This window comes from Lineus longissimus, chromosome 2 (genome assembly GCF_910592395.1).
Source record: "Lineus longissimus chromosome 2, tnLinLong1.2, whole genome shotgun sequence".
NCBI classification, from domain to species: Eukaryota; Metazoa; Nemertea; class Pilidiophora; order Heteronemertea; family Lineidae; genus Lineus; species Lineus longissimus.
The window spans coordinates 15,106,997-15,179,085 of record NC_088309.1 but is presented as its reverse complement, the minus strand read 5'-3'; the positions used below and the strand labels follow the sequence as shown (position 1 = coordinate 15,179,085).

Genomic DNA, 72,089 nt, shown 5'->3' with positions numbered 1-72,089 from the left:
AAGAATTACACTACTCCATTAGGGAGTACTACTCTCAAGAATCGAACCTGTCACCAACACACTACACCCTCACATTGAAGGGTAAATATCCAGATTCAAACCCATGACTAACGTACTGCACCTATTGAGGAGTAAATCTCAAGAATCGAACCCATGACCGAAGCACTACACAATCCACAATTATATGGAGGTATTCTATGGCCGTGTTAGCCCCTAGTTTATTTCAGAAACAAAAACTGGCGGGGTCCAAAATAATGGTCGCTCCTCCATTTCGCTCGTTGCGTTGGGCTCGTTGCGTAAAGTCCAGTAAGCCTGAACCATTAATGAGAGATGCAGTATGGAGGCTCTTGTGTCTGCAAGCCTTGTGTGTGGACGGCGCCTACTGATGGCACACCGTTGTGCCTTGCTTATAGCTGGGGAAGTCAGACTTAAGTAGCATGTTTTTATCGGAGTTGTTATTCGGAAACAATAGTCGGTTTGAAACGACGTGTGATGGGTGTATAATTGGTGCTTGGTGTGATGAACTGTTGGAAATAAGCTCTGTACATATATTTTCACCATTACTTTTGCTGCACTTTTTTCAATAGAATAAGAAAACCAAACGAGTGTGTATTTAGAGTGGGAATATCACATGAGTGGTAGGCTTCCGGGGCCAAAACAACCACGAGTGTGATATTTCCACTCAAGAAACACACGAGTGTCATTTTCTGAATATCACATGCCACCACTACGGCTTAGTATAAACCGCGAGATGCGGAATGCGAAATCGCCAGATGCCAACCTCGGTGAGAGTACCCTGCGCCACAGAATGTACTGCAAATACATATGGAAGCTGAAAAGGCGAACATTCATGAGACCGAGGCTGCAGGAGGGAGATATCCTTATTCTGATTCCCCTTCGATAAAAATGCTTCCTTGTCGATTCAGGTAAACTGTCACAAACCATTTCCGTTGTGGCCGATTTTTCCCTGTTGAATTTTCAGATTCCATTGGCATAGCTGCCGTGAAACTGAAGCTACTCTCCTATCGAAGGAACGAAAGCCGTAACCTCTTGTTCTGCAACAATGTACTCGAATTCGCATAAAATATTCCAAATGTGGAAGTGCAGAAGGCCTGCCGCAAACCGCACATATGCCTTTGTACTGTCTTCGGCCCCAATAGAGATGTTCACGGCAGCGTCAGAAATGGTCCTTTCATACACCAAGTAGACAGAAAATCTTGGGGCAATAAAAAATGGTAACTCATGGTCAGAGTCCTCTATAAAAACATGTGTACATTACGTGTACACTGTTGTGCATAGGTTTTGGTAAAAAAAGTACTCATTGGACCAATCAATCTGCACAAAATTTTATATGTGTCAAGAAGAACCCTTTGCCAATAGCATAATAAAGTTTTAAAAAATTCCAATACCGATTGCCTGAGAAAAAAAGATTTCCGTATACCATATCCATCAAAACGTCACTGGCGCATCGATATGGCCCTGTCAAAGTACAAGTTCTAAACTGACCAGTGAGACCACATTTTCTTAAATATATTATCAAAAAGCATATTTCTGTGATGGCCTGACTCTGTAGATTAAGAATCAACCACAGATTGAGAATTAATTCCATTTTGGTCCATCCCAGCCATGTATTTACCACAACTTGACATTTTGATAAGCTCTATGTGCCACACTTCCGGTCGTGGATGAATACAGGTCTCTGCCCTCATCGCGATCTCGCGATTTCGCAATTCGCGGTTTATAATAAGCCAAATTTCACTCCTGTAAATCCAAGACCAAAAGTGCGCCTTGCGTGGCAATGACGTGAAATCCACGGCCGCAATGACGCGATGACGTTACCACAACAGCGATAACGACGTACCCATATTGTGAAGCCTGGTCTACACTAGCAAACATTCGCCAACAATTGTTGGCCAACATGAGCCAACATCATGTTGGCGATTGTTTGGGGACCCGTCCACACTATCAAACACAGGCAAACATTGCCAAACAAGTTTGACTAAGTTTGGCCGTGTTTGGCATGAATTTGAGGGCAATTTGGAGGGAAAATCAGTCATTTCTCTTCATTTTTTCTTTAAAACAATGGAGAACCACAGGAAGAAAGCATGCCTAGGTGCTTCAGCAGCAATTCTTTCAGTTGTGATTAACCCCCGTCGCCGCCGCAACTGACAAAAGCCATACTTGTGGAAAAAGCATGCATGGGGCCTATCACTGCCTCCTTCAAGAGTTAATGGCCTCAGACTTCAAAAGCCTCAAGAATTTCCTGCGGATGGATGAAGCTTTTCGTATTCTGAAATCAAGTGTTCAATTTCTTGAAATTGCCATTCTCTATCTTTCATTGAGGCTGCCATTTTGTCCCAGTAGCTCCATCACATGATCCAAATCTGTTCCCTGATTGGCTGCTGATTGCCCAACACCAACCAACATGTTGTTCAGAAGTAGCATGGCCTAACATAGGCCAACATTGGCCAACAAGTTGGCTGATGTTTTCACTTGTTTTTGGACCCGTCCACACTGGCAAACAATAGCAAACATGCCTCTGCAACAAGGCCCAACACGATGTTGGCCAATGTTGGCCAACATTTGTTGGTTCATGTTGGCTAGTGTAGACCGGGCTTAAAAAAAAGTAAGCCTGGTCTACACTATAGATTCATGCACTTGATTGGGAACAACGTTTACATGGATCTATAGCAAACATTCGCCAACAATATTGTTGGCCAACATGAGCCAACATCATGTTGGCGAATGTTTGGGGACCCGTCCACACTATCAAACACAGGCAAACATTGCCAAACAAGTTTGGCTAAGTTTGGCCGTGTTTGGCATGAATTTGAGGGCAATTTGGAGGGAAAATCAGTCATTTCTCTTCATTTTTTCTTTAAAACAATGGAGAACCACAGGAAGAAAGCATGCCTAGGTGCTTCAGCAGCAATTCTTTCAGTTGTGATTAACCCCCGTCGCCGCCGCAACTGACAAAAGCCATACTTGTGGAAAAAGCATGCATGGGGCCTATCACTACCTCCTTCAAGAGTTAATGGCCTCAGACTTCAAAAGCCTCAAGAATTTCCTGCGGATGGATGAAGCTTTTCGTATTCCGAAATTAAATGTTCAATTTCTTGAAATTGCCATTCTCTATCTTTCATTGAGGCTGCCATTTTGTCCTAGTAGCTCCATCACATGATCCAAATCTGTTCCCTGATTGGCTGCTGATTACCCAACACCAACCAACATGTTTTTCAGAAGGTGCATGGCCTAACATTGGCCAACATTGGCCAACAAGTTTGCTGATGTTTTCACTTGTTTTTCGACCCGTCCACACCGGCAAACAAGAGCAAACATGCCTCTGGAACAAGGCCCAACACGATGTTGGCCAACATTTGTTGGTTCATGTTGGCTAGTGTAGACCGGGCTTTACACGCATAAGGATAAGTAATCATCCTCTCCAAATTGAGTGTGTCATATATCATAAACCAATAGTCCGAGGTCCGAACGCTTTTGTTCCTTTTGTGAATCTTATGATATCTGCGCAGTTGAAGATAAAAAGCATTTTATTCTTCACTGTCTGCATTATGAGGATTTTAGAGACTCTTTATAACTCACACAACGTAGTACGCCCCCCGTTAGGACGGGTAGCCGATTTTGCGGGGTAGTTATTATTCTCGTCACCAACCATCTCGCACACTCGTGACCAGGTAGCTCCCTCGGAGTCGCAAGTTTGATTGCCGTTGGTTGGCTGTAGTGTAGGCCCTCATTATTCAATTATTAAATCAATTAAAATTTTTGAACCACCCCGATATAAAATGCCAACATAACTCGGAAAATCATTTGTATTTAGCAGCGTTTTAGCAGCGCCGATTGCGCGAGCAAATTAACTTGAGTTCCATGAATGACTGAATTTCTGCACCCTAGCGGACTATGAGCAAACTACGGTCTGTGAAGGGAGTAACTATCCTGTCTCTCTTGAACCAATTTGCCGTGATTGGAACGAACAAATATGAACTAAAATCATTTGTATTTAGCAGCGTTTCACAAGTAAAATCATAATCATAATCCAAACACCGATTGCGCGAGCAAATTAGGTAGAGTTCCATGAATGACTGAATTTCTGCACCCTAGCGGACAACTACAAACTACGGTCTGTGAAGGGAGTAATAATACTATCCTGTCTCTCTTGAGCATCATTGAACCAATTTGCCATGATTGGAACGAACAAATATGAACTACTTTAGGGGGGCGCACTAAGTCCTTAACTTTTCATATTATGTGTGTTACATACGTCACAACCTCATTAATAGGGAGCTCTTGAGCGTGCTATATGGTTAGAGAGTGTGTATTCCGCCAACGAAAAGAACTTGACCCGGAACCAGAAAACTTCCACGCCCAGGTGACATTTTTGCACGCGAATCGTATACGCCAATGCACAGCAATTTACCTGGGGAGAGATTTTCTTTTTCCAAAACAATTCAGAGGGACGCGATGAGGTTTACGCAGAGTACCCGCTGTTCGGTTGGAGATTTCGTCAAAACAGGGCCGAATCAAAGTGTGACGATACCCTGGTAATACTATCCTGTCTCTCTTGAGCATCATTGAACCAATTTGCCATGATTGGAACGAACAAATATGAACTACTAAAGGGGCGCGCACTAAGTCCTTGACTTTTCATATTATAAGCGCGCGAAGCGCTACTATGGTTAACGTGCATACGACGTATCCAATGTAAACAATGTTTCTCAAGTCCATGGATTCGTTTCAAATGGCTTAAATTTGACTTAAAATGGCCGCCAGAAGAGATAAACGCGCGAATGAAGCAACTCGACTATTCTGAGCTCCGAGAGAGAACCACATGAATATTCACACTGTTTTTTAATCACACTTCAATTTCAGGGGGTTTACCCCCCGACATATGTGTTTTGATTTTTGAAACTTTAGTAATAATATCCAAAAGATGCTTAAAATGGATATAATCCCGAATTAATGAAGCAAAAGACGGGCAGGCGTTTCGAGAAAAAAAATGTTATTTTGAGATTTCAATAAACCTTTTGAACGAATTCCACATGGGCCGTGGTGGGATCCGAAGACACCTCACGGAGGAATGTATGTTTTTATAGGGTACCATTGGTTTTGCAGATCTTCTGTTTTTTTCTAAAGAATAATCAATATTCGCTAGCAGGCTTTTTATGCTCCCAGGTATGAGGAGGGTTCTATGTTCCTCGAGTTCTTTGTTCATCAGTCTGGTGTCTTCAAGTCTCTTGGCCAGCAAAAACCCTTTCCAACCAATTTTTTATGCATTAACCATTCGGCAACATGTTGGTGGGGAAAAAACCTGATCCCTAGATCCCTGACCCCTTGAATTGGTTGCCCAGGTACGACCACAAGCAATTGTCTCAAGGAAGCCACCAGTACGACCTCTTGGGAGTCTTGCCAATATCATGCCAGTGAAAAGGAAGGGTAATGATGGTTGAGGGTTGCAGTTAGGGTACCATCAAAGGAGTACCTCTTCCTCGCTCTGGGTTAAACGTGTCAAAGGACTACACCATCATGAAGGTTTGGGGGTTCCACTCGAACGCCCCAGGGTAAGCAGCTCGGAAGGACTTATTGAGAGGCCAATAGGGGTTTGAGGGGCCTCCCCCCCCCCCCCAATGCACTGGCTAAAACATAACAGAAGGACGGGGGTTGGGGGGGGGGGGGCTCTCCATGACGACAGTTGCGCGAGTTCAATAGAGCTTGCACTTTACATTATAATCTGCCAGAGTCCCAGACTACGATAGTCTGGACACCTTTCGGGGGGGGGGGGACATTTTCCATTTCTTTGCCGGCTATTATGACGATGGAGTTGAGTTACTGCCAATGCGAACACGGAGAAAACTGTCTATCAAAACAAAAAATTGGCGGAAGGAACTATAGCAGGGTCCCAACCAGGGGGTTTGGGGGGTTTCCCCCAAACCTAAAGGCGCTGCGCGCTTACTAGGGCACTGCACTGATAATATTATTAAGTCTGATGGTTACGTGTACACTGTATGTAACATGTGTAAACAAAATGCATATATCCATCATGTCCATCGAATCTGACAAAATTTGTGCAGACCCATGACAATACTTGTTCCGGTACAGTTTTGTCGCATTCCATATGGGCCGCGCGTTGGCCGATCCTGCATTCATGACGCACCGCACCAACAGTTACGACGTCGGACGTGTATGGTAGGCCGTAGGGGACATTAATGCCGATTTAAGTTCTAGAACATAATTCTTTATTGTCTAGCACGTAAATCAGCCTATCACAGAGCAGGAATTTAGTTCTAGCACGTTAATCAACCAATCGGTGACCAGGAATAATGGTCTAGCACATGAATCAGCCTATCACAGTGTAGGAATTTAGTTCTAGCACGTTAATCAACCAATCGGTGACCAGGAATAATGGTCTAGCACATAAATCAGCCTATCACAGTGCAGGAATTTAGTTCTAGCACGTTAATCAACCAATCGCTGACCAGGAATAATGGTCTAGCACATAAATCAGCCTATCACAGTGCAGGAATTAAGTTCTAGCACGTTAATCAACCAATCGCTGACCAGGAATAATGGTCTAGCACATAAATCAGCCTATCACAGTGCAGGAATTTAGTTCTAGCACGTTAATCAACCAATCGGTGACCAGGAATAATGGTCTAGCACATAAATCAGCCTATCACAGTGCAGGAATTTAGTTCTAGCACGTTAATCAACCAATCGCTGACCAGGAATAATGGTCTAGCACATAAATTAGCCTATCACAGTGCAGTTATTTAGTTCTAGCACGTTAATCAACCAATCGGTGACCAGGAATAATGGTCTAGCACATAAATCAGCCTATCACAGTGCAGGAATTTAGTTCTAGCACGTTAATCAACCAATCGGTGACCAGGAATAATGGTCTAGCACATAAATCAGCCTATCACAGTGCAGGAATTTAGTTCTAGCACGTTATTCAACCAATCGGTGACCAGGAATAATGGTCTAGCACATAAATCAGCCTATCACAGTGCAGGAATTAAGTTCTAGCACGTTAATCAACCAATCGCTGACCAGGAATAATGGTCTAGCACATAAATCAGCCTATCACAGTGCAGGAATTTAGTTCTAGCACGTTAATCAACCAATCGGTGACCAGGAATAATGGTCTAGCACATAAATCAGCCTATCACAGTGCAGGAATTTAGTTCTAGCACGTTAATCAACCAATCGCTGACCAGGAATAATGGTCTAGCACATAAATCAGCCTATCACAGTGCAGGAATTTAGTTCTAGCACGTTAATCAACCAATCGCTGACCAGGAATAATGGTCTAGCACATAAATCAGCCTATCACAGTGCAGGAATTTAGTTCTAGCACGTTAATCAACCAATCGGTGACCAGGAATAATGGTCTAGCACATAAATCAGCCTATCACAGTGCAGGAATTTAGTTCTAGCACGTTAATCAACCAATCGGTGACCAGGAATAATGGTCTAGCACATAAATCAGCCTATCACAGTGCAGGAATTTAGTTCTAGCACGTTAATCAACCAATCGCTGACCAGGAATAATGGTCTAGCACATAAATCAGCCTATCACAGTGCAGGAATTAAGTTCTAGCACGTTAATCAACCAATCGCTGACCAGGAATAATGGTCTAGCACATAAATCAGCCTATCACAGTGCAGGAATTTAGTTCTAACAAGTTAATCAACCAATCGGTCACCAGGAATAATGATCTAGCACATAAATCAGCCTATCACAGTGCAGGAATTTAGTTCTAGCACGTTAATCAACCAATCGCTGACCAGGAATAATGGTCTAGCACATAAATCAGCCTATCACAGTGCAGGAATTTAGTTCTAGCACGTTAATCAACCAATCGGTGACCAGGAATAATGGTCTAGCACATAAATCAGCCTATCACAGTGCAGGAATTTAGTTCTAGCACGTTAATCAACCAATCGCTGACCAGGAATAATGGTCTAGCACATAAATCAGCCTATCACAGTGCAGGAATTTAGTTCTAGCACGTTAATCAACCAATCGCTGACCAGGAATAATGGTCTAGCACATAAATCAGCCTATCACAGTGCAGGAATTAAGTTCTAGCACGTTAATCAACCAATCGGTGACCAGGAATAATGGTCTAGCACATAAATCAGCCTATCACAGTGCAGGAATTTAGTTCTAGCACGTTAATCAACCAATCGGTGACCAGGAATAATGGTCTAGCACATAAATCAGCCTATCACAGTGCAGGAATTTAGTTCTAGCACGTTAATCAACCAATCGCTGACCAGGAATAATGGTCTAGCACATAAATCAGCCTATCACAGTGCAGGAATTAAGTTCTAGCACGTTAATCAACCAATCGCTGACCAGGAATAATGGTCTAGCACATAAATCAGCCTATCACAGTGCAGGAATTTAGTTCTAGCACGTTAATCAACCAATCGGTCACCAGGAATAATGGTCTAGCACATAAATCAGCCTATCACAGTGCAGGAATTTAGTTCTAGCACGTTAATCAACCAATCGGTGACCAGGAATAATGGTCTAGCACATAAATCAGCCTATCACAGTGCAGGAATTTAGTTCTAGCACGTCATTCAACCAATTGGTGACCAGGAATAATGGTCTAGCACATAAATCAGCCTATCACAGTGCAGGAATTAAGTTCTAGCACGTTAATCAACCAATCGCTGACCAGGAATAATGGTCTAGCACATAAATAGCTATGGTGATTGGCATGAGGGCCGTGTTGGACATAAATTCATTACGGTCAAGAACATAAATCAGCCAATGGCAACCATCGTTTCAAACATTTCATATTTCCTGCGTGCCAAAAAAGTATCACAGGCAGCTCAGTTTATTTTACAACGACACTAACAACTATTAGCCACCACGTTAATTCGATATCGAAACCTGCATCATGTCAACGCCGCCGCGAAAGATGATGCCGGCGATATTGTTGCAGCAAAATGAGATCAATCAGAGTGTTGATCGGGCAACCTTTATTGGTGAATTCGGGCCAAGGTAGGTTTGAAACTTTATATGCAAATACACTCTGATTGATCTCATTTTGCTGCAACAATATCACCGGCATCATCTTTCGCGGCGGCGTTGACATGATGCAGGTTTCGATATCGAATTCACGTGGTGGCTAATAGATGTTAGTGTCGTTGTGAAATAAACTGAGCTGCCTGTGATACTTTTTTGGCACGCGGGAAAATATGAAATGTTTGAAACGATGGTTGCCATTGGCTGATTTATGTTCTAGACCGTAATGAATTTATGTCCAACACGGCCCTCATGCCAATCACCATAGCTATTTATGTGCTAGACCATTATTCCTGGTCAGCGATTGGTTGATTAACGTGCTAGAACTTAATTCCTGCACTGTGAAAGGCTGATTTATGTGCTAGACCATTATTCCTGGTCAGCGATTGGTTGATTAACGTGCTAGAACTAAATTCCTGCACTGTGATAGGCTGATTTATGTGCTAGACCATTATTCCTGGTCACCGATTGGTTGATTAACGTGCTAGAACTAAATTCCTGCTCTGTGATAGGCTGATTTACGTGCTAGACAATAAATAATTATGTTCTAGAACTTAAATCGGCATTAATGTCCCCTACGGCCTACCATAGACGTGAATCCCATTGTTTCCTTCCTCGTGACGCAATTATTAGGGGGGGGGGGGGGCTTCACGTGATTTCTATGCACTTGATTGGGAACAACGTTTACATAACGTAGTGTTAGCCGTCGTCACGTCACCCTGCATTTTTACATTACTGTAACGTGACGAGACACGACGTCTTCGTAAATGTTGTTCCCAATCAAGTGCATGGATCTATAGTAACTCTGCCAAACTCGATCCAGTGCCAAGGAGGATACCGCGGTGACGTCACGGCTTTTCCAAGATGGCGCTGCATATTGTAATTAAACTCGATCCAGGGCCAAGGGAAAATCAAGTCATCAAACAAAGTTAGATTTTTCGCATCAAAGCAGAGTTATTAGTACTTTTCTGCTATGAAATAAGTCTTCAGACAACAAGTTATCATTTGAATAATGAAAAGTGCTGATTTGATGGGGAAAAATAGGGTTTTAAAAGCCAAATAGCCGGGCACCGATCTTCCAAAATTAGCGATGGTTTCAAAACAGTCTCCCAGATATGGGGCAATCTCTTCATTATCATAATGGGATTTGGAGGCATGTTTACAGATTTTACAAGTTCGAGACATGTAGGACCTAAAACTCGCATAGATCCCCATAGATCCCCTCTATTTGTCGAGTTAGCCCCCCTGTAAGATCATGCATTTTCGGACACTAGAACGAAATCTTCCTGCGGATATCGCGGTTTCGGTGATGATTAAAGGAGAAATTGACTGTTCTTAGAGTTGTATGGGACAGAAATGAGTTCATACTTCTTGAATACATGAATATATTATGATATGGGCGGGCTTCTAAGTCAAAACAATAACAAACTCAACTGCATCTCTACCGTGTATCGCGTAGTGCATTGCCTAGTGTATTTCGTAGTGTATTTTAGCGGACACATTATTTCCGCACTTTGGCCACGCTAAACGTCTTTTTTATTCGTGGAAGTTAATCTGCTCTGTAAATTTTATTTTACACAGGAAGAATCCATACTAGGTATTGCAATATTTCATGTCTATTGGTGTTTTTGTGTACAGGAGCGCACCAGACAGTGGGACGTGGAGATGTGTTCAATGCTGGTGCTGTCAGTAGACTGAATCTGATTGGCCATAGCGATCACTAATATGGGATGTGATCACGTGATATGACGTCACCGCGGTATCCTCCTTGATCCAGTGCCGGTGTAACATCTGTGGTTGTTTCCCATGTGTCAGTGTTTCCAAACAATAGGCAGCTATCTAGAGAGACCATGACTTTTCAATAGGGAGGATACACAGAAGAACTTGTCAATCTATTTTTGAGCGTTCCCAAACAATGAGGGGAAACACTCAAAAACAGAAACACTCAAAAACATTACACCGGAACTTTGAAGTAATAGAGGAATGAGGAACCGGCGCGATTTATCCACCGCGTGGCGCTGCAATCGATCATACCAAAACTCTCCATTTCCAATGCATTATCATGTTATTTCTGAGCCCGAAAACGATCGCTTATTTTCGACCGATATCGCTATTTTTAGAGTCCAATGGGGGGGGGGGTTAGGGGGCCTTCAGTTTAAAAGATGAAGACCTATTCTTTTAATGAATGCAGAAGGTGAAATCATTCAGTCTGTGAGTACTTTCTGTGAAAAAGCTCTTGATCTCAATCTTACAATGAAGGCTTCACAGGATGACTGATTTCTCCTTCTTCATACCTCTTGTACTTTTATAACTTTATGTTTATGATCATCCTTGCATGCTTAGTTTATTACTGTTTATAACCGATAAATGTACAATTTAGGTAGCAATAAACATATTTGAAATTGAATATGAATTTACCCCTGACCCCCGTTGTCAAGACCTCAACAATGACGCGTGTCGTCACAGAGACTGTCCATCGCGTCACAGATCCGTGTGATCCGTCCATGTGATCCGGGAAAATATCACACGGCTGGGTGGCACGCTTGACAATGCACAGAAACAACCGAAAGATCATCAAAAGATCTAGGGTTTGGTATGATTTTCTGCAACAATTTATATGACGTTTGATTTTGAGACGGGTTTTCGCAAAACCTCGATGACGTCTTGGCATGTGATAAACCGCATTATCAATCAATTGAGATATTTGTGATCTCTTTCTAAGACTGATGATTGACTGATGACTGCTAGTTAGGATGTAGAGTTGTCCCCAAAACGTGGACTGATATTTCGAGTCATCTGTGAGTGTGACTTTGTCTTTGGTGACGCCTTGACCACTCGGGACATGTTTTGCATTACACACGCATGGTTTTAATACTAGCAAAGTGTAAAAACTTTGCAGCTTAAAAACTCGAAAAAACAACTATGTGTTATATAATCAACACAGTGTGTCATGGTCATTTCCCGATTATGAATCTTATAAATTCACTATAGTTAGCTTAACCTCAGAAGCCATTGCTAGTTTAGCGACAGTTTTTTCTCAATCACATGAACTGATGATTCTAATACCACAATGCTAGTTATCTTATCAACAGTAACCTAGAATATACAGCAGTATTGTAATTACAATACTAATATTGTGTATTGTCTTGTAATTACTATCAAAAAGTCCAAAGAGCGCATCACTTGAATAACGGATACAATAAAATACGCACTTACCTTACCCTTTGAAATGTTCGGTTTGTGTAGGCAAGTCTAGAAGTCCGACGAAAAAAGTTTCTGCATTTGCTTTTTCACATTTTAAAGCAGTAGTGCAAACAAAAGATCGTCAGTTTATAACTACCACTATTTACAGATACTTCCCTTAAAGGCATCCGAATTTTCTTTTCGTACAACGATTGCCGCTCTAGAGTTTGCGCTCCTCCTCCACGAGCTCATTCACAAATGAGAGACTATATCGATTAGCCCGTTGCTCCTTGTTGCACCAACCGGTCAGCCTGAAGCTGATTGGAGCATCGACTTTCGACCTAAATGTCTCTGACAGCAGCATGTTGGTTCTTACATTGATAATTCGAATTTAACTGCCAGTATATAAGTCATTCCCACCTAAAAGCACTTTTCCCAGGCTCTTCGATTCACATTTTAACTAAGTCTCACAGATTTTGTAAACTATATCAGATTAGTGCACGAAAAAGTCTAAATTTGCCGCACTGTGATCTTCCCGTTTGTACTGCCGTAGACCAAACACTATCGATCGCTGGGGTCATCCTACAATATTGTCTTCAGGAGATAAAATCCTTTCGCCGCTGACCCTTTCATATACATGTACATTTATTAAAGGTTCCAATGCAGAATATTATTGAGATTCGTGTAGTGTATTGAATCCAATTTGGTCTCTCTTGGAGTGGCTGACCAAAATACACTTCGAGTAAGTCAACTTCATCAATGCAAGCGAGAAATTTTGATGCGATATTTCGCACCTGAATTACTTGGCGGAATACATTTAGTCCAATAGTTTTTCTCAGGTAAGGATGGTTACAACGCATATCACTGACAAATCTTAGGTAATAAGTTTCAATAAAGCGTCCGAATGCTGAGCAAAACACCACCCTAGACAGATGTGGACAGTACATTGTTACTTAGTTTTGCCGTTGAAGCTATCATCACGGTAAGCTCATTATATACCAGTGGATACAGCAAGACGTGATGGCACCAACGCATTGCATCAATCAACAATAACCTTTGATGCGAAAGCACGTCAAAGGCCAAGCCCGTTCGAGGGTGGGCCCTTTATATACGCGTTCTTACAATAAAACAAACGTGGCCCTTTCACCTCCATGTCAGCGGGGTTTTTGTATACAATAAGAAGATGGTACGATTAAAGCTGCAGGCGGATTATCCCTGCGATAGGTTTGGCCTTCTCCTATTTCATTAGTAAACAACATGTACTTCGACGTTTTTCCAATTTTGTTCCAACTCAATTGTAGACCCTCCCCCCGCGCATTATTCGCTCCTTCTAGCTCGTACGTCGACTGACGCAGGAAACACTTCTCGCCGCCCTGGTGCACCCGAGGTCGTACTATGCGTCATTCTGATAACACGACAACAAATTCAATTCCATTCTCTTCGCAGTATATATCGGGGGTAATCACGGTGACTTCACGTTGCTGGTGCACGGTTCGACGTAGTGCGCTGCCAATGCATCCATACAAATACAGCCGATGCACGGAGGGTTTACTTGGGCCAGTCCGGATGAAAATCGGTTTAACGTGATGATTTAGTTAGATTTGATATGTTTCCACTTTTAATATGTAAAATTTGGTGATGGAAAGTACTACAGTGGAGTGGAACAGCAGAGACAGCTTGGTAATAATGCAACTGCTCCTTTAAACATGTTCAAAGCATTTCCTACAGTGCACGACTTGCGAGCACAACGTTGACTGTGTGTGAGGAGGAAATATGTGAATGTCCAGTGAAGTGTACTGTCATGGAAAGAGCTTGTGTTGTGAGCTTTGTTACCTGTGTTTGATAATGTGTCTCATGTTTGGTATGAATGCGACCAATATGCCAGGGTCCGCTTGTTTGAAAGCATGGTAATGCTGACAGGTAAAAATGTTTGTGCATTAGGATGTTCTGACTATTAGTGAGCCAGGTTTAGTGGGTTATGGCAAGGTGGCTTGGAAAGGACATTACTTGATTTATTTTTCATTGAACTTTTATTTTTTCTCCAAAATCATCTAGGTCGATGACTTAATCGATTGTTTGTTTGTTTGTGTCCCCTCCCTCATAAAACTCAAGCAGGTCCCTCAAGTTTGGAGGGTAGGAGTTGGGAAGAAAGACTCCTATCCTTTCCCCGTGTCATGGCCTTGGTCCCTTCCCTGGGCTGGATGTCTCGCTCTTTCAGCCGCTCCATAGAGAAAGTGCCATCTTGGAACTCGCCTTTTCTTACTTGAAGAGATGTTGCCCAGCATGCCTCGAGCTCCCCAACAGCTCTTGCGATTGACTTGTTATGTCGATCTAGATAAAATCTCGGTCGATCGAGATGATCATCTAGGGCAATCGACTTATTTATCTCGATCGATCAAGATAATAAGCCAGTCGATTGGGATAATATTAAGAAAATTCTATACATATACATGATAATATTAATATCTCGATCGATCGATATATTTCAGGAAAAAAGTTTTCACGGCGTCGTTAAAAAAATTAATCATGTGATGCCCTTTCCCAGCCACCGTATTGTGGTGATAAAACCAAGAATGAAATGATTTCGTCGAAATAAAAAGAAATCATCGAAATAAGGTACGAAATGAAGTTTGACATTATCAATTGGGAGATTGTTTACATTGTACTTCTGGTATTCTTCTGTTTTTTTTAAATTGTCTTTCATTTTCCTCGATTCCTGACAGATGCGGACCCAATTATTTAATCACATATAAAGAGAAGAGTAATTCAGTGAAATTTCTCTCGTACTTCCTGCAACTGAGTTCCTGTTTTTAATTTGCATTCGTTGCCAAACCGATCCATTCACTTGGTATTAACCCGCCACTATTAATCACTATGCGTGCACAATCACTGATAAAATATTCGCAACCCGCTGCGCTCTTACGTACAAACGGGTGGCATTCACTTTCTTTTTTCCCAACACTTGCAATAACGCTTGCATTAAGATGATTTAATCTGTAAAATATAGGTACTAAAATATAGGTACTATATTTCTATTCTCGAAATAGGTCTGTGGCTCGCACGTGTTGAAGTGCTAACGATTGAGAGAGCCAATCAGATTGCTCAGAATAAATTGCAAAGCAAAGGTTTATTGCTTTGATCATACCGTCTGCAAGCAGAACATACTCCGCGCAGTATATAGTATACCCAGCGCAGTATATAGTAATGTGATGAGGCTGTCCTACTATCATTGTTTGAATTAACCGCCATTGATCAATCTGAATGTGCTAATATCGCCTATCCACGCAACAATTGGTGTGAATTTCTGATTCCATAAGTTCCAAAAAGGCTGTCATATTGAATTTCAACTCGTTTTCGAAAAAAATTCCTCTAATGTCTTTTTGTGATTTTTACGCACTATTTTCGTTGTGTATGGAAAATAGCAGTATGATAAGTTTTGTTCGGACAGACGATGATTTGAAGCGAGATTTATATTTTTCCTCGACCAGTTCTAATCGGCTAAACAGGATTAGAAAATATTCTCCGTTGTAATACTACAGTCAGATTAAACAGGGTTGCAAAATATAAATCATACGCGAGGATTTTTAGTCAATCGCCAAAGTTAAGGCATTTCGTCGTTCTGACCATCCTTTCTGCGTACATTTGTTGACATCTTCAATAGAAGTGCAATAGACTCCAATACTTGCAGAGAGAATATGCTTGAATATCAATATGGCATATGGATATTCAATAGTCCCCTAAATTAATGAATAATTTACAGAGATAAGCGCTTTGAGCGCGCGTTGTAAAACACGTTAGAGAGAGGCATTCTGAACCATCAGAGATACGCCGTCCGTAACGTACACTCGTACAACGGAGTCTGGGTCGGTGGAATGGGTCCAAAACTAAAAGGTCAAGATGGCGATAGGAGGCCCGATCAGCCTGTTGGAGCAGTAGATCCAACAGGACCAACGTGGTTGGCTTCGATTCCTCTGCAAACGTTGTCGCTTGATTGTCCTTGACGGGTCTGTGAGAATTTCATGGAGTTCGGTTATCCATCCTTGATGTTTTAGACACACCCGCTCTTGATATTTCAAACCCCTGGTGAAAAGGTTACCCTTAGACGCAGTCGGTTTCAAAACACCCAATCAGAGCGTTTCAAGCGTTGCAATTTGTATATGATGGAGGAGTGAAAATATCCTGATTCTCAGGACGCCCTTTCAGAGGGCATGTTCAAGAGACTATTCACTGCAGGACTGTATGGCCTGCATGATGCCAACGCGTGGTGATCTTGGCGACTAACTGCCAAACTATGTGACCATAGGTTGCACTGTTGGAGAGTGCGAAATTAATTATTCACCATTTCTGAGACTTGTCCATGAGGCGAGAGATTGAATATCAATTTCCTTAGATTGTTAGCGAAATTTTGACTTCGCATGACTATGATAGTCTTATAAAGATGTGTTGATGTGAAGAATCCTCAAATCGTATGTACTCAGGCTTTGGTTCTCCACCCCTCGATTGTTGAAGCGTCGAAACAAATGCATCTTCTGTTCCAAAAGCAGAATGGTGCAGTCAAATTGTGCTTTTTATGATAACAGCAGGGCGGATTGTCGCCTAGTAATTAAACAGCCGGATTCTCATTTACCAAGAGGCAATAGTTCAATAAGAGCAATCGTTTTTGGATCCTTGCTGCGTAAAAGTCTCATCAATTGATACTGAACGGAAAGTATGAATTTATTGAGGTAGGGAGAAATGCGTGAACCATAGCAACAGTCAAACGCCGGCAGGAATACGCCATGGGAGGCATAATGGCTGATCGGCCGGCCTTTGTCTTTCGTTTTTATTCCCAAGATTTAAAAGTTTCCCAATCTACCTATGGTCGGCTTCATAAGGATATGACACTGTCTTTTAGGGCTGTGCAAAAACTACTCGGCCGTTTTCTTGGATGTTTGGCTTTTTAAAAATTGAACACAACCCTGTTCGAATTTGAAAATTCTCGAATTGCGTTCTGGTTATAAACTTCAACATTGCTGCTGTTTGTACTGATCTACAATTACTATGAATACCAAGCTTCAGCAAATAAGCATGCATGATAACTGCCCTACAGCATTTTGTACAACTGCATTTCTATTTTCCTGCCTTGAGAGGGGCCGATTGTTTCCAATACATACTTGAAAATGAAAGTTGGCACATTTGAAGACATACTATTCATCTAAATTCATTCAGAAATAAGCAGAAATGTCGAAATCAATGCACAACGTCAATGTACACGAATATATAAACAAAAATATTTTTTGTAACCATCATGACCATGGTAACTGATATGTGAAAATCCTCTTGGGTCCCCAAATTAGATTTTTTTAAAAACTTTGAAGAAATCGGCCGAGTAGTTTTCGCCCAACAGCCAAAAAGGACAGTGACATTTACTTATAAAACAGCCTAGCATTTTAGTCTAAATTGTGGCGACACCCTTCTGAAGGCGGTTGATACAGTACGTAATTTGCCGTGGCATGTAGGCGTAGTACTTTTTCTAAGTCCATATTACGGTTTATACAGTGGGATTGATGGTACCCAGATATATCAGTGATATCGGTTTAATCGGCAAACATTCTTCTTGTGAGGGATGACCTAGAATTGGAAACTAGGAGGAATTACGCGCTGCCTCCTGAGTTAAAGTTGCTTAGCTGCGACTCTTCGGTTTTACAATTTTTAAGATTGCGGATCATTCCAACAGGTTACTGGTGATATCATCCACATTTCCCAGCCAACCATGAGTCGAGTGATTGCGGTGGTAACAACCTCACTGAAACAAATTTCTGAAACAAGATGACATTCCTCAACTATCTGTTTTTATTATCAGATTCATCGATTTCACGGTGATATCGGTGTGTTCGATCGAATTCATACAATGTATTTGGATTCTCGGAACTTCGTTTCATGAGTGGAGATATGTAAACAGGGAAAATTGGTATTCCATCAATGTGCAGGTTGTTTTTGCCACACATTTTCCGTTTATCAATGTTGCAGCTAGATGGCCATGTAGCACCCACGACTCTGTTGTGCTCCGAGAAAACGCAGCAACAGATATTATGAGACGTTGGGAAGGCCTTAACTTATGACGCCATTTTTGAACCCTAACATCCCCGGGCAACGATGATACAATTGTGAACAGAAAATGCTTTGTAAATGCACATGTGAATGCCTACCATCAATGAATAATGAATTATTTTATAGGCAGAAATCAACAAGAAATATAACACGGGTACCTGATGTGTCTTTTGAAGAAAGATAAGTGGAACACTCAAACTTAAGCGGTCAATCTGGCTAAGTCGGGCGCTGAGTAGTTTTATGAATCCCATTTTAGGTGGGGAAGTTTGGGAAGATGACCACTTAGTGTTTTATGGCACTTACTTAAGTTTATATCACTGGCCTATGATATGTTATTTAAGAGATGTTCGGCACTCCTGACATCGAAGTCATTGTTGGGAAGCTCACACAGTAAATCATCAATAAAAATAATCAAAATATGGGTGAAAGAACACTACCCTGGTGGATGCCTCTAGTGACATCAAATGTATCAGTATCTATTCCTGCCGTCTCACAATTGCCTTCAGATTGGAGTACTAGGCAGTGACAGAGAGGGATTCGTGGTAGGAGTATATATAAAACAGGCCAGCATGCCAGACACGATGGATGCACTTTTTCGCATCCAGGCACTTGACATCAAAAACTTATTGTTTCCTTATTTCGGAATCTCTCTCTATCGGGACACCCCCACAATCAGGATCTATACTCTGCCCATCATGCAGAACCTACATAGAATAACCCAACTTCTCATTGTAGGCCCGGAAGCTATATTTGTCCCTTGCAGGCCTGGCTTACTTGGCAATCAGGGGCCAATTCCATAAGGCACCTATTCCATAGAGGTATACGGTATACTACACTATACGCGAACAATGGCTTCACAAAGGGTGCATGACCATGAAACTATTGTTCGCGTATAGTATAGTATAGGGTATAGCTCTATGGAATAGGTGCCTAAAAGCATTCTAACTTAGTATGTTACTAGGCCTTAGCAAGATTCTAAATGCTTAGTTGGTTGCTTGTTAGCAAGCAACTTAATCGTATTCCCTAAAGCCATTCTATGACCATTCTTACTAGTTGCTTGCTGAGCATTGGCTGGAATGGTGTGTTCATTACGAAACCACAAAACCACATTGGTCAATTTCATTTCACAATGGGGAAAGGGTTCAATTCAGGACATGGCGTTGGGCCTGAACATTTGGTGTGTATTCAGAATAGGGCTGTAGAGCAGACGCTTCAAAATGGCAACTGCAAAAGTTGTTCAAGCTGGAAAGAGGCAAGGGAAGCCTAACTTCTCGGCCCAGGAAAACCTTTTTCTTGCTGAGTGCTACGAAGAGTTTAAGGATATCATAGACGCACCACACAGGGATGCCAATATCAACGCGAAGAAGAACAAAGCATGGTACAATATCTGTGCACAACACAAGGCAAGTTTCCCGCATATTGAACGTTCTAAGGATGATCTGAAACTGAAGCTTTCCAAACTGAAGATGGAATCTCGAGAGAAGCTTCTGGAGAAAAAGAAATCACGCAACAAGACAGGGGGTGGAAAACCCACAACTGAGCCCAACCCAGCCCAGCAGAAAATCCTAGATCTATGTGAAGAAACCCCTGGGTTCAAGGGGCTGAAGGGTGTTGAGACTCCTGCTACAGTGTCGGCATCCCAAGACCAATTATCATCCGATGCAGGTAAGTCAGGACTACCTTTGTTTACAGATGGCTGGAAGAAACACACACTGCAAGAACACTACAGAATAACACAGTTTTAAAAGTTACATACCATTTAATATAACTGACAAATTTGCGATCATACAGTATACTGTTGAACAGTTATAATGTTGGAAATATTTCTGTCACCTTTCATTGAAAAAGTTCTTGTTTCAGATTCCGACAATGATGGCGACCATTCGAATGAAACTGCAGAACCGGCTGAGGAAGCGACAGCAAGTGCAACCACAAGCCGTACCGGAACTCCGTCGTCAAGCACGATTCCAAGGAAATACGCCTCATTCGATGAGTTAGTTCACATTGAGAAAAAAAATGAACTTCTCAAACGAAAAAATCTTAAATTGAAAAGAAAGAAACTTAAGTTATAGATTCGACTTTTGCAACATAAAGTAAATGAAGTGAACTCGCCCAAAGACGATGGTCAAGTATTCTTTCACCTGTGAGCCATACTCGGCAACGGCAACTTACTCCACAACAACTACTATTTACATGTATAGGTGATATATTGACAAGGCTTGGGAGTAAGTTCTCAAAATAAAGAGTGACCATACTAGCATATCCCCTGCATCTTCTTGTTTATTAATGTTCGAATCTGTTCTGTATCAATCAGGCACGTGCTCGGTGTCCATTTGCTTGTCCAGTATATTCCTCCATATCAGGTTGTTGACGCCCAGGTTCAACATCATCAACCTGAGGCTCGTTTCTGTCCACTGCGATATTGTGCAGCACAGCTTTTGCTGCAATTACTTTGCAGGTATCCTCTTGATTTCTCAAACGACTTTCAAGGTGTAAGGTATGGAACTATATACGTTTCTACCTGCCAATCGTTTGTTCAACCAAAACCCTAGTACGCTTATGAGCTGAATTGTAACGCCGCTCAGAAGCTGTGTGCGGATTCAGAAGTGGTGTCATAAGCCAGCTTCGGCACGGATATCCGCTATCACCAAGGATGAACCCATCAATAGCACCACTCTCCATGAGATCCCAAATCTGACTTGTCCTCAATATTCTGCTATCGTGTGCACCTCCAGGTCATCTTGCCACGATGTTGATGAATTTCCCCTTGTGATCACAAATGACTTGCACATTAATTGAATGATATCCTTTTCTGTTGATATAGTCGATATCGTTCTCATGTGGAGAACACATCCAAACATGAGTTCCGTCCACGCAACCTATCACTTCTGGAAAGTGTACACGTCTCATCCTATAGAATCCATCCTTGATTATGGCTATATTTCGTGCATCAGGGAATTTCACATAGTCACCTATCTTCTCTGCGAGAGAATCCGTCACACGATGAATAGCACGCCAAGCAGTTTGCGGAGATACTTGTAGAGGATCCCCAACAACATATTTATAGATGCCAGTTGCATAATATTGAAGTGCTATCAACACCTGCTGAGATGGGAGTAGGGCGAAGTTTCTCCTTGTAGGATGTTCAATATCCGGGGCAACAATGTCCGTTATCAACATTATCCCCTCCCTCGAGAATCGATACCTCTTAACAAGTTCTGCATCACCAAAAATGTCCAAAGGGTTTCGACGATCACGGAAAACGCGTTCTCTTCGCATTGCTCTACGCAATTCAGCAAGTTCCAGGATCCGTCTCGCCATCCTTACTCTTCGAAGTCCAGAGGTGAAATGACTTTAGAATGGTGCTAAGGATTTAGAAGTACCCAATACCTATTCTAGAAATAGTAAGCAACTAGGAACCTTGCTAAGCTTAGAACGGTTTTATGGAATAGAATTAGCATGGAACTAGAGATGGAATGAAGTTTAGCAACCAACTAGGCCTAGAATGCTTTTATGGAATTGGCACCAGGGCATGTCCATGATGTCCTGGGCCCAATCTCATGAAAGGCTGCTAAATTAGCTGCATACTAGGGGTTAGTTGGCTTCTAAATCACTAGTTGCCATCTTGTTAGTTGACTTCTAAATTTCTTTTCACGAAACGACACTAGGGACCCAGCTAACTAGTTGCCAGGTAGGAAAAGTAGTTGTTAACTAAAGTGTGGAGAGACGTCCAAACCACATAAACCACAGCATGTCAATTTCAATTTCAATGGGCCGAGTGCTGACTTTGAGGACATTTAGGTCATTAGGGGTCAGTCATGGGGATAAATCTACGCAATGTGTGCAATCCTCATGTCTATCATAGCACTGTGCTGCACAGACAGACTGTGCTTTTCGCCCTACAGTAAAGATGTCCCAGAAAAGGCAGCGTAAGGCAAATTACAGCCAGGATGAAAACCTTTTCCTGTCGCAGAAGTACGAGGAATTTAAAGACAATATAGATGCAAAACAAAAGGATGTAAACACAAATCGGAAGAAGAAAGAGGCCTGGGAAAACATCCTTACGCAGCATCGTGCCCGATTTCCAGACACTAATCGGTCATTGGATGACCTTAAATCTCGGCTGACGAAACTGAAGTCCGAGTTGCGGGAAATCGCACAGCAGCAGAAAAAGTCACGAGCAAAAACAGGTGGTGGAAAACCGGCATCAGAGCCAAATCCAGCACAACAGAAGATGCTTCATCTTTGCGCAGATACTCTGGGGTTTCAGGGTTTGACTGGGGTCGAGTCTGGAGTAACAGCAAAGTCGGTTGGACAAGATGACTTTGGTACTAAATATAATTAAGTGTAGCCACTTGCTTCCTTTTAAAATCCACCTCTCTTGATGAACACTTCATACTAGTATTACAACTGAAATTTTTCAAGTGTCTCCAAAGGAGTTTAGTCTTAGTGATGTTCCACTTTCTTTACAGAATCGGATAGCAGTGATGTACATGTAGGAGAATTATTAACCGATGTCCATGAAATTGATACGCCTAAGCCAAGTTCATCAAAGTCGGCTACCAGGGGCTGCTGCAGTCCCACGTCATCCAAGAAGCTAAAGAAAGATGAAGCATACAACAGTCTCATTGAAACAGAAAGGGAGAACATGCTCATCAAACGTCAGAATTTGGTACTAAAACAAGAGAAGCTGAAATTGCAAATTAAACTGTTAAAGCGCCAATTAAATGATGAAAACCCACCATCGCTATTGCAGACTGAAGAAGGAAGTGTTTTGTTTCAGTTGTAATTATACTTAGATTTGGTGTATAGCGTAGCGGCAGAGACAGGGAACCAGTCTAGTACAGCAGTGAAGTTCTGCTATCAGTGAAGTTCTACTTTTGGTACATAACATATGTATAACATCATGTAGATGTGTCAACTATCATTGTCTAGATAGTCCCATTAAAACCTATTCTGAATCAACAACGTTCTTGCTCTATGTCCATTAGCAATGTCAAAATTTCCGTGGTAGTCTTCAGCTCGCACCTCCTCTCGTACTGGTCCAGGGTACTCAACATCCGGCTCATTTCGGTCCACTGCAATGTTATGTAGCACAGCCGTGGCAGCAATAACCTTACAGGTACTCTCTGGGTCTTTCAATCTACTCTCGAGATGGAGAAGATAAAAGCGACGCTTCCATCTCCCAATGGTTTGTTCCACCAACACCCGTGTAGACTTATGGGCAGCATTGTATCGACGCTCTGATGCTGTGGTTGGATTCAAGAGTGGTGTCATCAACCAGTTGCGACATGGATAACCACTATCACCAAGGATGAATGCTTGAACCAAACCAGCCTCCATTGTGTCCCAAACCTGGCTTGATCTGAGAATTCGGCTGTCATGCGCCGAGCCAGGCCATCTAGCAACTAGATTTATCCACTTGCCCCTATGGTCACACATCACTTGCACGTTAATCGAATGATAACCCTTTCTGTTCACATAGTCAACTTCGTTTTGATGTGGTGAGATAATCCAGACATGAGTCCCATCGACACACCCTATCACACCAGGAAAGTGTCGCATTTGGTAGAAACCATCCTTAATGGGTCCTAATTCATTCCCCTCCGGAAATTTGATGAAATCATTTATCCTTCCAGCCAAGGCATTGGAAACACGATGGATTGCTCGGTTAGCAGTTGCCGGTGACACTTGCAACGGATCTCCGACAACCTTATGGGATGTCCCTGTCCCGTAATACTGCAGGGCAATGAGGACTTGTTGATATGGAAGTAGGGCACTGCTTCGTCTTGTTGGATGCTCAATATGTGGGGTGACTAAGTCAGTGATGAACATGATCCCATTTCGAGAGAATCTGTATCTCTGAAGCAATTCCCCGTCACTAAAGATGTCCAGAGGATTCCGACGATCTCTAAAAACTCGCTCTCGTCGTAAAGCGCGGCGCCTCTCCACAAGTTCCGCAAGCTCAAATATCCTTCTTGCCATGTTTACTTGTTCTCTCGTCGATGCCAGTCAGGCAAATGATAAAATAGTTGACAACTAGAGATTTAGAGGTGCCCCAGATCATCTCTAACTTTAGCAGTCAACTTAGCATGTAACTAGGCCTAGTGACATTTCATGAAAAACACTTAGAAGGCAACTAGGGATAGCAGCCAACTACAGGCCAAATTAGCTGTCAACTAGGCTTAGAAGCGTTTCATGAGATTGGGCCCTGGTTGCTCAAACAGCTTGACTTCGAACCCCACCAGCCCAGCAAACACGACACATTTTGTCTTTCCTGAAGGAAGACCTGGCAGACGGCTTTTCCTCTCTTTTCTCAGGAAAGTGCCCTCCAGTCAACCTTTGAACCGTTTCATGCCCTACAATATCTTTGTTCATGTTGGGGCTGGATGATAAAAGTACCGTCAGGACATCCACGGAAAAGGACAAGAAATCCATCTTTTTGTACCATTTTTTTTCCTGACCACACTAAAACTATGGAGCTGCTGGTCAACCATGTCAACACCACTCTCCGATGGTTGTACTTGATAACACAAGCTGGCTTCAAATCCTTGTCTTGTGACTTCATGAAACATGATGTGCCCTTCTCAAGTGGTCTTGTGTGAAGATCACCAGGATAATTCTCACGCTTGCGATTCACAGTCCCACAGAGGTATCATAATCAAGGAAGTAGGTAGCCAAAGCTGGGGAAGTGTAGTAATTATCCAGAAATATCATGTGACCGAAGCTAAGATATGGTTGCCCGAGGTTCAGAGGTATTCTCTCCGTTACCGGCATTTGTTGACATCGAAATTGTCAGACACGAGCTGAACAAGACTGTTGTCAACATCTCCAATGCCTCTGTGATTCAGGTCGCTCACTGCTGCATGCTGCTGCAGCCGATGATTTAAACCTCAAGACCTCATCATATGTGCATGATACGCGAAAATCAAACAATTGCTCGATCACACCTTTCCTGCTTAGTAAAATGCCCAGTGCTATTTGAAGAGATTGAAATTACCGGAAATGGCATTTGTTACTATGTTCCCAATGAGCGAAGCAGGCAGGTTACGATCAAGCCTGCATGAAAGTTTTGACAATAGTGCTAGAAGAGTCTCACTCACAACACCGAGGGCAGCGTCGATATTTATACTAGCATCATAGCAATTTCTGTCAGTTTTTAAATCCTATACTTCTCTGATTATTTGTAGTGAAACTCTATCAATGGCTACATAGACATCACTTCCTCAACTTGCCGTAACAGCCCTGATGCCTGATTTCGCAAAACGAGCAAGCTAGCCACACCTGATCTCGAAAAGAAAAGAAGTTCTTCGCCAAACCATTCCGATAACATTGATGTCAAAGTTCGACGGGAAACGTTGCTGCCACCATGCGATACATATATCTCATGTAACTCGACTGTGTTCCATACTCTGGAAGGCTCCGCATTAATTGAATTCACCGTAAGCGTGAATGCTTCGTCTGTATCACTGAGATCATTAGAATGGGTTTTACAATCAGTTGCTGAAGCCGATGCTTTCACCGAGCGAGATGCACTAAATGACTTGTAACTATCCATATGAAACATCCGTAAGCTGCTTGCAAATCGCCAGTAGCACCTAACACTCTCGCCCTCACCTGGTGTGCAAAATCGGTCTGTCGTGATGCACATACATCGAGAATTGTGTCCTTGACTGAGTTGCCACAGAAAACGACCCTCCGCCAGCGGTCAGGGTGTTTTGGATCTAGGTCCAAACAAATCTCACCGCATATCAAACAATGTACTTTGAAATCAAATTAGTTTATTTCTGAGCGTCTAATACGTTTTGCAGTCGGTTCATGCATTTGTTGGCAGGAGTTTGACCGCTTAACCGATCGTCCGATGTGTTGCTGTGATGTATACGAACAAACACAGTTCTTGTGATATCTCACAACAAATCCGGCATCATCTTCAAATCGCTTCTCAATACGTTCTTGAAATCATCCAACCTATCCTTACTAGCATCAATGATTGTACGTATTCGTTGAGGTCCTGCTACACTGGTCGCCGTGCGCCTTCCATCCTTACCACAGAAAATACACCATAAGTCCATATTCATGTATTGTAGTTCGGTAGTATGTAAAGACTGAAACGTTTCAAAAGAAACAGGTCAAACGAAACGAGTCAAATAAATGGTCAAAACGTGAAATTGAAAATGCACTATGTGGATGTGTCGTTTTTCAAAGGCTCTGTTTTGTATTTTTACCGCATAAAAGCCACAGAAATTCAAACAGAAAGCGATTAATTATAAAAAGATTTACCACAGTCCGTTCAGCTCTTTCACAATTTAGATAAACCGGTATTTCCCCATGTAACCTCGTACCCTACCCCAATATTTAGCGCTATCGTATACTTTAACGACCATAACGACGATTTATTGGAACACGTTGAATTGAACATCCAATTTTGCATTGAACTATTTCGAACGTAGCACTCAGACACGGAGCATCAGCAGATCAGAATGTACAGTGATTCGCCAACATGGAAGCCAATTCGGGCAGAGATAATATTTTGAATATTAACTCTGCGTTTGGAGATTGGCACGGGGACGAGGCCGATTTACCTTTTGTGCTGAAAATGTGGAATGCCAAGGCGGGTCGCCGTGTTGCAAACAATTTACCAAATTCATCGCATAAAAATCGATCCAGACTATCAAAGTACGCAAACAGAATTATTGTAATCATTATAACATATCATGAGTATAATTATTCAGTAATATTCATTTTTGTGCCATATTTTTATTTTTGACTCGTTTCGTTTGACCTGCTTCTTTTGAAACGTTTCAGTGTTTACATACAACCATTGTAGTTCTACCTGAAAACCAAAGCATACATGTAGTGTAACTGATAGAATGAACGTCATCCATGTTCATCGATCCTAACAACTCAACCCTGACTAAACTACTTTAACTCAGGATCTGGAATTCTCCTCTCCCACTGTCTTTACTTCAACAGCAGAATGTTTTAATTTAGTCATGTTCCCTTTATGTGTTAACAGTGTTGGGCGCACTTTTAATATAGAGATGCTGTTTTAAATGTGTGCAAGTTAAGTCTTAAAAGACCTGTCAGATTTTCAGTATTAGTGCTACAAATAAAGAGTAATGTAATCACTACTATAATGGACGGAGAGCTGAAATAGTTGGTCACACATCTCCTCCGTCAGTTCAGATCGAAACTTTTCCTGAAAGTCGTGGTTGATATGGAGATGGTCCTCGCCGGGTTAAATAGGTAAACTTTGCAGCGATCTCGGAGAAATAGCATTTTTTGTTCTTTCTATATATGGGCATACTCATTAACATAAGGGGCCATTTCAGCAGGTCTGATTTGCATATGGGGCCATCTATTAAATCAAAAGTGTGGGATTATACAAAAATAAGCCGGGAAAGTATTGGGGCCACTATATGTTTAAAGCATTCATCTCCGCAATTTTCCCCCTTTATTTTTGGGTCGTACTCTTTCACCTTACGTTGTTATTAATCGCTCTTAATTTTTCGAAGTACCTTATGGGAATTCATGACGTGATACACGTCACATAATAACAAAATCGCCTCACCCGACCCAAGCACTGGGCGCAAAGTAGCGCACAGCTCCCTATATGAATACCCGGGGCAAATATAAAATATGATATAAAATCCCGATTAACATTTCTTTACTGCAATAAAAACAGGCTAATCACTGCAGATTAACAAGTAAGTGAATGTTCCGGAACGAGTGGAGTCCGTGCGGAGGGTGTCGAAAAAACCCTAGGCGAACTACTTCCTCCGTCTGGTGCTGCCACCCACTATGCTCGCGGCATTTGTTGTACTAAGTTCGTAACTTCACACCATTGCCTCTTCACCATTCGCGAAATAGTTCGTCAAAATGGAGTGGAGTTTGATTTTTCCGGTCACAACCCCTCAGTCCAATCAACCCATATCACCCAGATTGTCCCAATCATCAAAATCAAGACAACATCACAACCCCCAGACATATCATTTCATTTCACCCAAATTGCCCCAACCCCACAGTAAGCCAACACCCTAAAACAACCCGCGCCACGGGTATTATGCTAATATGTAAAGTCAAGGACTTGGTGAGCCCCCCTTTAGGTCGGGGGAGCACCCCCGAACCCCCCTACGATAGCGTAACGTTTTTACCCCCAAACCCCCCATGTTGGGACCATCCATAGTTCCTTCCGACACATTTTTGTTTTGGTAATGTAATACATTGTGATTGTCCTTATTCACGGGAATCGGGCGTTTCCAGTGATATACGACACAAATAAATGGGTTGTCCTCATGCATTCACTTTGGAAACGCATTTTAAAATAGATGTTACGTCCTGTTAATGGGGCACGTCATCATCGCGTACATTTGGGAAAAACTCCCTAACGAGACCGGAGCAGACGGCTGAAAGTAGTTTAATTATTGGCCGCTAGGGTGCAGTATGTCGCTCACCCGAATTTTTCACGCAACTTTTGCTAAATAGAGCTAGTTCTAGTTTGTGATTCATTTTGATACATCAGATTTGGGCAGTAGACCAATATGACTTAGTCGTCAGTGTGGTTTTAAGCAGGAAAAACGTATTTGTTTTTCTTAAAGTGCCTTTTTTGGACGGGTGTGTGCGATTGTTTTGTTTATGACGTCACGTGACCTCGACCATGTCGACACAAAATTGAAATAAACCGCCCTTTTCTGTCATTATTTAGGACGGATATTTCTCTAATAAAAATATTAATATAATTGGCCAATTTCTTAGGCATATGATGTAGCGAATTCCCATGAAGATTTAAATTAATTTAAATTAATTTCAACCAATGGGATAGCAACCACTACCGGAAGATCGCGGAGAAATCGGTAAACTCAACGGAGTTAATTCAGAAAAATACCAAAAAAAATTGTTTGTAGGATATACAATAGTTACTCTCTTTATTTCTCATCATTCATTTGCATTATGTACTCCCGTACACACGTGTATCTTAAGAGCCCCTCCTAAAGGGGGGCTTAGTAATAGTAATTACCTAATATGAATTTATACTAGTATTCTTGTCATCGACCTTGTCGCAGCATACAATATTTTCTTAAACTTCGTTTGTCTTTAGGGACGCTGAAAAGAAATAATACAAAGGTCACTTGAAGACATCATTTATTTAGTAGACCCGAAATATATATTACAGTTATTCCTATTTTTACCATTAGAAATCCACGAAGAAATATTTTGACCATAGTATAGCTATTGCAAATAATACGTACCCTGTCATGTAGCCCTTCCATCATCAACAAGAAACGCGCGTAAGGTTGGTTTTGCGAACACTACTCCTTGATCGATAGCCAAGAGAACCTGAAAAAATAATTGGTGTATTAAAGTCCCAGCCTGAAATCACGCCTGTCTACAACGTATCAATCAATCGTGACACTACAAAGACAAGAGAAAGTTTGCTTATTTGAGATCGTGACACTGACCTTTCCTTTTTAAATAAGGCTAGATGTCAACCTCATATCATCTTTGCGCGAGAAGTGTTCATTTGCCAGTTATGCATGATACGTCATTTTAAAAGTCATTATCTACGGATAAAACATATAGGAAAATAAACCCATCATTATAAGAAAGCATGCCAGTAATTAGCAAGAGAAAACAATTATTGTTGTTTTGAAAAAAAACGTTCAAAAAAGTGCATTTTGCACAATGACCTTACCATTAACCATTTTTTATTGCACTAAAATGGTAGCCGGTGTTGATTTACATATGTTCAATTGTTTTAATTGTGTAAATGCGACTTCTATGTCGGGAAAAAATGCGATTGACAAAAATACACGTTTTTTGTAAGTGGTTGCCATGGTAACGAAGATATCTTAAATTGCACAAGGGTGCCAGCCCGGCAGCGAATTTTTTTCTGCAACAAGGTTACGGACACTTTCTGTTCCTCATTTGCATACAGCCAATCAAAATGATCTGTCTTTGACCACGTCATTTTGCAACCACGTGGCGCTGTTTACGAAATGTTGAGCTCTCTTCCGTGATATACAGGGTGTTCTCAAAGAATGTTCATCAATTGTTTTCGGTTGAGTCATAACTAATATTGCAATCGTGATTATCGTCGTCTACCAAGTTTTCTGGTATGTGGTCAGTGATGACATCTTATATAAACTTGTTGGGGTGGGGAGTTTAAAATTTAACAATCAGGAGAGGGGTTACCATGGTTACTTAGTATTTAATTGTCTTCTGTGGTAGAATATTTTTCCTTTTTCAAGCATCAATCCAGTTTATTTAAGAAATAATATAATACCTTTTCTATTCTCAACATTTATTAAGACATGTGAGAACAACCATCAACATACATACAAGGAAAGAGCTTCTTGATTGGTAAATTAACATTCAGACTGACATCGAGACCATAAAATGCATCAAGAGACATAAACTTACAATTTCTAGTCTAAACGGATTGTACAGAGGGTTCATGGACCATGTGTCTACACCTCCAACCTGGAGCTCACCATTTATTTCCACACAAGCAACAATATTGTGAGGTTTTGGTTGATAAATGATTTAGCTTAGTCTCCCAAAATACAGGCGCTATACTGATGTATAAAAAGAGACCTTGGATGAAGTCGATAGACAAAATCACTGTGAATATGATATAGGTCAGTAGGCCTAAACTCTGCTTCGGAGAGTGATAAATTATCATTATGCAAATGAGGAACAGAAAGTGTCCGTAACCTGATCGCAAAAAAAAATTTCGCAGCCCGGCACCCGACGAATTCTTGACCGGGAGATGTCATAGATATAGAAACTGCAAAAAAATTACGTTATTTCAGTGTGATTTCTGTCATCGTTGTGTTCATTCAAAATGTGCCGGTAAAAAAGCAAAAAGTTTTGATTCCAATGTTGATAATGCGGATGAATACAAGTGCTACCTTTGCATAGGTGTTCGTACGAAAGATAAATTAGTTGATGTTCACAAAGAGTCGCTAAAAGAATCAAAAGCAGTGTTACAAAAGGTAGAAAACAGCATGCTAGTCTGCATGGTAGGTTAGATACAGTTTATGCTGAGGTCAAGAAGCACCAGGGCTCCCTTCAACTTGAACTGAACATTGTGCTTGAAAAAGAGTAGCTTGTTTACAAACAAGCATATCATAGCAATGCATTTATTGGTAACCATTGTCGTAAAATAATTGAAAGACCTCACGGTTTGGTTGGTGTTCTTTTGAGGCATGGTTTCACTGAGGTACATGACAGGTACTTAGAATTGTTCAACCGTATGGCTAATATTTACCGTCTCATTTCTATCTCTTGGTTCCTTACTGAAGAAGAAATTCGGACAATGTGCTTGTGTGAGAGATTCTGAACTACAAATGAAATTGCTGTATTCCAATCATGCTCTGCGAAACTTCTGTCAAACCAGACAATTTAAAAAAGAGTGAGCGAACGTGCAAGAAGGTTTTAGAAAGTTGCTAAGAATGTTCTGCTAACAATAATGAAAGGATGTGTCAAAATTGCTTTAAGCATTTGTTCAGTCTGTGATTGTGATGGACATGTATGTTTGGTACAAAATGTAGTGTTTTAACATCAACATTGTATGTATCCAGAATGGTATATTTCTCCCGCCATTCCCTTGCTCTATTTCAGAGTATTTCAGTAACTTTACTCCTATTTATATTAGAGAGGGTAAGAAGTCCTACGATAAATGCTAAGGCTAACTTTATTGACGTCCATAAAGTTAGCATTAGTGTTTATTGTAGTACTTCTTAACCTCGACTCCATTAATCTTGGCTCATGGGGTGTTTGGGATCTTTCATGCGGATGGACCCTTCGACATCCCCTGCAACCCCTTATCTTAAGGGACTTCATTGTTTCTGACCTTCGCACAGTTCTCCATGCCGACAAACTTTATTGCTCAGTCAACTCATTTTTACCGGGCACTGAGTGAAAATGTAGATACATTTATTTATTTGGGCACCGACTAATATTATGTAGTGACAGTTTTATCATTTCGTTGCCTACATATTGTATGATTTGTTATGTACCAGTATTTATCTTTTTATCCCTATGACAAATACCAGACTAGTTTTAACATTCAATCAGTGTGTTATAGCGGGCATTAGCATTGTGAATCTCTGGTGGTATATTCCTGTCTTTGCTTCTGGCCTTGTCATTGTTTTCTAGATCATTGATGTATTGTGAATGTTGTTGTAAATATATGTGAATAAGCAATCAAATTAAATCTTGAGTTTTTCATCATACATCACTGCCCATTCTCCGCAAACAATAGTGGTATATCTACGATTGGTATTAGTGGCTTATAACGTACATATCCCACGATCCAAATCAGGCTGCCCCACCTTTCAGCTAGGGGTGGAACTAAACAGACATTGCGCTACAGTGGGATAATGATGAACTATTATAGCAACGAAGTATCTTTTAAGGTATGCGTGACGTCAGAGTGACGTCATTTTGTAAACAAAGGTATCCATCTATTCGCAAAACCAGCCCCTATAAATGTTTTAGATTTGCATTAGGTTTGTAGTAATCATATAGTTTCATGACTCTTCAATTATTCTGATTAATCTTTACGCAAGTTTTCGACAGTTTTAAAGTTGTCAATATTTGCGGCAACCCATTTTACTGGGGAACTATATCAGCTCATCCTCGTTTCTCGTGCTACTTTTTTAGCCACTGCCTCTGCCGCTACTAAAATAGCAGCACAGGCACGTGAAACTTAGAGACCCCCCCCCCCCCCCGTTCGGTTGCCCCCTTGACTGACAAACAAACCCCAACTACACCGACAGCAAATCTAAAAACGATATCATTTTACATTTGGGGGGGGGGGGGGATGGAGGTAGTCAGTCGAGGGGCCTGAGCTGAATTGAAGGGGTAGGGGGCAATTGAGCTATTATATAATTTCTCGCGCCTGTGCGCAGTAGTTTCGAGATCTCGCGGGATACAGAACGTGCGACATTCGATTTATCGGATGGTGTTGTAGTATTTCAGTTTTGCTCAATTCCATTGCTATTTACGGTTTGAAGTACCGGTAGGCTATGAAACGTAGACCATGTCATAGTTAGGACCGCATCAAATATCATGACCATGGAATTTGGTGGTAAGTATAGCCAGATGGTCGCCAAAGGTGTTGTTTTTTTGTCACCTATGTCCTAAATCGATCTGAGAAAAAAGCATGGCCGTCGCCCAGCCCCGGCCCAGGCCCAGCAGGGCACGTGCCAAGCTAGGCCTACCACCTGTATTGATAAATGAGATGCATCCCCATGCTGCTGCCGTAAATGTATGTAAATGCTCGATGCGTGGACATCTTCATCATTATTTGTCATCAATCATTGACATATCAGTATCACATTGATGTAATGGTAGGCCTAGTGCTAAGCCCGTGAACATGAGACCGAAATCTGGCAGGTCAGCACTCCCAGTTACGAATGACTGTATAAGGTCACTCAGGCCTCTCAATTACATGATTCCTACACCGTTACCGTACAGGATGTCCCCAAATTAGGTGGTTTTTTTTCTTTTTTTTTTAAATATGACCCCCCTGAAGCGTTTTTTGACCCCTAACATAACCAAATCTCATCCAAATGGCCTCATTTTAAAGTTTTCCCCTAAAATTATGATTTATCTGGTGTATGTGGTGATATCAGTCACTAACTTTGATTTATGACATCGCTGTTCAGGCAAATTGGCGTGATGAAATGTCTCCAAATTAAGCCAAAAAGCAAAAAAACATGTCCCCCAAAATAGGATAAAAAAATACAGGGTGTAGAGGTCTCCACGTAATTGAAAGGCCTGTCACTCTATCGTACAATGGCCCATTTGGATAGAATCATGGTGTTACAAAACTCAGTAGAAAAGTATTTTTGACTGCCCTCAGCGGATCCTTTTCTCAAGCTGGGGTTGGTTCGAACCCCCCTGATCCCCCCCCCCCCGGCTACAGCCCTGACGTTAGACATTCCTAAAAATAGCACTGCGATAGACCGTATCTGCATAGTAGTAAGCTTAAACTCGTTGTGCAGGAATTCCCTACCTTGATTGGCGCAGATACTCGACTCAATGGCGGATTGGAGCGTAGAACATCGAGAGTATTCAAATGGGCTATCGTTGATTAGGCTCTGCTCATCCCGAGGCCAACCTTGTGTCTTCCTGTTTTGCCACCACATGTAGGTTCATTGGCAAGGATGTGGCCAATCAGGCGCCTCCCCTTTAACTATTGGCATTGTCTGAAGTTGTCTTAAGGCCTTCTAAAGCCTCGTGTTCGTTAAAATCATAGATCGAGTGTAGACTGCATGGAGGCTGTATTTTGTCTAGGCTAAGTCATAGTTTTGACTATTAGTATTTGTCACTTTATGTGTTTGTTTTTCAGCATCATCCAATGGTAATGATGACAATCCTTCTTGTGAGAATGCAGGGCATTATGCACGAATCAAAGAGTTGGCTGCCTCCTATCGCAGGAGAAAGAGGAAAACCTATCCTAAAAAGAACTTAAAAACCATATGTGAAAGCTCCATCCAGGGACATCAATGGTGCTATAGATGGTCCATCAGTTCCCAGAAGAGAAAGAAAAGGGAAGAAAACCTCAACGACAGGTAGATTGTTTTTGGTTGACAAATGCCTTCACCTCGTCTGAGCCATCAATATTCAATTAGGCTTTATACATGGAAAAATATTGCTGCTAGACTAGGCTTACATTCGTGCAATTAACTGATAATTTCATGTTCTGGACAAATGGTTTATGCCTACAAATCCAACCCTATCACTGCTATACCTCTTTAAAATTTCTCACCAATCTTTAAAATCAAACCAGAAAAATTAGTCTTTTCCACCCTTTTTATGTAAGAAATTCCATGGAAGAAATTGCATCTTTTCTGGCGTAATCTGCATTTGGCCGTAATTTCAAAATTGCTTGTTTTTCCAGAGAAACTAAAGGACTTTCCTGAGGAATTGCAACCAAGTAATCATGAAGTAGAAATCGATGCACCTTTCGATTTTCAAGTGTTCCAGCAAGGTTTGTGATTTGTCTTTTTAAGGTCTTTTTATTCATCAGCTAGTTGGCTCTATTCCAAGACACAAATCAAGTTGTGTATTTTATAAGGAGTAAGTTTCCGATTTGACCTACCATACTTTTTACGGCTGCAGAGGTCAAACGACGTGAACTGATTCATCTAAATTTTGAATTTTGTGTTGATCACAAGTCAGGTTATAGTTTGCAAATGATTTATTCTTTTTTAAAGGTTAATTGGGCAACACTGGCTGCTGATTAAGGCAAATAATGGTATTTTCGAATCAACACTTAGGAACTTTTTTTTTCTTTCCCGGTAGTATTTATCAATGCACTTTTAATTTACAGTGAGAGCTGAACTTATGGAGCTTCTGAATGGGATTCGGGCTTCCAATAGTACTGAAGTGCCAAGCACTGAATCTGAATGGAAGAAAAGGCATTTTGTTGCGCATGCTGACCGGAAGCAAAGACAAGAGGAGAGTTGGGAGGAGGTGCAGGAGCCAGTATTGAGGTCAATACTTAGGAAAATGGGAAAACATACCCGGTAGTTCATCATGTGCAGTTTGTGTCTCATGTGCGTCGTCAGCTGTTATCAGGTATGACATATTTGTAGGAGATAAATTTGTTTTCAAAGTGTACATGTAACAGGCACTAAAAATAACTGAAGGAACACAGCTATTTAATCAAAACACAATTTGTTCTCTAGAATGTGATTCAGAGTCTGGGTTGACCATGGCACAAGGGAAAACCGTGGTGTTCTTGCAGCTTCTATCTTCAGCTCCAGTTTGTTGACCAGGTTTTCCAGCCTTCTGCCCTATCTTCGCCCTATCTTCGGGAGTTTTTCAATTTAATTATATACACACGTTCTTTCTTTTTAGATTCTTATAAAGTTCATTGGTTTAAATAACATGACATGATTTGAAAGAGAGAAATTAACACGACAGTATTAAAGGGGCTTTCTTCATATTAGCAGTTTGTGCAGTTACGATGCATGTCGAGTTCACTGCTATATCGATCAGTTTAAAAGTTTATCATTTTCATTTCAGATGCTTCAAAGAGTCGGGCTTCTCTACGAAAGTGTCTTGAAAAGGAGAGAAAGCAACTTCAGCATTGTGTTAGTCTGCTGTCATGTTTCTTTGACGAAGTCACGCAAGAGGACTATTTGTTGCCTTGGCATAATCCTGCAGGTTGGCATTGACTTCATATTCATTTACCCACGAACTTCACTTAGTACATGTAACACAAAGTCCAGGACACAAATAACTCCAAGTGGTAATGTCCTGCAGTCATTTTCGATTGTTCAGAGAAATTGATCCAGCTGTTGTTTATCAAGCAATTTGAGGTTTAAAGCCTGGGTCGGCATTTTGTTCTAGACTTACTGGTACATTGGTCTTTAAGTGATGTAAAGTACATTCTACCTTCTACATTTAACACAATTTGGTGGCAATGTAGCATTGGTTGCAAGTAAAATGTTAAGTTGCGCCTCAATCTTATAGTCACATTTCTGACATATCCAGCATGTATTTTTACCAGAGTTTCGTATGTACATGTAGGAGGGATGGAGCAAAAAACTTTTAGCCTGTAGTCCTAATATTTGTTTCTTCAATTCAGGGAACAAGGGAGAAATATTTGCTTTGAAGAAGAAAATAGTTGATATACATGAACACGTGACCAGGTACATCGAGGAATTGCCTGTGCTCATTCAAGAGATGGTATCAACTGTTCTTTTCTTCAAGAAAAAAATCAACACCTTGGAAGACAGAATCAACACCGTGAACAATGAGGCCATCAAAAACCAAGGTAGTGGCCATGCAATTATTTTTACCCAACATTGTGGTGGTTGATGCATACATGTACTTGTCTTGCTGTGGCACTACCTCTGAATTAACCTGGGCTGTGGATGCAGATCAGGATCTGATTGCAACTTCGTTCTTTCCCAGCTCAGGTTCAGTTTACTAATACAAATGTACTACGCCTTGCTTTGAATTAATTCAAACCGAATGCCTTTCATTAATCTAACTGGACAGACATAAACTATTGGTTTGCAGATGTATGTGCATTACCTTTGTTGATGACTTCAGAATTTTAATCTCCAGCTCTCCTTCTATTTAAGAAAACCATGGATTGGTGATGTTGCTGCTGGAATCAAAGGAATTCTACACAGACCTTCTCCTAGAAGCAACAGATGTATTTGAATGTATAGACACTGACATAGAGATCGTGGTGGATTTTGAGGAAGGGGAGGTGCAACCTGGTGGTGAAGAATCAAATTCGGAGGAGGATGCGTCTAGCTCTGAGGAGGAGGATTGTGATGACATTGGCATTGAGTACGTGTAATTAACCCTTTGAAGCCGGATTTATTTCAGAAATCCCGATATTTTTCGACTTGATTTGGTCTAAGTTTGTCTAAAAGGGTATAGTGTCCCCAAATGTCACTCGAAGCTAACAAAGTATGCCACGAGATGCTAACGTTTTCGGAACTCTGTGGCATCTCTTAAGGCCCTTGCAGAGGTTCTCAAGAAGCATGTTTGTGAATAAGGTGACTTTTTCTGGTGAAAGTTCGAACTTCCAATGCAGTTTATTGGGAAACTACGCCACAAATCAGGTGTTGTGACGACCCTAAAATGACGTCATATGGCAAAAAGTGTCAACTGAGGCAAAACTGTTCAGTGAGAGTTTTTTTTGCTCGTCTGGCGCTCAGGAATCTGCCAACTGTTCGACGATACAGCGATGTTCCGGCCCTCGGGACGAACTTAACCATGAGGGGGGGGGGGTACCTGCTGCTGGTTAATTTTTTTATCTGACCGCAGGGGGCTAGGCTGATGTCCTGCAACTCCCAAAACGACTTAGAATTATTGCCGGACCACTAGGGACCTTGGAAAATGCCTTTTGTGTAATCTGATATATTGTGAATCCACCAATTATGTATAAGCAGATTTGTATTACTGGCTGAATGTGAATTTCAGCAGCAATAAAATGATTCTTGCATCAAAATACATGCACTTGTTTTCATTGTTGCTCACCTTGGGTGAACACAGCTGATACTATCAGGCTGCCTACATGTATAAAGAAACATCAATTTTTGCCGGAAATGAGCAGACAGGTGTCAAAGATGTGTATGGTCAAGTAGCATCTGCCTCATCTTGACTGAGAAAGGTTGTGTATTCAAGTTGCCCTTGTCCTTGTGCCATCCCCTGAAGGCCACGCTTTGAAGTGTCTGACCATTGTATTGTCCTGCATGTACATGTATACATGTAGCGGGCTGTTGGATTACTGAGAAAAATCAAACTACTCTGAATGACATCTTCAAAGACCGTACTTCAGTATGCGGTAGGTGTATTCTGGTTGGATGTGACATTGTCTCAAGTAAACCATCATTCTGAATTACATACCATATGCAGCTGCAGTATTTTGGTAAGAAGTGACATTATATCGTACATGTAGGTAAACCCAACTCTTCTGAATGATATCATCAGAGTCATTATTTCCATATGATCAGGCGTATTCAGGTTGGATGTGACATTGTGTCGAAGGTAAACCGACCATTCTGGATGACGTCTTCAGAGACGGTATTTCCATACGATCAGGCGTATTCAGGTTGCATGTGACATTGTGTCGAAAGTAAACCGACCATTCTGGATGACGTCTTCAGAGACGGTATTTCCATACGATCAGGCGTATTCAGGTTGGATGTGACATTGTGTCGAAAGTAAACCGACCATTCTGGATGACGTCTTCAGAGACGGTATTTCCATACGATCAGGCGTATTCAGGTTGGATGTGACATTGTGTCGAAAGTAAACCGACCATTCTGGATGACGTCTTCAGAGACGGTATTTCCATACGATCAGGCGTATTCAGGTTGGATGTGACATTGTGTCGAAAGTAAACCGACCATGATTCTGGATAATGTCTTCAGAGACGGTATTTCCATACGATCAGGCGTATTCAGGTGGGACGTGACATTTTTTTAAGCATTTTCAATGACATCTTGTGTATATTCTGGGTGGGTGTGACAAATCCTTAAGTAACCCAAACATTCTGAATGATGTCTTCAAAGGCAGTATTTCCGTATGTGGCAGGTGTATTCTTGTTGGACGCGACGTTGTCTAAAGTAAAGTGTTACCTTGCTGTTAGGACACTCCAATATCGTCCGCAATTGAAAGGCGTCCTGGTTGTGGAATTCCACCCAAACCAATTCAGCACCGGTGTCCTTATTAGAGAGGTATCCACCGAGGGAGGCTCTAAGTCCAATGTACATGTAAAGTATGCTGTAATTTGCAATCCTAGCACATGTAGCCAGACTTCTCTATTGATGCCAATTCAAGAGAAACTCAGTATCAAGTGCCGGTCTGGATATTGTCTCAAGGTATGCATTCAGGGACCATCTCACAGGTACATGTTTTTTGAAGCAAAAATGACTCAAGTCACTTAGTCTTGGGTGTGACCACACTCAAAAAGACTAAATGACTTACCCGTAGTCTTTTAGGCTTCAAAATACTTTTGAGATGGTCCCTTATAATACATGTAGTCAAGTCGCTGTGAGGTAGCAAAGATAAAGGCAAGACTATATGTATCTAATAATATGAAAAACGCCACGTTTATTAAATGATACATGTATACAACAGCCACAGATTGTCTGAAAAAACAATAATTCCACAGTACATGTACATGTAACTTACATTTACTTTTAATGAGACCTTTGAAAGATATGATAAGTTTACATTGTTACTATATTTGTGCCAATTCAATATTATCCATTATGTAATCTTTCATCAAAAGTGATCATGTGAGTTTATGTCAGAATGAATAATGCGTGGAGGTGAAGAAGGAATACCGAAATACGTGAATTCCACTGAACAAAAAAACACAGGTGGGAGGATTTGCACAAATTCACATAAATTTTTTCAACAATCGAAGGGCTAAGACATGAGGTGCATCACTTCTTGTGCGTTTCTGAACCTAAAATAGAGGAAATTAAAAGAACCACTATTATGCAGATATTAGTATCACACGACATCATATCATTTTCTTCCAAGGGTACACTACCAAAATATATGGAATTAAGGTGAAGAAAACAAGCAAATCTCAATTACACTGCATTCATGCTGCAACCTCATACTAGTTTGAGATGCCTTTGAACCAAAGACTTCCACTGCTTTGAAGAGTTCCCAACAATTTTCTCACCAGCGAAGTGTTTTTATTGAATAGAAACCGTTCTGTAATTGCAATACAAAAGCCTTTTGAATGGACAGGTGAGTTTTATGACATCTTTTAATGTATCATCTGAAGGAATTTCAATAAATTGATTGTCAATCCTTCCTTTTGACTCCACAATTCTGATAAACGATAATTATGTGATAAGCTACAGTTGTTCGAATTGGGCACGCTCTCTAAGAAACTGCTGCATCAGCCTGACTCACAACCACTACAACATCAACTGCATAGAGCACACAGCCATAATCCTTTCAATCATGATTTACCTAATTTTTCTTTGTAAGAAGAGATGAGAGGAGAAGTTACGTCTTCCGCTTTCACCCATGAGTTGTGGGACGCATCATATCCTTGCCACTTTATGTAATACGTGTTGTTTTTGGGGTCGTAGTTGTCTATTCTCTCAGCTGCGCAATAAGTCTCCTGCAAAATAAGTCAATTACATTTCATTTTGATGGCCATGCGACCAAATTGTCCCCCCCCCCCGATTGGATATGAGGATACAGGGGTCAGTTCCTCATTAAACCTTTCAACAACTGAACATTTGGCTAAATGTTTCTTTGTAATCTCATTGCATCATGCACTCCGAGGAGTCCATTATTTCAATGGAAATATCACATAACTGTTTGTTTTTGCACCGCAAATTAAATTTCTAAATCAGCTTATGGTTGCAAATTTCTAAATCAGCTTATGGTTGCAAATTTCTATCAAAAATCCTATCCTCCTGATGATGTGATGCAATGATGCCATGAAGACAAGTGCTACATTTTCTATATATCTTATGACCACTGTTATTTCCAACACGGCAACTTGAATCTAATAAAAATTTCTTACCCTTCGCCTTGCTTGCTTTTCCCTTGCTGGGCTTTTCTTTTCTGAAAAAAGTGGTACGTGTTTCCATTGATAGTGCTTCTTACATGTACATGTACAATAAGAAAACCGCACGAGTGTCTGATCCGAGTATCCAGATTGCACGAGATGATTTTCTACGGCTTGAAAAGCTCTCACCCTGCGTAGAAAATCATCGAGTGCAATCTGGATACTCGGATCAGACACTCGTGCAGTTTTCTATTTATCATATACGTCTGCCAGATCACTGCACTTAGGGTATATGATAAAAGTGCTTAACGACAGACAAAGTCAAAGCCAACAATGCTGGACAAGATGAAATCGTAAGGATATAAGCTCACCCATGTGAGCCAAGAATAGAAAATGCCACAACATTACCATGACAAAAAAGGGAACTATTGACTTTTACACTAGAATTAGAAATTACAATTAGAAAATTAGACAACCAAACCATTGGGTACATGCGTACTGGTTATCAAATTGGATATTGGTGGTGCAATAATAACACACACTCAGGTTTGGTAAGAAAGAATTTGAAAATACACTATCATTTCTCGAGGCCAAGGCAAAAATTAGAGAGTACAGTCGTGCTCGAAAGTTTACATGCAATTCAAAGGATGATATAACCTTGTCTCTTTCTCTGCAACTACAGAACGCGGGAATAGTATATAGTTTACAGGAAGTCTATCATCACATCTCGTCATCAACTAAAAAACATACTTCTGTTTCATTAATTTCATTGTTTTTATGAGCTCTATTTGAGAACAATGCATATTTCAGAGTGTCATAAGTTTACATACACCTACCTTATCTACTAGTTGTTTGGCCTTGAGGTCGGCAAATATGTTATGCAATGGCTTTTATCTTGTCTCCACTACCTGTTGACCATCATGATTATGTCATAGCTCAGGTGGCGCCACTGTAGCAGTATTAAAGGGACTGGGTTTCTGCTCAGGTCATTTGCCAGCTTAGAGCCATCATGGGGAAGTCAAAGGAGTACTCTCAAGATCTGATAGAGTCGCCTGTCCACTTGAACCAGTCTGGTACTTCACTAAGAGCCATTTTCAAGCAGCTTGATATGCCACGGGCGTCAGTTCAGACAATAAAGCGGAAGTACAGGGACCCAGGGACAACAGCAGCCTTACCAAGGTCAGTAAGAAAGCGCAAGCTGACAGCCAAAGATGAGCCCACATTGGTTAGAAAGGTGCACATTAACCCTGAGACGACCAAGAAACACCTCTGCCAGGAATTAGAAGCTACAGAGACAAATGTGTCACTGTCCACTGTCCAGAAGGTCTTGCATCGTAGTGGACTACGAGGCTGCAGGGCAAGAAAGAAGCCTTTACTTCAAAAACGCCACCGGGAAGCAAGGCTGAGTTTGCGAGAGAACATGTTGGCAAGTACAGAGCCTTCTGGAGGAGTGTTCTTTGGTCTGATGAGACTAAAAGCGAAGTCTTCGGCCACAACTACCAGCAGTACGTTTGGCAAAACGGGGGGGGGGGGGGGGGGGGGGGTAATCCAAAGAACACCGTACCGACTGTGAAGCACGGAGGTGGCAGCATTATGCTATGGGATGTTTTGCTGCGGAACCTTGACAAACATGCCACAGGTTTTCCCATAAAGTCATGATGACAGATTGGACATGACAAGTAAAGTCTAAACAATCTCAAGGTCTAAAAAGAATTCGGTGATGGAAACTTGGTCACACACATACCTTAGCTTTGACTGACTTCCTATTGTTCACAGGTTGAGAAGTTGCCTCAGGCCTACTTGCTGGTGCAGCCTGTAAAAGAGAAGGCAAACACATCTGGGTCAGACGGTCTAGCAAAGAGGTCACATGCCACAATCTGAAGATTATTGTCAGTCACTTTTAGTGGCAGTGTATCTGCTTCTCAATCTTTTGGGTATTATTTGTACCTCTGCATACAACCAATTGGCAATGAAATCGGAAAAAAAAGATTTCAAAGATGGCTGCTATGCAGCCAGAATTTTCGCAAAGATGAAGAAGTTAAAATTTAGAATGGCAATTCCCAATGATGCTAACATTGCACGATAATATATCGCCAGGTCTGCTTTGTATCCCCATTTTACTATTTCTGTCATGCAGACATGGCGCTAATTTAATTACCCTTTAAAAAGTGGCAGTACTGTACTGTCATCATAATCATTGTGGGTCCACTTTTAATAACCATTCCTGGTCCTCAGTGGTTCAGTTACAATAACAGCGTGCGTTAGGAAGTCACTCATAATTCATTAACTAAATTAATGTACCGGTAGGCCTGGCCTGGTGGGCTGCTAAGCTTCTGTAAATGCAGTGCTAGATACCATGGCTATCTACATTTGTACCATACCATCATCTTCTCACGATGTGGCAGTACAATAGACAGTTTCGAGAAAGACCCTGACCAAACTCCTCGCATGCGTGGAGAGTGTCCAGAACAATACGAGAAGGATTAAAACTTTATTCTCTCCATTGTTTGGTTGCAGAGAGAGGGAAACGGGAAAGAGTCACAGTTGCATCCTTTTTTTTCACAATCCAAATGCCAATTTTGTTTGCACATGTACCAAGTTTGAAGGGAACCTTTTCAGAGTAAGCCTATGACTGTAAATAAGTGTAATGTATTTGCTGTAGTAAAAGTCCAGATTTCCAAGATTACGTAACAACTTGGACAAAACTATAGCCTCGCTATACGATACTCGCATTTCATGATTTTGGCATCGACATTATTCAATTGTGATTGTCGTCACACTGTGGGCTTATAATAAACCGTGAGATGCACTTAATGATTACCTACCCATATCGCGACATCACAAGTTTGTATCTCACAGTTTATGTGATTTATAATAGCCCACACTGTCACTGCGTCTGCATGGCCATGGTCATGATGGCCCGTGAGTGTGAGCGTCAGTGAGTGTGCTCACCTAACATAACATTAACAATAATCCCAATACTAAGTAATAGGCCTACCCATCTCCTATAGGTGAAACAAGCAAACAAATCAAGATTCCGCTTATTAATGTCAAGGGTCCATAAATAACTTTATACCTCTGTCAGTCTGCACAGCAGCTGCCTGCTGTTCATGCATTTCATTTCAGTTACATTCGATGCATGTGCATAGGCCTATGTTATTGACATTGTATGCAGTCTGTACCGAAAGGGGCTGGCTGGTTTGGTTGGCCAAACGCCGCCAATGTCGATTATGTAAAGAAAACTTCACAATAATATTGATACCTGCTAAATCTTCATTAACCATGCTATTACCTGTATCATTATTGTTACTGGTAGAATCCATTTCGTCCCGATGGTAAGCGATATATTACGACAAATGAATTGAGGTCCGACTCTTAAGAAATTCTGCTAACCGGGCATTTCGCAATCTTGAGACTGGAGGCGCTGATTTCGTCACTTTCGCAATGCATTCGAAGAACCTCTGTTGGCGTCGTGATTACGTTCGGTTGACTAATCACCCAGCGGAATAGGAAAAAGTAGGCCTATCATCCTGAGCTTGGGGGCATTTCCAATCAAACGTGAGGCGGAGAGAGTAAAAAAATCAATGTGCAGCCAAAGGCGTGGTGGTGGTTGGGGTCCGTGGGCGGGCACGTTTATGGGTGGGGATCAGGGGAGGGTACTCTTCCACTATTTTCCTTGTGCTTGCAAGCTGACTCGGGCTGATATCTTCAGAGGTCTACAATAACGATTACACTGGACCGGTGTAGAAGTTTAAAATGTCCTAGGATAGAATGTCCGGGAATCAAAGGATTCTATTATGCACTTCAATCTCTGAGCTATTGCATTGTTAGTCATGGTCTCGATAGACCAGATAATAGGACCATAAAAATATTATTATTATAGCAGAATACAATAGGGCCGGACACTTTTTCCAGGGGACATTTTCTACTTTTACACCGGCAGTTCGTACTGGTCGGGTCGCACGGTCGGAGCGCATAACCAGATGTTCGGTAATTCAAAGCATTGCCTGCACTAAAAAGGGTAGGGCAAATGCGGGGTAGGGTGGTAGGGTGGAATCGGAGGGGGGGGGGCGGGCGGGCGGGCGCCCGGGGAGCGGGGACGAGCGGACAGTGACCATATATTAAAACAAAAGATCAACAGCCTAACCTCCTTCACTAGAACGGACTCCTGATTGGCTGTTCATTAATCGTAGAATGCCCACGATATAAAGGCCAGATGTCAATCGTACATATACCACGTTTGTTTGGAGGAGACTACGTTGCCCTTGGACATCCCCTCCAGCTCGTAGTTGTGGCATGTCCTAAGCGAACACTAGTAATTTCTATTGTAATGAGCTTGGTCAAGGCTCAGACTTTAGTGGCCGTTATGCTGGCCGCAGCGTGGAGCATGTTTGGCAGGATTGGATTGCGGTTATTGAGCGGGGTATTGGAATGCTTAGTAAAAAGTAGGTCTAGGCCAAATTGGATTCCGGGCGAGTTAAAACACCTGTCAAACAAAGTTAAGACTTCGCTCCGCAAGGCCAGAAGAGACGGACGCGAGGCTTCTTGGGCCAAGTACAGGACGCTCAGAAATAAGCTTAGAACTAGGTCTCGTAGTTGTTACAATGCTTACATCGAAACAGTCAGTAGAGATGTGAAAACTAACCCGAAGCGTTTTTGGTCTTTTTATCGTGGCAAAGTGAATGCTGATAGGATTCCTAGAACTGTTAACTTTAACGGCACGAAGGCTGAGAGGGACGGTGATAAGGCGAGCTTGTTCAACGATTACTTTGCGTCGGTCTTCTCCAAAGGGTTTGTGAATTTACTTGAGGTCAATGTTGCTTCTGACCCTCAGCTGGAGTGTTTTGAATTTACGGCCGAGGAAATTACGAAATCCCTCAGTGCACTTCAAGCTAAAAAGGCCTACGGACCAGATTGTGTCGCGCCTCGGTTATTAAAGGAATGGGCCCATTCACTAAGTTATTCATGTGCTCTTATGTTTAATTGTAGTATGTCGTCAGGTGAACTGCCAGACATTTGTAAACTGGCCAATGTTACCCCGGTGTTTAAAAAGGATAATAAGGGAAAGGTTGATAATTATCGTCCAATTTCTATATTGAGTGTTATTTCTAAGGTCATGGAAAGGTTAATTCATACCAAACTCCTTAATGTTGTTCAGCCTAGATTACATGATTGTAATCACGGTTTCCGGGCCAAACGTTCTACCAACACCCGGGACGACATCCACCCTTTCAGCGGAAGTGAGACCCCAGAATGTTTATTGCTATCCCAACAAACAACCCAGTTCCTCACCCCAGGCGGCTTTCATAAGGTGTGAAGATTATATAATAGGCGTGAATTCACCCATGTATGCCACCATTTCTGATATTGTCATTCAGACTCTATGTATTGATTAGAACCAGCTTGGCCTGGACAAAGATGTATGTATTATATTCGGCTGCCATCTTGAATAAGGCCTGCATTGCAATATATATTTTGATTTAGCGTTTGGATGATTTTGATGGGAGTTTTGTGCTCAAAACATTGATGTTTGCCGACAAATGGTACCCAGGTTCGAGATCGACTGGACAATCAGCACCCTGGGTGCTATTACACTAGACAAACAGCACCCAGCTTCTTTTTGCCTGGCTTACGGATCTTAGGGACGAGGACGTTTCTTGCAATCTCGTGTCATCTCGAGCCGTGGTACTTGCGGCATTAGCAGTGCGCGAAATAAAAAGAACAGATAAACAGAAAAAAACGCCTTTAGGTCTTTGAAAGCACATTTATAGGGATATATTCAGAGAATGACAAATTGTGTGATGACAAAATGAACGGATTTGCTGCGTTTTTTTCTTGACAATCAGTCGATATGTACCAGTACCACGGCGCGAGATAAAACGAGATTGCAAGAAACGTCCTCGTCCCTAAAGATCCGTAAGCCAGGCAAAAAGAAGCTGGGTGTTGTTTGTCTAGTGTAATGGCACCCAGGTGCTTATTGTTCAGTCGATCTCGAACCTGGGTACCATTTGTCGGCACCCAGGACGACATCCACCCTTTCAGCCTCACTTCCCTATAGAGCGTCATCTGGTGGCTTCTGATAAAACATGCATTTCAATTCTAGCTGAAACAGCTGTGAGACCTTATTGCACGCTTAAGCCCACAAGGGGGTTTCGCAACTGGACTATCACGATCGGGCATCTGCAAGAAATAAGAAATGAAGTAATTAAATAGAAATAGAGCCCTGTGGCGGATTCTGGCCTACAGATATTGAGTTGCATGAAAACAAGAACTTGAGCGGGTCAGCGAATCTGGTCTGAAGCCTCCTCATTTCCCAAGACTGGCGTGGAATTGGTTCATACTGGAAATTACTAGGTCACGCTAATTTCCGATTAAAAGATGTAAGGCCGTGTGCGTGAGGCTGGTATGTGCCTCAACATTGATTCGGTGCGTACTTTGTTTCATGATCGATTTATGACACTTCTAAGGTTAGATATTAGGCATACTGACACAGTAAACAATCAACCGAGAAGCTGCAATAAATTGGCTATAAAGGCCTGAACTCACTGTCGCGTTTTGACGCCTTGGAAAAAACGCTGCGATTTCACGCGACGGGAAAACGTTGCGACAGAGGTTTCGGAACCTGTTCTCACTGAAGCGTATAATCGCTGGCGGTGAAAGGGTGCAGGCAAGGGTATAGACTTTCCATACCAAACAGCTGGCACAGACGCGTTGCAACAATGTCTGACTCGGATTCGGAGTGCCGAAATCATGACGTCGTACCTGTATGCGAAGAGAAAAAGAAAGCGCAGGCAATATTTTTCTTCAGATACCTTCCTTCTTGTCAACATCTTTATATTCTGACAAAGATTTGTCATAAATCGAAGGATGTTTTTCGATTTGAATTATCGATCTCTCTATCAGGTCTGAAGACATGGTGCCAATGGGTTTGGAAGACAATTCCTAACTGCACACATATACCGGCACTGCAGTGACAAATGCCTATCTTAATACCACAATTTAAACCTCTGTCAACCTTACAATTTATATCACGAGATCCCACGATGATGCTATAATTCGCGGCGATTATACGCTTTGGTTGCTAATTTTGCATCGTACTTTTGCCCGAGCGTGGAACGCCGCGTCAAAAACAAGGTATTTTGTCGCTTCGCCCAAGTGGGAACACATCTATGGAATTCAATGGATACCATTTGTGGCGCTAATCGCGGCGTTTTAACGCAACGTCGAACGCCGCGTAAAAACGCGACAGTGAGTTCAGGCCTTTAGGGCCACATTTCTCAGTCATGCCGTGTGTCATATCGCACTGTAGTGTACTACTCAACCATGTTTATGCCATATTCGCCATGTCGCCATTTCCTTTTTCGCCAAAACCAGCTAATCACTATGAAAACACCTATTATAGATAGACTCTTCCAGTCTCGGCGGTGAAGGGACTGATCTTGGATCCTACATGTACTTGTAACTGGTGATTGTCGTGCAATGCTGTTTCAAAATCAATCAAATCAAAACATAAAAATGAAATTTGATTCCACCTTTGTCGTTTACTTCAAAGACCCGAGGAAAAAGCACTATGAATTAAATGAATTAAAACAAATGATCATTCAAATGATCGCAATTTGAAAATACACGTCACATATATATATAACCTAGAATCGGTTCTAAGACATCAAAACACTCCATACAAGATTCACGTCCCGTTCATTATTATGAAGTAAGTCTAGTTTTCGCGCCACAATGACCGACCAATCGCTCGCTGTTGCACGCCTGGTCACTTTCTAGCGATCAATGTCACATGTTAGTCAGATCGATTTCGTGGGGTATTCAAAAGCCTGCCTACTTGGTTTTCATTGATAAGAGGTATACAGGGTGTTCTGTAAAACACTGAACAAGTTGATCGGGACGTAGTTGAGGGGAATGGCGATAGCAAGTGCCTCAGTGACAAAGTATAGATTTCTGAAGAAAGTTTGCCAAAATAATGTTCCATCATTTCAAACGTAAACGTATTTTGGATGTGTTCCCTAATAACATCTTTAATTCTCAAAGGAAACAGTCCAAATTCATTGGTGAAGTCCTCAGAATTGGGAGACTGAACTGTTACAGTTCTTAGTAGTCAAGAACATCATAAAACTCCATGCCATCGACGTTTTCATCCTCTCCTATTGGCTGTTGTCCACCTTCAATCTGTTGCGGTCGCAGCGCTTTCTCGAAGCCATTGTGAATAACCTGCTCACTGACCCCATTCCATGCCAACGAAATGATCTGTACGATCTGGCGCAAAGTAATTTTCTCACACTGCCCATCGTCGTTGGTATTCGCAACTTTCCACGTCTTCCATTCCTGTCGTGCGTGGCATTTGAAGCTTTTCATAACTGTGACGTCTAGAGGCTGGGCTAGGCTTGAACAGCAGGACGGTAAGTAATCTAAGATGCCTCCTCGTTCTATCAGTCGGTTACAGAAAGGCTCTGTCCTATGGACTCGAAACATGTCCAGAATCAAGAGGAACTGTTCACAGTGTTGTTCATCAAGGTATGGGTCCTGAACGTTATCGTCCAATTGTGAATGGTTTCCTCCCTAACCCATCCTGTGGGTGATGAAGAGACGCAAACGTTGTCAGGCAGGTCGTTGTCCTCTAAAGAATCCAACTGACGGACGAATCCCCGCCTAGGAAAGGTGATATGGGCTTTGGCCTTCCCGCCGTTCGCGAAGATGCATAATGTTACGGTGCAGCCCAGCTTCGTGTTCGATCGTGATGTCCTTACGTCTACGACTTGGGTGCCCGTTCTCGCGCACGTATACATTGGTCGCATATCGAAGAGAAAGAAAGTCTGATCAGCTTTTATGACAAATCGCATCTCCAGCCCAAATCGGTCAATGGAATCGGTAACGTAATTTCGAAAGCGTTCACAACGGTCAGCGGCATCAACCGGTAACTGGGTAGTGTTTTATTCACCTTTCTGTACGAAATGCTACCTCTTTTTGAACCCATCGGCCCATCCGCAAGATGCTCGGAATTTATGCCTGATTGGCTTGGTGTTCGCAATGTCCTCCCTATCCGCCTCATCTAGTTCTTGCCACCACGCTTGGAACAGTTCCAGTCCCTTTTGCCTGAGGTCTTTCACGGAGACAGGAACTCTTCTACCACGGACACCGTCGTACCATTCAAACAGTTCATTCTCCACTACCATCCACGTGCCCACGTTCTTTGCTTTGCACTTCTTGGAGCTCGGTTTGTGGCCGTTTTCAAGCTTCTGTTCCATATCGAATCGGTTCCAATAGCGTATTGTCCCATACGGAATGTTGTAGTAAACTGTTTCATGGTGCGAACAGTATTCCAGCCACAAGTGCAGCCTCGAAGTCGTCTAGGTACTTCAATATCTCTTGAACGGAGCATCTTTTCGGCAACGCGTCCATACCGTCGGCTTGGTGGGCGTGCAAACGGATGAAATGTATTGGAAGGGAGGTCATTTTATACTCTCTCGACCGACTAAAATTGCGTGCAATTGCATAAGGACAATGTTTTAAAAAGAATTTCCATTGAAACACAACACAATGACCCTATCCTAGGCCCTTGACTTGGCCACAGTCGGTTGCGTTCTGGAAAAGTACCCTTTGACCCCAGCGGCCTTAGCTTACCGTGAACTTTATACTTGTCAGTCATGAAAGGATCGATTTCTGCCAGCCCCACCCCCCCCCCCGCATCCGGCAACATCATCACAGATGGTTCTATACGATCACAAGTAGGGCCTACCGTTGTTTGATCCTGCGCTGTTTTCATTTTTTTAGGTACACCCTGTATAACTCGGCATTTCCCACACACAAAATTTGCCCGAGTGATTATCGACCAATTCACATTGACCGCTAGAAAGTGACCGGGGTGCGACAGCGATCGATTGGTCGGTCATTGTGGCGCGAAAACTAGACTTACTGCATAATAATGAACGGGGCGTTATTTTGTATGGAGTGTTTTGATGTCTTAGAACCGATTCTAGGTTATATATATATACATATAGGTTCGCGCCCACTTGCGTGGACCACTTCAATATGCCGCGCTGTGGGCCTTTTGTTGTTTCCTGTATCACAATGATGAGCTTGTTATATATGGGTGTAGTTCATTAAATTGCACTAATGAACGCAACGCTTATTACTAACTACACCAGATTTACCGTTCAATATTTTACTCACTTCCGGGGACAAGCAAACTTGATTTTGCTCCGGACTGTGGGACCACGTATGACCGATCATTCTTTGGTCCACAGAAAAAGTGTGTTACTGTGTATGTCCGTGTAACTCGCCCAGGCGGTACATTCATTTATACCGCTACTGTTTGACGCGAAAAAGGCCGTTTCAGACGGGCCGTGCATGCAAATCTAGTAGCATACTTTAGTAAGGTGAACAGATTTTTATTGATGTCACCGATAGTGCTGTCAAAACCGAGAAACAGCAACATTACTGCGAAAATGAAATACAATACATGCAGTGTCCTAAAAGAATGGATAAGCCCAGGAACTTGGCTCTCAGGCCCTTAGACCCCTCTTTTAGCAGTCTATACCATCTCTTGGGACAGAGAATTTTATAGCACTGTGGACGCCTGTATACATAAGGCTGAAGTTACATAGACCTCACGTTTCATCGACTCACGACTCATTTGTCACTCGTCATTCGTGAGCTGATGAATGGACATTGGAAAACCTATTGACCTGTTCTCATTGAAGTGAATTTTGTAAGTTTTGCCCGCATTCGTCGCCTCACGTCATTTCATGTCATTTCACGCGTGAGGCGATGAATGGACATGTTCATTATTTGTGAAATGAGCTGGCAAAGAAAGTGGACGTCCATGTGCATTTGTAGTGATATCGCCTTCGAAACTGTGAGTATAGCTACTTTTCGGCATTTTCATTAGTTTACACGTTAATACAATAGCTAATTTCGATTGGAAATGAGAAACAAAAAATGCAAAAATGCAGCACTTTTATGTACCACATTGTTCTCGTCCGTCGCCTCCGCTTTCGTTTTCTATTCTCCATCAGGAACAGCATGGCTGCCATCTCTTCTTCTTCTGAGTCCATGTGCGTCGCCGAGAAAATCCAAGTGACAAATGAACGAGCGAAAAATGATCTGTATGTAAACCGCCGCGGTCACTCGTGACAAATGAGGAGTGACACGTGAAAATGAGCCGTGAGTCGATGAAAAATGTGGCGTGAGTAGCTCATTCCTATGTAACATCAGCCTAAAGCCCGCACCACACGGTGAAATTTGCGTGATGCAAGTGACACGCGTGCACGTTGCGACAGGCAAATTCTCACTGTGTGGGGTCGTTTTTTGCTGCGTATCTTCCTCGCGTGTCGAGACGCAGCCGATCTAGCATGTTTGATATTTTCTCGACACGCGAGGAAGTTAATCACCGTGTGGGGGCTACCTGCAGCAATGTTGCGCGAGTTCGACGAATCACAACAAGCAGATCGGTCACATGATTTATAGGTCAGTCACATGATACCAAAATGGCGGCGCCCGGGAACTGTCAAATCCTATGAGAAGTATTATGGACCAAGAAGACCAAATTGCCCTTATTCTCCTGCTGTTACTCCGTCGGAGGCGGCGGCGGAGGCGGCGCCGCGTGGACCGTAGTCTTTGTCCGTTGTATCTTTTCGGCGATTTCTTTGATCGCCTGCTGTCTCTGGTCCCTGTCTCTAAAGTCAGGCGAACGTACATCGTACAGGGACGGGTATTCTGGCCACAAAACAACTAATTTGTCTTCGGCCAAAACATCTGTCGACTCAATGGGAGCTGCCATTTTGGTATCATGTGACTGACCTATAAATCATGTGACCGATATGCTTGTTGTGATTCGTCGAACTCGCGCAACATTGCTGCAGGTAGCCCCCACACGGTGATTAACTTCCTCGCGTGTCGAGAAAATATCAAACATGCTAGATCGGCTGCGTCTCGACTCGCGAGGGAAGATACGCAGCAAAAAACGACCCCACATAGTGAGAATTTGCCTGTCGCAACATGCACGCGTGTCACTTGCATCACGCAAATTTTCACCGTGTGGTGCAGGCTTTATGTACATGGCCAAATAGTTCCGTTTTCAAAAAGTCGTATGTATTGTACGCGCCGGTCACCGATCCGAAGGTTGACCGCGCTCGACGTTGCTTAACTTCCACTCTGGGGCCAACGCGCCAACCACTGGGCCATGAAGGAATTCCTTCATGGCTGGCGGGTTAAGCCGTGCCATATACCTGGGGTACTATACATCATTCCCCCCTTCGGACAGAGATGGATCGTCCGCGATCCTACTTAGCGCTTCATGCGTCTCAGTACCGAGCTACAAATCCAGAGCTCGCATCGCGTGAGAAGGTCTGCCAGATGTATTATACGCGCCGGTCACCGATCCGAAGGTTGACCGCTCGACGTTGCTTAACTTCCACTCTGGGGCCAACGCGCCAACCACTGGGCCATAAAGGAATTCCTTCATGGCCGGCGGATTAAGCTGTGCCATATACCTGGGGGTACTATACATCGTACTCCCATGAAAAAAAGTCGTACTCGCCATTACATTCCTCATGTTTAATCTTTCTCCTGAACTGGTTTTTGTCAAAATTATTGAAAGTTTATTTTGTACACAAATTTTCACCAATGCATGGGCACCTCTTTTTTTAGCATTGCATTATCTGTCCCCAGAGATGGTATGGTATAGGCCTAGACTGGTTAGGCCCTCTACCCCTATAACTAACACTCAAGAGCCTGTGCATAGGCTACCGTATCCTTCCGACACCAGGCCAGCATATCATGATCATTGTCCTAGCCTAATCCGCACAGCCTCCCTTACTTATAGACCATAAAGTGGCGTTGATAATAGCTGCTAGTATGACATAATGGGCCCAAATCTATTTAGTTTTTTACGCACTAGCATAGGCTACCAACCCATTCGAAACATAGCGGGGCTATACGGGGACGGATGTTGGACGACGATATTCTGTATATCGATTCCATTCTCAAAAAGCAGAGTTTTATATTCAAGTATATTAGGTCGGCCTTATCACCAATCTCCAAAAGCAGAGTTAATACCGGTATTCAAAATATCACCGTAGGTCGACCTCATCACACTACTGTCACTGCGGAGGAGTATGCCTTATCACACTATTGTCACAGCGGAGTAGTATGTATCTAACGAATTGGTTCCCTCCGTCACCGACAGAGCTATCACTTGTGTTTCGCAACGCATGTTGGGTACCGATTCGGAATCTAAAGTATGGGCCGTGAAAACCGCGAAAAAGCGGTCGTACATCGAATAGACATGGTTTTCGGTGCGCGGTCGTGCCTCAAATAGACGTCTTCACATGTTTTTGTAAGCGGTCGTCGCTCGCGCAAACTTGTCTTGCATGTTTTGTGAAAGAGGACGTCGGAGAACGCGGTCGTACCTCAAATAGACGTCTTCACATGTTTTTGTAAGCGGTCGTATCACATATAGACGTTGGGTGGCGCTCGCGCAAACTTGCCTCACATGTTTTTCTGAAAGAGGACGTCGAAGAACGCGGTCGTATATAAAAACAGACGTTGGGTGGCGCTCGAGACGGCTCGTTCACATTTGTGGAAATGCAGCTAAGATGGAGGAAGTTTTGCTCTGGTTTAGCGAAGAAGAAAAAAAGCTTTAATATTGGGCAGAGACATGTATTCATCCACAGGCGGAAGTGTGGCACTTGACACATAGTCCGTACTGAACTGTGAAGCTGTGGTAAATACATGACTGTGATGGGTGAAAGTGGATTTATTCTTCAATCTTTGGTTGATTCTTAATCCACAGAGCCAGGCCATAACGGGGATATACCTTTTGATAATAATTTAAGGAAATATTGTCTCACTGGCCAGTTTAGAACTTGTATTCTAATAGGCCTATATCAGTCCGCGAGTGACGATTTGATGGCAATGTTGTACACAAATCAATTTTTCTCAGGCAATCGGTATTGGAATGTTTTGAATTTTTAATATTATTTCGATAAAAGCCTCTTCAAAACACAAATAAAATTTGGTGGGAATTAAAGCACCCTTGGTGTACTTTTTTCACCAACCTATATTCATTAAAATGTACACAGAATGTACACGCTGGCTAATAGAGGTCTCTGGCCTATTGTTTGTGTTGTTAGCGCAGTTGGCGGTAATTTCTTACTAGTATTTTCGTGATTAGCACTAGCAGTTGTTTAGCATAGTGATAGCCTAGTTGTAATGTCAAGTGACATGAGTGATGATGCAGATGACGTTCGCAGAAGTAACACACATCGGATGGCTGACCTTCTGCAAGAGATGCTGGTCATCGTGCGGGATCAGAACAATCATGATCAACCCGGACCTGGTCACAGACCAAGCATGCCCCGCCTCCCTATAGACCTGCTGCTGGCACTAGCCTGACTAGGCCTAACAACGTTAGTGGTGATGGCAACCCTCGCCCTCCTCCTCCTGCTCTTTCCACTGCTGGCCCTGATGGACGCCGTGCTGCCCGTGGGCATGTTGGCCATGCCCCTGTCACCAGTGGCAGTGCCAATGGATCAGCTAGGCCTGGACCTGCCAATGTTAATAGCCATCAAAGTACCGTGTAAAGGTGTCGCTTACCACGATGACTATTTTTGTCGCTGCTGTTGCTACGGTACCGTTGTTAATTGGCCAACTCTAGATGGCGCTGACGCTGAATAAAGACTTCAATTGCGAGCGCCACCCAACGTCTGTTTTGATATACGACCGCGTTCTCCGACGTCCTCTTTCACAAAAACATGCAAGACAAGATTGCGCGAGCGACGACCGCTTACAAAAACATGTGAAGACGTCTATTTGAGGTACGACCGCGTTCTCCGACGTCCTCTTTCACAAAAACATGGAAGACAAGTTTGCGCGAGCGACGACCGCTTACAAAAACATGTGAAGACGTCTATTTGAGGCACGACCGCGCACAGAAAAACATGTAAAGCGCCACCCAACGTCTATTCGAGGTACGACCGCTTTTTGCGGTTTTCACGGCCCATACTAAAGCGTCGCGTCTATGCTAGGCGGGAGGGGACATAAATCAGAATATATCGGCCGATTAATTACTTGCGCCGCAAAGGCCTCCCGCGAATGATGCGCCGCAACAATGCCCCGCTAAAAACACCCCGCAAAAGAATGCGCCGTAAAAATCTCGCCGCATGATCCAATTTAAACCAATCAGGATCCAAGGACGGTTTGAATTTTGCGGCAGAGGTATTTTCGCGGGAGTCTTCTGCACGATTTGCGGGGGACTTATGCAAATTTCGCGGGAGACCTTCGCGGCGCACTTCTTTAACCAATCAGAGACATCGTAACTTCGTAAACCCGCCGGGAAATTCTCCACGCAGTGTCTTATCCATGCATCTGTGTGCGGAGGTTGATAGATGGCACGGTATGGTAGAGTTGATATTTTACAGGTAGGTCAGGTAGTATTGTTTTTATGTTATAATTGTTACCACTATAGTAGAAATGTAACGAATTAAGAAAAATATAGCATAGAATTTTTTAGTAGTATTTTGTCGTGGATTAGGCCCGGGGAGCGACTGTATGTGAGAGAATAGCAGGCTATCGCGAATGACAATTATAATGTCAATGGTGTCGCCCTATTTTAAAATGGAATCGTCCGCGCATTTCTCCAACCATGTGCTATCTTGTGCATCTACTCACTGCACTGCGTACAGTCGTCGTTCGCGAGGCATTAAAAAGTTTTGTGAAAAGTTTTAATTGTTAGATTAAAATGTCAAAATGCCGCTGCCGGGTATTTTTGCTGCTCAGAATGAGTTGAACGAAGCCTTGCATCGGCCAACGTTCATTCAGTCATTTGCTACGAGGTAATGATTTGTATTTATTATTATAGCTGACTGATGATCAAGTTGGAAAGTAACGATGTCTCTGATTGGTTAAAGAAGTGCGCCGCTAAAGTGTCGAAATTTGCATAAGTCCCCCGCAAATCGTGCAGAAGACTCCCGCGAAAATACCTCTGCCGCAAAATTCAAACCGTCCTTGGCTCCTGATTGGTTTAAATTGGGTCATGCGGCGAGATTTTTACGGCGCATTCTTTTGCGGCGTGTTTTTAGCGGGGCATTGTTGCGGCGCATCATTCGCGGGAGGCCTTTGCGACGCAAATAATTAATCGGCCGATATATTCTGATTTATGTCCCCTCCCGCCTACCATACGCGTCGGCGTCTGTGAGGGCACTAACATTGGAATAACGCTAAAAGCAGTAGTTGGTTTTAGGGTTGGCCGTTGGGCGCCGCAGGCTCATGTGCGCGTGTTAGCTGCGCGCGCACTAGCTGCCCTGAGACTGTGTATTTTAGGTGTAAATAAATGCACGTGTATAAACACAGACATGACATGTCAGCCGGCTTTTTCAAATGAGGGAGATTGAACATGAAAACAAGACAAAACATAACATAAAATTTGCATCAATCGATATTAAACCTTGACCAGAGCCTACATCATCGCAATGTCTTGGGCTAGCTAGTAGAAATCCGAGGCAATTCTTAGGCGTATTGCATTAGGTCTTATTTTGGCCCTTTTGACCGATCTAACCCTTATATTTTCTGTAATTCACACTGAACATCTTAGTTTTAGTGCGTTTCATCATTTGTAATCCCCTCATACCAAAAACAGATAAAAAAGCTATAATTCATAATTTTAGGTTTTTCGGTTAACTTTAACTGAAAATCCTTATAGACCCTAACCCTTAGTACCTGATTTATCAGTCGAATATGGTAGATATACTTTTTTTGGTGGAAATGATCTGGAACAATCATTTATTCATATAAAACTGGTATATATGTCCATCGCACCTTAAATTTGTTTTTTAATTGAAATTTTTTGAAAATAGCCCCAAAAAGTACCCTGCCCAATATTGAAAAGGTCCATTTGAACCCTCCAAACGTAGTCGATTTGCACCGAATGCTAAATAATGTTGAGATCTATGCCCTACCAACAAAATAAGATGAAATGGAAACATTCGTAATGATTTTAGCTATAATTTCAGTCATTATCTAAAGAGCCCCTTCCGCCGCCTCTTTTCTGTTATATTCCTAATGGAGACAAGTCTTCAGTGTGCTGTCCCAATCAATCAACAAGATAGTCTCATAGAGATGATATTTATAGAGACAAGTATTCAGTGTGCCCTCCCAATAAGTCAACAAAATGTCGCATGGAGGTGTCACTTATGGACACATGACTGTCTTGTCTCAATCAGACAACAAGATTGGATAGGAGCAAATTGTTAACCCAGTAGGGTGTGACTGTCTTCAGTGTCACATACGGCTAACACGGAATTGGTCCGTGCGGGGGTTCAATGGCGCGCAGAAAGAGCACGGCGAAGACCGAATTTTGTACGAAAGAAATCAAGAAATATATGGAAGAATTGTTATGTTAAACAACGAGTAATATCTATAGTTACCAAGTGGTAGAAGGAGCGTAGTTATAAGTATAGAATAGAGACTTTCAACTGCGTAAAATTCGGTAAAAGATGAGTAAAAATCAAGCAGATCCCCCGCGCGCTGGCTGCTCGAAGGACGCGCCAGAACCAGAACGAGATGCACGTAGAGATGCACGTGACTATGTACGTAGAGATGCTCGTGACGATGTACATAGCGCAGGCACGCATACGGAAGACGATGCAGTAGTAGGCCTACCCAACCTCGGAGTGTTCAATGATGATGATGTTTATGATGCACGAGAGAAAAGCTCTGATTATGAGGTGAGAGAATGGAGAGCACAGAAAGCCATAGATAAAGCAGGGTTCGCAAAGGCAAGAAGAAAACTGGCGTCGTTGTTGGAAGATGTGTTGGAAGAATTCGACCAGGCCCAGGACGTTGAAAGGGATGCATCTTTGAATGAAGATACCCGGAGTAAAGTAAAAGCAGCTGCCAAGAAAGTTGACGATGCTCAAGAGAGGGCAATGAGAACAATGACGAAGTTGACCTATGCATATTTGGACACTGGAAAACAGCCAATGAAAAGAAACTTTGCTACCGATGTCTAAGTGGTAATGGTCACAGGGCAGAGAAGTGCCCCAGGACACGGCAATGCAAGATAGATGGCTGCAAACAGACACACCACCGGTTGCTGCATGGAAAAGTAAAGGGAGCTGAGAGTCGTCAACCCATGGAAGGGAGTGGTAACAACCGAGACACGGATGGCTACAGTGACATTGGCATCAAAGAACTCAAGTGAAATTGCGCTGAGAATTGTTCCGGTCATAGTGAAACATGGAGGGAAAAGAATAAAGACAAACGCCTTGTTAGATGACGCAAGTACCTCAATATATATAGATGCAAACTTAGCTGCAGAACTCGGAGTTCAGGGAGAAATTGAACAAACGAAAGTTAACGTTGAGAGCTACAGACTGGTCTTTGCAATAGAGTCAATATAGCCATTTGAGAAATATTCAGTTCCCAAAAATTGGTAAGAAGAATTCAGTGGACCTCCTGATTGGCGCAGACTACAATGAGCTACACCAAAGCGTTAGAGACGTCATTGGTCGGCCTGGTGAACCCACAGCAAGACAGACAAAATTGGGATGGACATGCATTGGTCCGGTAGGGACTCCCTTGGGTCAAAAGAGGGAGGCAACCAACATGGTCTACAGCTTCTTCACTAAAGATCCACCATTGCTGCAGGAAATTAATGATAACCTAAGAGCGTTTTGGGAGATAGAGAACGTCAGCAAAGTGGATGAGGGACGAGCCCCTTTGAATGAGAGTGACCGAAAAGTGCTGCAGAATGCCAGATCATCAATCAAGTTGGTGGAGGACAAGTATCAGGTGGCCATACCATGGAAAGGACAGCTGTACCCAGAAATGGCAAATAGCAGTGAAATTGCAGAAAAGAGGCTGATGTCAACTGAAAACAAGCTGTTAAAACACCCAGAGATCGCCAAAAGTTACTGTCAGGTCATTCAACAGTATCAAGGAAAGGGCTTCATAAAGAAGATCAAACAGTCAGAGGAAGATCGGGATGATGAAAAGAAGAGTCATCAGTGGTATTTACCACACTTCCCAGTATTACGCCCAGACAAGGCTACAACTAAAACCAGGATAGTGTTTGATGCATCAGCCAAAGTTGCCGGGGACAGCCTTAATGACAAGATAAACATGGAACCGAAGATTCAAAATGAACTTTTCGAGGTTTTATTGCGATTCAGAAGACACCCTGTCGCCATAGTATGTGACATAGCAGAGATGTACCTCCAGATTACCTTGGAAGAAGAAGATAAAAGATATCACAGATTTCTATGGCGGGACCTAGACAGGACTAGAGATCCAGAGATATTCGAGTTCCAGAGACTGGTTTTTGGAATCAACAGCTCACCGTTCCTGGCACAGTTGGTTTCCCAAGAGCATGCAAGAGCCCATCGGAAGCAGTACCCAAGAGCAGCAGAGACGATCTTGAAGTCAACCTATATGGATGACAGTCTAGATTCTGTGAACGACGATGAAGAGGGTAAAAAGCTGTACAGAGACTTATCAGCATTGTGGAAAGGAGCTGGAATGCATGCCAGAAAGTGGTTGTCCAACTCACCCGAAGTTTTAGCCATCATAACAGATGAAGATAGAGCTTCGGAGATCAATTTGGAGGAGGGATACTTGCCATCAGAAAAGGTCCTTGGAGTGCTGTGGAAGGCTGAAGAAGATGCTTTCGCTTATCAGCTGACGCCCCCTGCTGCTGATCTCAAGCTTACAAAGAGGAGCCTACTGCGAAGAATAGCAACCATTTTTGATCCCCTTGGGCTGATGTCGCCATATGTTATACAAGGAAAAATCATCATGCAAGATGTGTGGATGTGTGGCGTTGAATGGGATGAAGAACTGCCGGAAAAAATTGAAAAGAAAGCTTGGGATTGGATAGTTGAAATAACAGAGTTAGCCCGGGCCAGGATTCCTAGATGCTTACAGCGAGCTGAGGAGATGACAGGTTTCCAACTTCACACCTTTGGCGATGCCTCGAAAGATGCATACGGGGCTGTGGTGTATGCAAGAAGCACCTATGCGAGTGGAATGGTGGCCACACGGATTGTAGCATCCAAGACCAAAGTAGCGCCGTTAACCTCTGTGGGCATCCCAAGACTAGAAATGATGGCGGCTGTGTTACGACTTCAACTCAGTCTGAGCATTGTAGCAGCATTGGATAACAATGTCAAGGAGGTGAATTTTTGGAGTGATAGCCAGAACGTCCTCTGGTAAAGAGACCAAGCAGAAAACTGAAACCTTTTGTTGCCAACCGAGTAGGCCTGATACAACAACATACAAACCCGCAACAGTGGAGATATGTGCCAGCCAAAGAAAACCCTGCATACCTGCCTTCAAGAGGAATACGAGCAAAGGACTTAGTGGAGTGCAGCCTATGGTGGGACGGCCCGGAGTTTCTTCAGAGGGATCTATCAGAGTGGCCAGAGAGAATTGTTGTGGAACAGGGAGATGAAGTCCAGGATGAAATGAAGAATGAGAGCAGCTACCTGAGTCTGGAAGAAAAGAGCAGCCTGAAACAAGTTATGAAGCTTGCAGATATAAGACTAGACCCTTCCTGATTCTCCAGCTGGCAGAGATTGACACGTCTTCATGCATGGGTGCAGCGGTTTATCGGAAATTGTCAGGCAACCCCCACTGAGAGGAAGAAAGGAGAACTAGAAGTTGAGGAAGTGAAGGCAGCTGAATAACTCTTGATTAGACAGTGTCAGAAAGAAGCCTTTGCAGAGGAGTACAGCGCGTTATGCCATGGAAGGGAGCTGCACAAGTCCAGTCAGATAGCAGGCCTGACGCCAAAGTTAGATGCTGATTTCATCCTTCGTAGCAACGGTCGTCTAACCTATGCTGAAAATCTGTCTTATGAAACCAAGTACCCGATCATACTACCGATAAAACACCAAGTGACCCAGTTATTGGTGAGATTCTACCATGAAAGAGAAAATCACGTGGCTGGTACAAACATATCCTGTCAGAGATGTCAGCCAAGTATTGGATTATAAGAGGCCGAGAGGAGATCCGGGATTGGAAGGCAAAGTGCGCAGCCTGTGAACGTAAGAAAACAAGAGTAGCATCACAATTGATGGCCCCACTGCCGAGGACAAGAGTGAGCCCACCTATGAGAGCCTTCTCAGTTACTTCCGTTGACTATGCTGGACCGTTTCTCACCAAGCAAGGAAGAGGGAGAGTACAAACTAAAAGATACTTGTGTCTATTTACTTGCCATGCCTCGAGAGCAGTACACTTGGAGATGGCATATGCTTTAGACACCAACTCATTTCTTAATGCCTTCAACAGATTCACTCACCGTAGAGGCGTCCCAGTAGAAGTAACTTCGGACAATGGTACAAATTTCGTTGGGGCTAACCGAGAATTGATGGAATTGGTCACCCAGCTGGACCAAGTGAAGATGACAAAAGATGGAGCGACTCGAGGGATAAAGTGGAGATTTAATCCACCCCATGGACCACACTTTGGTGGAATCCATGAAAGTTTGGTGAAGAGTGCAAAGAAAGCTATCTATGCTGTACTTCAGAAAGCAGACATAACGGACGAGGAGCTGAGCACGGCGTTCACCGGAGCTGAAGCCCTACTGAATTTAATACCGTTATCCTACCAGTCAGCTGATTCCAAGGATGCTCCCCCTATAACGCCTAACCACTGTCTAATTGGTCAGTGTGGTGGGCAGTTTGCCCCAGGATGGATAGATAGATAGCTCAGATTTCAACTCAAGACGACGATGGAGAAGAGTTCAGGAGCTGCTTAAGGAATTTTGGTCCCGGTGGTTAAAGGAATGGCTCCCTCTATTGCGTCAGCGTCACAAGTGGAGAGATGTCAAGAATGATCTAGAAGTAGGAGACATTGTACTGGTGGCAGACCCTGGATCCGTGAGAGGAGATTGGCCAGTGGGACGAGTAACAGAAGTTTTCGCTGGCAGAGATGGTCATCGTCGAGTGGTCAAAGTCCAAGTTGGCGAGAAGATTATGATAAGGCCAATCGTGAGTGCTAAAATGCTGGTAGCGGTTGATTGGTGCATGGTGTCCAGTCCATGCTAGCTGTTTATTGGTGTATGGAGCCCAGTCATATGGTTGTCGCAGACGTTTGTGCATGGTGCCCAAGCCATGTTGGCCGCGTATTACGTGTATGGTGCCCAAGCCATGCTAGCCATCATCGAGAAGTGCCTTACCCAAGGACAGTGACATTTAAGAGACTCGTGGGTATCCTTTCGTGAAATGGACACTTGGATACTTGTTGAGATATTTCAATAGTGCTTATCAATCACTATTCAGACATTAGTGACTAAAATGAAACAACAGAAATTCTGAATGCCAGCAGTCAATTTGCTTAGAGGAAGACTAAACAAATGGGTCTATAATTATTTTTAGAGCAAAAGTGCTTGGGGTTACTTGCCTTCTTAAAATCATTTAACCAACCTTTGCAGTTTTTTTTCATGTGACAGCATTCAGAGTTTCAACCGTTTCGTTATCTGTGCGAAATTGGGCAAGTTGAGAAATATTCCATTCAGATGGACGGACGGACAAAAATTGGCATTGTTCAAAGTGTCAAAATCGCATTGTGATTCATCATAGGATACATTCTAAGTAGACTGTTGATCTGTATTAGTCGAGCTGAACCACCTATCAAGTCAGTACAAGTCTGGAGTTTGTTATGGACTGTCATTTCAATATAAAGATTCATGGTTCAGTAGGATTTTTTTTAAAATCATTTAAGTAAAATTTAAGTAATAATTTGGCATAGTTTTTCAAATAAGTACACGTCCAATGGTCAAAACTTGTTTAACTTGAGCTTTAACTAATTTTGGATGTTTCACTATTATTTTGTGCAAAATTTGAATTTTGGGTTTTTTATAGTATAGTTTCATTACCAATCATACACATGTATATAAGTTTAATAGATTTGGTTACCGTTAAGGGTTTAATGGGGAAGGGAGGATGGATAGGAGCAAATTGTTAACCCAGTAGGTTGTGACTGTCTTCAGTGTCACATACGGCTAACACGGAATTGGTCCGGGCGGGGTTCAATGGCGCGCAGAAAGAGCACGGCGAAGACAGAATTTTGTACGAAAGAAATTAAGAAATATATGGAAGAATTGTTATGTTAAACAACGAGTATAATCTATAGTTACCAAGATTGTCATAAAGAGATTCCCTTTTGGAGGCAAGTCTTCGATGTGCTGTCCCAATCAGCAAGGTGTCCTCATATAGATGTCACTTATGAAAACATAGTCTTGTCTCAATCAGAATACAAGATGGTATCAACAAGATGTCCCTTTTGGAGGCAAGTTTTCAGTGTACTCTCAAAGGGATGCCACTAGAGACAGGTCTTCAATGTGCTGTCACAATCAGCAAACAAGGTGTCCTCGTACATATGTCACTTATGGAGACGTGTCTTATCTCAACCAGACAACTAGATGGACTCAAAGACATGCCCCTTTTTGAGGCAAGTCTTTAGTGTGCTGTCGAAGGGATGCCACTTATAGAGACAGGTCTTCAATGTGCTGTCACAATCAGCCAACAAGGTGTCCTCATACATACGTCACTTATGAAGACATGTCTTGTCTCAATCAGACAGCTAGATGGTCTCAAAGACATGTCCCTTTTTGAGGCAAGTCTTCAGTGTGCTCTCGAATGGATGTCTTTTATGGAGACAGGTCTTCAATGTGCTGTCACAATCAGCCAACAAGGTGTCCTCATACATATGTCACTTATGGAGACATGTCTTGTCTCAATCAGACAACTAGATGGTCTCAAAGACATGTCCCTTTTTGACGCCACAGGACTGAGGTTATAGTACTTAGGCAGGTTGAACGCTGAAGAAGAAGAAGAAGAAGAAGATGCAAGTCTTCTGTGTGCTCTCGAATGGATGTCTTTTATGGAGACAAGTCTTCAACGTGCTGTCACAATCAGCCAACAAGGTGTCCTCATACAGATGTCACTTATGGTGTGCAGTCCTAATCAGACACCAAGATGTTCTCAAAGAGATATTGCTTATGGAGCCATGTCTTGGTGTGCAGTCTTTAACAGACAACAAGGTGGTCTCACAGAGATGTCACTGTGATACAAAGAAGAGTCGCAGAAATGAACTTTAGCCTAGTGAAAAAGATAAAAGACAAGGCGATAGATTTCAGGTCATTTCATTATTATTATCTGCTCTGCTCATAGCCCACACCAAACCCTTATTCAAGACTTTAAAAGCATTAGAAGTAACAGATATACACACTCTACTACAAATGAAGTTTCTACACAAATTTTTCAATAATTGCGATCCGGGTTTCTTCATTCATACATCAAAACAAATGACCAAATACATCCTCACAATACTAGAAACGGGCAGAAATCAATAATCCCACGATCCCGACTTAACATTAGGAAAAAATACCATTTTTGTCACTATCTTCAATTCCCTTTCTGCCTTTAAGTATCAGGATAACATTCACACTCACAGTCTTCATGACTGCAATATGTATAAAAATCATTTACTGGGATTATACAGTTCTCGCTGTGTAATTCCACACGTTTACATAATGTGTTCACACTTGAACTTTCAATATTCTCCACACATTTAATTTTGCCAAACATGATTATCATTTGTACATATGTGGCTGGGGCAGTTGAGATACATTATCACGGTGGCAATTGCAGGACAAGGGCTTTTAAAATGATGTCAGTCATTTCAAACAACTTGATCTGTCTACTACTCTCATATATAATAAGGTCAAATAAGCTCAAAAGGCCCAAAAACGGTTGTTGTCAGACTAAAATATTACCGGTACAAGTACAATATCATCAAAAACAAGTTACTAATAAACGAGATATTGAACTTTTTACCTATTTTAGTTTTGGCCTCCTGGTGGCCAAGTTGAGTACCAGATCAGATTCGAAATTCGGTGTCCGAGGTAACATGACGTTGGGAGTCATGTGTACCTAATTTAAAGTTCATAGCTTTAGGGGTTAAGAAACGTGCCATAGTTAAAATCAAACGACCAATTTACGCCATTTGATCTCTGTGACCTTGAAAAGCAGGTCAGATCAAAAACTCATATGATATGTGATGTATCCTTGCTAGGAGAACCTACCATAAAAATGTTATTGAAAACGAATCACTAATAAGCCAGATATCACACTTTCTAGGTTTTCACTTTTGGCCCCCTGGTGGCCAAGTCGAGAATCAGACCGGACTGAAATCAGGGTCAGAGGTCAGCTGACCTAGGGGGTCCTTTGCACAAAGTCTCAAGTTCATAGCCTTAGGGGTTAGGTTAACAAACGTTCCACAGTTACGCTCAAATGGCCAATTTACGCCATTTGACCTCTGCGACCTTGAAAAGTAGGTCAAATCAAAAACCCGTATGATATGTGATGTATCCTTGCTAGGGGTACCCACCATAAAAATGTTAGCAAAAACAAATCAGTAATAAACGATTTATCGCACTTTTAAAGTTTTTGATTTTAGCCCCCTGGTGGCCAGGTGAAGAATCAGACCGGACCGAAATTCGCTGCCAGAGGTCATGTGACCTAGGTCATTATGTGTACAAAGTTTCAAGTTCATAGTACAAGCGGTTAAGAAACGTGCCACACAGGATACGGACGACGACGGACACAGGGCTATCGTATAGACTCCCCTGGCGGTGAGCCAAAAAGCCCTTATCTCTCGTCAAAGGGCTCTAGTTGAGATGAGGCACGAATGAAGAATGTAAATGTACTTATGGACGCCATTTTTCAAAACTTTCCCAGATTACTCAAACAAATTATCACAGAAGATGATTAACGAGTGTCGCGTAAATGAATACGCACATGGCTTGATTACACGACACACCTCAATCTTTTATTTTAACTTTATATTCAAAACTTAAACATTGTGTTTCTTGCGAATGACCAATGGTGCGCAGTCAACCTCTTGAATCCCGGTGACCGACTGGTCAGTCATTTTGAAATAATGTTTTTTCCCAACGACCGACAGGTCGGTCTCAGTAATAGTTTTATTCCCTTGAGCTGGGACGCTATTTTATTGCTGGTTTCAGCGTGTTTGATGTACAGTAGGGTCAATTAGAGCGTGCCTGGGTAGATTGTGCCTCGTTACCGGACTTTGGCGGTTGTATGCGGGCGCTATACATCGTGAAAGTCAGACCCAATTTCGCAACCACGTGACCACCCTGGGATCCCGTGATTTTCAAGTTTTTGGACTCAAGAGGTTAAACGCAGCAAACCAATCTAGAATGATCTGGATCGGTCAGGATCACTGGTTCCGTGTAAATGGCCCTCACGTGTCTGCATAGGTTATGGTATTCCAACCACTTCAAGCACTTGGGTTGGTACCAAAATTATTAAAGGACCTTAGGCATTATCAACCCTTTGGCTTCCGAGGCCTATGTAACGCGATGTACCGATATTTTTTACCAGTTTTATGCAAAATAACGTAAAAATACTTTTAAATATTGTACCTCCTTCATTATGCATCTTTGATTAATAAAACCATACATTTTTGTAAAGCTGATTACCTTGGCTATCAATTGGCGTTGTTTTTGGGTATCAATTCGGTAAGAGGTGATCAATAATCAGTAATAATCAATATTTTTTGATTGATTTTGCTCTAATTGATTGATTTTTCTGATCTGAACAAAGTACATGTATATGGAACTGTAATTGATGCAGTTACAACCTGTTAATGATCAACGTAACTTCATTGATAACCTTTGACTATTGTCTCTTACTGATTGATCGAATAATACAACATAATATTAATTTATATGCTAATCAGTTCTTGTGCTGTGACGCTGCACAAGCGCCAATCAAACTGCAGCGCTCTCTGCAAACTATGAATGAAACTAAATCTAGTCTTCTGCAGATCACCAGGGACACGAATACACTGTACAATAGCGTCTAACGTGTACCGCGAGTTCTATGCTAAAGCATTAGTATAGGGACGATATATCGTACCTCCTACGCGAGACAAAATACAGGGACGATATATCGTCCCCTCTAGGGAGGCAAGGGGTTAAGGGCAATATTACCCAGCTGTCCGCTGCCCAGTCACCTCCTGTTCTACATAAGTAGTTTCCATCACCAAATTGCACAAAAAAAGGAAAAATTCCAAAGCTTTTCTGATGTTGACCCCATTTAGCTCTCCAAGCAGTGACCCTTTTCACGTGGAACAGTGCACTAGTAAGGCGTTTCCTGGAGTTAGGACCTACCCTGTGACGTCTTGGTACTGATATTATGGCGGGAAAGGTATTTCGTGCCAGGACTTGTGCTACTAGAAATAATGAATAACACGTTTTGCTACTATCTAAGAGCTGAAACAAAATGGCTAAAGCATCAAAATGTATGGAGATTGGAAAAATAGTTTATAGGTGAACCAGAGGAAGAACAAAAATACTGCAATAACAAGAGCAACGCAGGGCGTAGCATATGCCTCGGTGAGCACATTGAGTTGGTGTATTAGGAAAGTAAAGTGTTCTTCAGACAACCCCGGGCAGCTGGTGTCATAGCTGACTGGGTTTAGTTGACATCGTGAAAGAGTTATTGGTCTGTAATGCCCGCTGTACACGTTATCTTTTTCTACCCACATAAAAAGTTACATGGTTATTACTTAAAGCGTTCTCGTTAAAATTAGCGGAAACGAAAAGTTTACAGACGCCTGACGCCTACCGGCTGACGGACATCGGTAAAACATAATGCCTCTGCAATGCTTTACGCATTGGCGGGGGCATAACAAGCTGCCTATTACTTTAGAGTCACACTCCACCAAAAAACATCGATGAAACCCCAGTAAAAACAGTAGTAGTAGAAGATTCAGCAGAAAGCATCTAAAATTGTTTGGGTAGACACCTGCATATAAACTGACCACATTCGGCATTTAAATCAACCGTTCTACATGTTCTCGGAACAAACGTCTTGGCGCCAAAACCCGATGTTGGCGAAAATGACATAATATCATGTAAAATCCAAGGAAGACATCAAGGAATCGCCTACGAGTGGACACCTGCAAAAATTTCAGTTGCAGCAGGAACTAGTCTAATCCAGAACGTGTGTAATCCATTTGTGATTGTGTAATTCACTATGAAATAAATCCTTAATCCAATGTTTCCGTTTCTTCCATGCACCGACACTGCCTCTAGAACATTTCCGCCTCAATTTTGTTAAGTCCCTCGCAGTGTTGTACTAAACAAATCATAGCCTAGAAAATCAAATTATAAAATTTCATCTATGAAGTGTATAATAAGAATGCAGTGAACAATCAAATGACATATTTTCGTATTTCCCAACAAAATCAGCCCAACTTGAATAACGATAATAACAAGGAGTTTTATATGGCACTTTAAAAGAGCTTTCATTACCCAGCCTATCCAGAAGGTAAGAGTTACAAAGTGGCACATGCCGGTGTAATGTTTTTGAGTGTTTCTGTTTTTGAGTGTTTCCCCTCACTGTTTGGGAACGCTCAAAAATAGATTGACAAGTTTTTCTGTGTATCCCCCCTATTGAAAAGTCGTGGTCTCTCTAGCTGCCTATTGTTTGGAAACACTGACACATGGGGAACAACCACAGATGTTACACCGGGTATCGAACCCAGGACCTCCCGATCACAATGTTGATGCTCAAACGTTGTGCCACTGCGTTCCTCTGAGCACAAATTATTCCATATGCCTGAAAATGTACCCATCTCTGTACGTAGGTCTTTTATTGTTTCATGACTATCCACAGGACAATGCATGAAGTGATTCAAAATCATCTCTAGGCACTGTATTTGGTTGCTGCCGGTCAGTTTAACCCAATTTGCTTCAAGTTTCTCGCCTGTCATGTGCTGTACTTTCATGGAGAGTGTGCGCACTCATTGTTTAAATTGTTTTGGAGCGGATTCCTCTTCTTCAAACAGGCCTATCTGGATGAACACACTCCCTCAAGTGCATGCACACAGTCCCTTCACTGCCACAGCCTTCTACCAAAATAACATTGCGCAATATTGTTTCACCACTACTCCTCGTTATTTCACCAGTTACGTCATTACGTTGATAGACAAATTCGAAGAAGTTTGCACTGACTCTTGAACAAAGGATCGCCGTATCTCTCTAGGCATTGTCCGAAGTCGGCTTACTCGGCCTTCTGACGTATTCCGAGTGTGCGCATTCGATTTGTTTTGGCACCGATTCCGTCTTAGGTGCGGCTCCACATGACAGTAAACTGTCGACAGTAATTGAAAAACTGTCGACGGAAAACTATCCATAGCCCTTCCACTATGAAGAAAAAATCGCAGATAGTCACTGTCTGCGAGCTCTGGAAACGAGCGAGATAGTTTCTATCGAAAGCAACTGTCGTAAGGACCATCCACGTACGGTGGTTTTGTATGATAGTTTCTGTCTGACAGCCGTATTTACCTTCCACGTGGCTGTCTTCATTCAGCATGTTGCCAGCAAGAAGGAAACAAGTCGCCGCGGCGATTGTGGTTTACATGACACTGCGTGAGCGGAGGCAAAAGAGGAGGCACAAGCTTTGGGTACATGAATGGTTTCTTAGAAGGGAGCAACACGGTGCATACCACTGCCTCCTACGGGAGCTGAGATTGGAAGATTCGAGTCGTCTCAACAATTTTTTGAGACTCTCCGCAGTTGACTTTGAGGAGCTTGCAGTGCTTGTTGGACCCAGGATCCACAAACAGGACACGTGTATGCGGCCTGCAATTCCGGTGAGGGAGCGCCTTGCCGTGACTTTGCGCTTTCTGGCAACTGGTGAGTATGCTTATTTCCCCACTATCTCATGAATAGAGCACGTACATGAGGTACTGCACTGAGGGATTTCAGCAGAAGAAATAGGTAAAAAGGTGATAACTTTCCAAATATTGCTTTATTTCACGGTTTATTTCCCAATAAACAAACCAGACACAGTTCCACTGACATAACTGAAATTCAATGAATAACCGGTAATATGAAGTTCCATTTATGTCATTATTTTATTCACTTCTGTCACATCAGATGTTATAAAACATCTCGGATAAATTTTATAAACATCTGGGCTGGGTTGTACAAACAACGTTAGCAGATAACATGGCGTTAACACAGATTGGCGTTATCTTTCCGAGACCAACCATGGCAAAACTGGAAGTAACAACTGAATTGACTTTTGCAGGATGTAACCCCTGCTATCGAAGTTCTAGATGGCAGATTAAAATTTGGTATCAATCCTTCAAGTGAGACAGGACTAGTGTGAGAAAGATATACGTCAGTTTGGCTTAACGCCACGTTATCTGTTAACGTTGTTTGAACAACTGGCCCCTGAATGTTAAATAATTAATTTTGTCTTGGTGATTTAAAATTACCAGTGAGATGTTTTAAAAACATATGATATTTGATAAACATCTGATGTGATATAAATCGAATAATTATGACATGAAGAACTTCATAAATGAAGGCCATGTAAATTCTTAAACTTTCCTTTTTATTTCTAAATTCAGGCGATTCATTCGTCAGCCTGATGTATCTCTTCCGTATATCTGCCGTAACGATATCCCGTATTGTGTCTGAAGTGTGCAAAGCCATTTACGAGGCACTCAAGGAGGAATTCCTGAAGGCAAGTCGGTACCACTGAATCGTATGACCGGCGGCCACGGCAGTGTTCTCTGGAGTTGAATTCATGTCATAATTATTTGATTTATATCAAATCAGATCAGATGTTTGATAACTCTTTTCGGTGAGATGATTATTAAATATCCGACAGATAATTT

At 42.3% G+C, this 72,089-nt stretch overlaps 3 protein-coding genes and 3 long non-coding RNA genes across 7 annotated transcripts; 4 read left to right on the top strand and 2 right to left on the bottom strand.

The window, feature by feature from the left end:
* Positions 1–23,272: 23,272 nt before the first annotated feature.
* LOC135482908 (putative nuclease HARBI1) lies at positions 23,273–24,313 on the bottom strand. Its single transcript, XM_064763390.1, has one exon. The coding sequence runs from the start codon at positions 24,311–24,313 to the stop codon at positions 23,273–23,275; it is 1,041 nt and encodes a 346-aa protein (XP_064619460.1).
* An 8,894-nt stretch (positions 24,314–33,207) lies between these two features.
* LOC135483701 (uncharacterized) lies at positions 33,208–36,455 on the top strand. Its single transcript, XR_010446367.1, has 5 exons — positions 33,208–33,422; positions 34,689–34,911; positions 35,241–35,330; positions 35,673–35,920; positions 36,371–36,455. It is a non-coding gene; the product is annotated as an uncharacterized LOC135483701 (long non-coding RNA).
* A 536-nt stretch (positions 36,456–36,991) lies between these two features.
* On the top strand, positions 36,992–38,318 carry LOC135483695 (uncharacterized). The gene is made up of 2 exons (XR_010446365.1): positions 36,992–37,124; positions 37,438–38,318. It is a non-coding gene; the product is annotated as an uncharacterized LOC135483695 (long non-coding RNA).
* Positions 38,319–39,887: 1,569 nt separating this feature from the next.
* LOC135483694 (uncharacterized) lies at positions 39,888–44,748 on the bottom strand. Of its 2 annotated transcripts, none has more exons than XR_010446364.1 (5): positions 43,516–43,638; positions 43,102–43,170; positions 41,373–41,413; positions 40,808–40,961; positions 39,888–40,286 (listed from the first exon to the last, which is right to left on the bottom strand). It is a non-coding gene; the product is annotated as an uncharacterized LOC135483694 (long non-coding RNA). The 2 variants fall into 2 exon arrangements; XR_010446363.1 differs by lacking the exon at positions 43,516–43,638 and adding an exon at positions 44,650–44,748 and having other exon boundaries at positions 39,889–40,286.
* Positions 44,749–59,972: 15,224 nt separating this feature from the next.
* LOC135482907 (uncharacterized) lies at positions 59,973–61,577 on the top strand. The gene has a single exon (XM_064763389.1). It carries the CDS (start codon positions 59,973–59,975, stop codon positions 61,575–61,577), a length of 1,605 nt encoding a protein of 534 aa, XP_064619459.1.
* Positions 61,578–62,334: 757 nt separating this feature from the next.
* Positions 62,335–63,072, top strand: LOC135482906 (uncharacterized). Its single transcript, XM_064763388.1, has one exon. The coding sequence runs from the start codon at positions 62,335–62,337 to the stop codon at positions 63,070–63,072; it is 738 nt and encodes a 245-aa protein (XP_064619458.1).
* The last annotated feature ends 9,017 nt before the right edge of the window (positions 63,073–72,089 follow it).

Excerpts from the sequence above, each read along its gene's own strand:
- LOC135482907 (XM_064763389.1), top strand. The coding sequence starts at position 59,973 with ATGGTCTACAGCTTCTTCACTAAAGATCCACCATTGCTGCAGGAAATT.
- LOC135482906 (XM_064763388.1), top strand. The coding sequence starts at position 62,335 with ATGTCAGCCAAGTATTGGATTATAAGAGGCCGAGAGGAGATCCGGGAT.
- LOC135482908 (XM_064763390.1), bottom strand. The coding sequence starts at position 24,313 with ATGGCAAGAAGGATATTTGAGCTTGCGGAACTTGTGGAGAGGCGCCGC.